We start from the raw sequence: 72,089 nt of genomic DNA, 5'->3' as shown, positions 1-72,089 counted from the left end.
AAATTAAAGCTGCATGTTATGTAGAGATCGAACCCAAACTCTCGAGACAACAAATTAATATTCATAGAGCAGCTACGGGAAATATTAGCACCCTATGTCACAAAATATCTAATACAAGAAAGGCTTGCCACTGAAAGTCAAGCTGCTGCTTAATGCTATGCTGTAGTAACTTATGAAAAGTTATGCTATTGCTTGATATCATGTTCCGTGTGGCCAGGGACATATTGGCCATACGAAAAACTCGGATGAACATCTACAATATAAGTGTGGTTTTCTAAAAATATAAAACACGCTTCTAAAACACAACTTTTTTGCTTTCGCCGATGGTTGAAGGTTTGAAACATGTTTAGAAAAGCCCTCTTAAAATGGCGGTTGGAATTTTAGTTTTTATCTGAGAAAATTTCTGGAAGAACAGATTCGACACTGTGAAAGTCGAATATTCAGAAAGAATGATTTAAAGTCATTCAAAGCTTTTGCAGTTCATTTTGGATTCTGTGTCCTCCCTACGTCTATCGTGAACTAATGAATGGCAAAGACGTGGTATGAAAGGCTGTTTTCACAGCATTGGGAGTGAATGTGAATGAAGAACGCCCTGGGACTGAATAAAATGAAATAAATATGCAGGAAGTATTGGATAAACACTAGAATGAGCTTCATACCTGTACTGTATTAAGAAATAGGAAGATATATATATTATATAGAACAATAGATAATTGTAAGTCCTATAGAAAATTGCAAGTCATCCTTAAGCAGGAATTTTATGAAGCCCAATGAGAAGTGTCTTCTGGCGAAGAAGAGGAGAATATGAAATGACCTACTGCAGCTTTCTGAAGAAGTGGGAAGCGATCCAGACAACAACTAAGTTGTGACATCGTAATTAAGTTCAATGACACATCTGTTCAATGACACTGCCGTTCACGATATTAGATGTGCATCAAGGTCAGGGAAACTGGATCTTCTGTCTTTCTATCTTCCAGTAGAAAAAAAGCTAAGGGGATTCAAATTTTAACTCACCAAATTGAAGTGGTGATGAATTACCGTTCACGAAATTTTAATTCCGGCGTCAGTATAGAATAGTTGCGGAGTCAGTATAGAGTCCCTTTGTAGATTTTCTAAGGTGTTATTCACATTCGTTTTAATGGTAATGAATATAATGTAAAATGGCATGCGAAATCATTAAAATCTTAAACATTCTCTTCAAATTCTGTTTATAATAATTAAGGTCATAATAATGTTTATTACTTTAAGAGAAATGTGTTAACGGGCCCCATAAAATTGCTCCTGTGTACGCATAAGGCCCGCGGATCGTTTTTGAGACCAGTGGCCTAGATCAGTGGTTTTAAATTGGCGATCTATACCTCCAGCGAAGACATTCAATTATGTATTTAATGCAAATATGGCGTAGCAAAGATTTCAAGATTTTAGTTATTCGAAGTCCGATTTCATATCATTTTCATTAAAAACGAGCATGAACAACTCACCAGAAATTATATAAATGAAGTTAATTAATTTACAGTGTAAATTGATCTTATTACGAGATTCGAAGATAGAGATTTTATTAATTTTTATCCGTACTTGTCAAAAAAATAAATGAACTCAGTTCTGAATTTTTGCGATAATTCTTAGCTAATTCTTAGCTTCTTAATTAATTATAAGAGAATAATTATTTAATTATTCTCTTATAATTAATTAATTAATATTGAATTTTTGCGCTAAGAATTTTTGCGTTAAGAATAGTTGAGAATACATTTATACATGGACAGCTTTTTATCACAACTGAAAATTAGTAAAAAAAGAACCCGATTGACCGATGAGCATTTACAATCTGTGATGAAAATGATTTCAAGCAATTTTCCTACAAGGCTACAAATTGTATCAATGTCGAAACGCCATCAAGTATCAAGTAGTAGTAAGAAGCAAAGAAATGTATAATTATTTACACACAAATATATGTATTTTGATTTATGTGTAGAAGAAAAAAAAATATAAATAAGAAAAAGAGACCAAGTTGTTATTACTTTTTCTCAGTTTAGTCTCATTTAGTAAATTTTCACTGAAAACTAGAAAGTTTTCGTAATTAATTTATATTAAGTCAAAATAAAGTTATTTAATAATTAATTAAATATGTTAGAATTATTTGAAAGAAACGTCAGTCTAAGAATTTAATATTTAGCTGTCAGTATATTTAAATTACAAAATATAACCAACAAAAATGTCTTATAAGTAGCAAACTTTAGATGTCACATTAAAAAAAATATATAAATTTGAAGCTTTTTCCTTTGATATATTATTATTATTGCTGATGAATGTTTTGATAAATATTTAATAAATGAAATTTAAAATTTATTAAAATATTTTTTTATTTTGTTAATAAAATTCTTTATTTTGTTAAAAAAAATTTTCTGGTCGGCCAGCTGTTTTCAGATTCTGCATTCAGCTCGCATGCAATTTGTGTTTGAAACCACTTGCCTAGATAGTGTGTACATTACCTACTAGGCCAGAGATGGCGAACTTTTTCGATTAGTATGGCAGTTAAATTATGGTTTATTACTTTCAAGGGTGCTACTTGTTCCCCTGCTTTGATTTCAAACTATCGAACTTATTTTGTAATTATATATGCTGTTTAGTTATTAACTTGTCTAGTTAATAATTCGTTTCTGAATCCACGTTTGATGGCCGCTAGTCTTGAAGATTTTTTTTTAATATGTTGTTTTCAGTGAATGCAGGTTATACCATTAAATCTACTTTGTGTAACGAGGCTTACTGTTGTGCTTCTGCTTTGCAGAGTGTCATTACATAGTCTGTCTTACAAATCATTGATACTTATGAGGTTCTGAGAAAAAGGTGTGCCTAGCTACTTGGTTAATTTCTGGTCGAGCAAGATGCCAAGTGCTAGGATGCCCTGTTGTGCCCACTTACAGCTGAGTTTTTTGTTGCACAGGACATAATAAGTTTTCTCAGCTTTACTCTGGCTATGTTTTTCTTAATCAAATTTTCCGCCCATTGGGATCGAAATAAGGGACTTAATTTCTTTTGAATATGAGCAGTGTCGGTGTAAGGGAAGAGGGCTGAAATGCGGTTTAGCCTACTGCTTGCTGATTTTTATTTTGAATGGGCAAATAACGTGCCAACATGGCTAACCCGATATTTTGAAGCTGTGCTGTTATTCAGTTGCCACTAAATGTTATCGTCCTGTGTTATATTTAAAGAAATTAAATATTGAAAAATCTGCATAAATGTTTTTCGCATTGTGATAAAACAACGGTACCTAGAGCCATAAAGTTTTAAATAACGTACGTTTCCAACCGAATATGGGCATCTAGAAGCCCAAATTTGGAATTTGGAATTTGTTTTATTGTCAATTTCATATTTTGTAAAACTTTAATTTTTGATTAACAAACTCAAAGATTTCAAAGCGAGCAACGGCAACACAATACGGGGGGGGGGGACATTTTTATGGGCAGAGCGCAAAACTGTGTATCGGAAATTTAAAGCTATGCTCATTTTAAAATTATTTTGCGATATTGCTGTTGAACTGAATTTTACGCTTTAAGTGTAAAGAACATGATATTTGATAAAGAAAGGTAACACACAAAACGTTAAAAAAACGCCCCTTTGGGTGTAATGTAAAACCTAAAAGCTTTCTTTTTTTTTTCTTTTTTTCTTTCTTTTTTTTTTTTTTTTTTTTTGAAATTTTTACTTGTTAATTTGAGCAGTTAATTCTGTTGCAATTTGAATGTTCTTATGTGGTGGTTCTTTTTTTAATCGAGTGTTTTTTTCCCCCTGTGGGTTTTTGCCATTTTTATGCATATATTACGGAAACGGCGAATAAAACGTTAATAAATTTATTTAAAGATGAGAGGGAGTCCAAAAGGGTTTCCATCTGAGATAAATTCAATATACATATATAAAATCCCTCAAAAACACTTTACATTTTTCCTGAAAAGGGTAAATGAAAAAATTTTTCTTGTATGCTTCGTTTTAAAATTGCTTACTTTTTATATTTTGTATTTCTTTTTGGCTCAATTCTAGAAGATTGGAAAAGCTGAGGTTGTGCAATTCTCTGATGTTTTTTAAGTGAAAATAGATCGATATGCACATGGGCAAAGGCCAATGCAGTGCGCAATGCCGAGATTGTGCGTAATGCCGAGTTTGTGCAATTCTCTGATGTTTTTTTAAGTGAAAATAGATCAATGTGTACATGGGCAAAGCCAATGCAGTGCGCAATGCCGAGTTTGTGCAATTTTCTGATGTTTTTTTTTAAGTGAAAATAGATCGATGTGCACATGGACACCAATTTTTGCAATTCTTTGAAGTTTTTCGAGCGAATACAGATCATTGTGCACATGGACAAAGCGAGGCTGTATGTTATACCAAGCTGTAATGTAACGTATTTTATATGCAATGTTTAATGTGTCGTTTGTGTATTTTAAATTTGCATTGTTTAATTGCAAGTTATACTTTAGACATGTTTTTTTTATTGTATTTTTAATTGTTTGGTTTTGATATGTTGATAATGCTTTCCGAAAAATATCGATAATCCGACGATCTACTCAATAGTAGCAAAACTGTTAACTTTGACCTTATAAATAACTTATACTTTTTTTATTTTAATACGTAGTAGTATTTGCTATCGCAATTGCACTTGATAATATGAGTCCATTGATAAAATGTGTGTGTGAGGCATTGCTTAGTGTTCCAAATTTGTAGTGTTTATTTTCTTTCATTGTGAGAAATAAGATTTTTTTTTTTATTTGTAGAATGTACAGAATTCTAGTATGACTATAGAATATGACGTGATTTAAGAATTTAAGAAACAGTTATAGGAAAGCTGTGTATGATGTTGATCTGCAATAAAAATATTTATTATATTTTTATTAATGTAAAGTTTAAAATTTTTAGAAAATAATGAAGATTGTCTACTTAGTAGTACCTAAGGGATTGTGTCGTTACGTAGTAACAAGGTAATTTGTAAAAATGTTAAAATTAAAATGTTCGATAATATGAATTTAAATTTGTTGGCCGGTAAATATAACTACTCCCGTAAATAGTTATTGATTCGAGCGTATTGGCAACAGAGAGAAACCAGACCGAAACCGTAAAACTAGCATTTTTTTTTTTTTAGAACTTGAACTCTATTAGCGTTTGAATCGTCTGTAATCGGATATTGTTCTTTAAATCATTATCCTTTTAAACTAAAAATGTAAATAATATTATGTCAATATCACCCCCCCCCAAAAAAAATCAAAATTATGTATATGATTTATTTTACGTTGAATCATTCACAAAAGAAGAAGTTAGTATTTTTCTAGTAGCTATCCGGAATATAATCCAGCATCAAAAAAATCATCAAGGGGGGGGGTAAGTCTTGAAATTTATTAAGCCCTTATATTAATACTAGATTTAACGCAAATTGGAGTATATACTATTTTATTTAAAAGACACGCAATAATTTGCAACATTCTAATATAATTGCCGCAATAAATTTAATAATAAAAATCTGTTTTTATTTGTATAAATTCTAAAGCTTAAAAAATCATTGAAAATACTGAAGCTGTATGAAATACAAATATGAGAGACTGCGACGTTGTTTACCATTTTAATAACTGGTACAATTCACTTACTGCATTATTATAACTTAAAATATAAAGAATTTATTACATTTATTTCTGTATCTATAGAGAATACCACAGCCAACTCTATAATGGCCTTGAAGCGCAAAAATCACGTGACCCAGATGGTCGATGTGTTTTTGTGGTAGTATGTGATTGCGAATCCGTGGCCGTCAATTTTTTGGATATATATTATGCCAATAGTGTTATGTAAGTGGATTATTTTGCTACTCTAAGTCATTTTAAATAACTTAAGCTTTATGCAATAGTAAATAATAGTTTTATCTATATTTCGGTTTACATCATTTTAATTTTTAGATTTGTTTGGGAAAATTTGTAGCTCTTCTCAAGCCTATCCAAGTGTTTCGTTTCAGCATCGAATACATTTACTCTAGTTTTAACATTTTGAGTAGTATTAATTGGAATATTTGTTTGGTATACTACGTTAGGAATTCTTTATTTTGATTACGTCTTTCTAATAACATATTTGAATACAGAATGCCTCGACACTGCAGGGTATTTAGTTACAAATCCAATTACGACAAAAACGAGAATGTCACTACTTACTCTTTACCTAAATCACCTAAAAGAAGAGCTGAATGGATAAGGAAAATTCCGCGAGATTTAGGTAAATTAAAAACCCGTAATTTGTATAAAGCATTTTTATGAATCACTGATAATTATTAGAAAGTGAGAAGAAGCTTCGTTTTAAATGCAATATTATAATTTCATCATCAAACTTGTCAAATAATGTTAAATAATTATACAAAATATAAAAATGACAAAATTAATATAAAATGTTCATATAAAAAAGTTAAAAATTTTACCAATTTCAGTTAATAAGTCACAACTGTTTATTTTTATGTATGCTTCTGCATAAATTATGTAAGGTGTAGGATGCGTGTATATGTACAGCTTCATATTTTATGAATCTATTTTTGATAGTGGAATAGGCCTGTAATTTGGGGGCACCACTTAAAAAAAAAAAAAAAAAAATCGAGCCTAATCACTTACCTCTTAGGTGGTTTGGAAAAAGTGATTCAACATGAAATTGGAGCTGGCACAAATAGAAGGATGTCCCTTTTTATGAATGTAATTAGCATTTAATTTTTCGAAATTTTCTTGAAAGATTTATTTATAGCATAACAATGCATGTAAGTTTACACATGCATAAACACAAATTTTCACAAATTTTCTAGCATTCTAGAAATTCTAGACATTTTTAATTTATTATAATTTAGTTATTAGTGAATGAAGTGATGAGAGATGACTATGGATATTTGCCTTCTAAAAATTTATATAGCTCAGGCAATGGTATCGGCATGGATTTTTACAAAATATTCTGCCCTTAATATTTATTTTAGTATTAAGAAAATCTAATACTTTTCCGTTTCGCCGGCGCAAATCTCGTCAAGCAGACTTTGTTGGCAACAGCATATACTATACACATAAAAAATGTTAACAAATCTTAGTTCTAAGAATTTTTTATTTTGAAATGGTTTGATTTTAATATGGTTTAAAATTTTGTAAAAAGCAAATAAAAAGACAATAAACTTGTAAAAAGACATTACTTTAAGAATTTACTATGCTTTCATGATTCAAGATCCCGAATCGCTGGTTCGTTTCACGTGACCCCAAGTGATCTCATCTCACGTAAACTACGCTACAAAAATCTAATTCTCTCAGTAATTATCTACATTAATTTCAAGTTAAATCTTAAGTTGGAATCATAGTTTAAATGCAAGAATTATTTCAATTCGTACGAATAACTTACTCAGAAATTATGTAAAACCGCAATACTTTACTTCGCTAGTGCATTCTCATTAGAATTGATGAATTTAACCCTTGATTTTGCCTTTCTATATTTTCGCCTTCCGGTGAGCGGTGTGATTGCATTCTAATTGACCGGAAATGGTGTTAGGCCATAAAATTTAACTATCTTGTTTAAAATTCTATGTAATTGAATGCCAGTATTGAAAGAAACAATCAATCTGATAAGAAATGGCTGCGACTTGTTTTGAAAATGAAGCGTAAAAGGTTACCAGCGTAGATATTCCGTTTGGCATCAATTGTACCATTATTGGCGACTTTATAGTTTGCACCGGCTAAACGGAAAAGTACCGAAAATCTAAATAAAATTTACATCCATAAATCTATTGAATTTTTCCCGTTTTGTGGATTTTATATTATTTTGGGAACAAATTTGATTTAGATTACATAAATGGATTTCATTTTTATTAAAATTGCAGAAATAAAGTTAGTATGCGGTGATTCTCAATGATATTTTTAGTTACATAAACAAAGTTTAATTGTTTTAAAAATTATTGAAGATATGCATTTTACCACCTGTGAAAATATTACACTATGAAAAATTTAATGCAAGTCATGCGACCTACTCACGTTTATTAATTTTACTTATATTTATTTTAAGAGAAAACTACCATTTTTGACAAGTTAAACTTCGCGATTATAGTGAAGAGAAAAAGATCGACTATTTTGATCACGTGACCTTCCGAAACTGATTTCGCTTCAAGGCCATGATAGAGTCGGCCATGAGAGAATACCATGGACCTTATAAGAAATACACTGGTGTGCAAAAATTAAGGACGAGACGGTTTTTTTCAATATAACTTTGTACAAAAGCTTTCTAAATCAACACATTTAATACCGTAAGATCCCCAATACGTAAGGACATGAGTAATGTAAGCAACACTTACTAAAAGAGAAATCAGAGGGATAAAAAGAAGCTTTATTGAAAAGTAGCATGGAGCACAATGCGACTGAAGGCCGAAACATCCCTGTGATGGGTGTCCAGCAAGAAACATTCGGTCTTTAATAGGGGATATGATCTTCCCTGACTGCTAGGCAGGTTTCACAGCGTCTGCCCATGCTGAGAATGAGGGTGTCAATGAGTTGTTGAGGCATTGTTACCCATTCGTCTTGCAGCGCCAATCGAAGCTCCGGAATCGTTACTGGTGGTAAGGTACGAGCTGCCAAGCGTCTGCCTAGAAAATCCCATACATGCTCGATGGGATTGAGATCCGGAGATCGTGCCGGAAAAATCCATACCTTCAATATCCTCACTCTCTAAGAGCTGTTCGGCAGCTACTGTGCGATGACATGGTGCATTGTCGTCCATGAAAAGGAACTACGGACCCATAGCGCCTCTAAAAAGACGCACATATGGAAGAAGAATCTCGTTACAATAACGGATCCCGTTGACTGAACCTGCGTCGAAGATGTGAAGGTCTGTACGACTACCAAGCATGATGCCTCCCCAAACGAGAACACCGCCACCTCCATACCTGTCCCTTTCAATGATGTTCGAAGGATGATTGCGGCTTCCCCGGTCTCTCCAGATGAGTATGCGATGAGAATCGCTACTCAGACTGAATCTGATCTCATCTGTAAAGAGTACTCGTCCCCATTCGTTGTCTCTCCAATTCCGGTGTTCCCGGCACCACAGAGAACGCCTTCTCCGATGGGCAGGCGTTAGAGGTACACACCGTACAGGGCGTCGTGCAAACAGACCACCACCGTGCAGTCTTCTGGCCACGGTAAAACGCGATATCGGTCGCCCAGTCGCCTGTGTCTAGCGATTTCTCCCGCTGTCTGCCGCCTGTTTCTCCTGGCCTGTAAGGCAATATACCGGTCATCTGCGGGTGTGGTTCCTCGTGGACGACCACTACTAAACCCCCGGATAGCTGTTCCCGTAGTTTGAAATTGTCTCCTAAGTCGTGAAACGATGCTGTATAAAATTCCGAACTCTGCAGCCACACTTGTCACACTGCGGCCTTCCTCCAACTTCCCAATGATTCGACCTCGGGTAAAAGCATCCAGATGTCGTCTAACAGATTGATTATTCGCCATTTCTCGCTGAGGCAGCAACTCGGTGTGATTTTAACTGCTATACGGCGTGCAATCTCTTTGCCAGAAATACTGATCTTACACCGACAACATGCTTTATACTAGTCAGACACTCCCCCATTACGTCTACCTGCATATCTGCGCATGTGCTACCGTACATCACCTTACTTAATCTCCTGATTGGTCTTTCTGTCCGCTCTGCCTTTTCGTTCAGCTGATATGCTAATTTTTCGACTTCGTCCTTAATTTTTGCACACCAGTGTAGACTAACCCAAACGGGTTTTCTCCCTCGTCTGAGGCGTTCCGGCTGTCACCTTGATCACATCCGGAGGAGTAGGGACGACATGCAGAAATTTAACATTGGTTGCCTATTGCAGCGTGTATAATCGTCAAGAAAAAGCTGTCTGTAGCGCCTCATTTCACAAATTAGAATTTCAACATATTTTTAATTTTGAAATTGAGATTGATTTTTAAAAATTTAGCATATTTATGAAGCATAATTAACGTTCCAAATAATTTTAAAGCTATTGCATGCTTTCAGGACTGGATATATTTTTAGCTTTTCCTATGCTGTAAGGAAATTTATAACTACTTCTTTTAGAAAATAATATTTTTAATCTGAACTAATAGAAAATTTAAAACAAGCAAATTTCTCTTGCAATTTTTATGCTTTTTATTGGTGTAAATAAGTAAAAAATACTAAAATATTTTAAAACGAATTTTTGAAAGGTTTGTTTAAAATTCTCATTTGTGCTGCTTTTTTAAAATTATAGTTGAGTATTATAGCACAATTTCTATAACGGAATTTTATTTGAATTATATTTCATAATACATCTTAGTGATAAACACTTTTGACTCCTTAAAAATTTTTATACATTTAATTCTAATATTAAAGTTGTATTTAACCGTAATAATTAATTTTGCTTGCATTTTATAGTGATTATTTTTTTAATATTATTTTTAGTTCAGCGTAAGATTTTTTTTTTTTATTTACTGTTAATTTAATTTATTAGCCCAAAGGGGCGGTAGCCTAGAAAGGCTGTTAGTTTCGAAGCGGCATTTTGCGCTGTTTTGCTATAAATGTCCGTGTCTCCTTGCAAATTGTTGCTACCAAATATTATCTCCCGGTATTATATGTAAAAAAATTAAATAATGAAGAATCTGCATTAATACATGTATGTTTCTCGCACTGTGACAAAAACGACGGTATCTAGAGCCATCAAATTTTGAATAATGTAATCCTCCACCCGAACATGGGCATCTGCACGGCCGAATTTCGAATTTGTTTTAATCTTTTTCATATTTTGTAAAACTTTAAGGAATTTTTGATTAACAAACTCAACGAGTTCAGAGCGAGTACTGTACGGAAAATAACAGTTTTATCTCCAGTGCGGAAATTCTAAAGATATGCTGTTTTCAAATGTATGTGGTTTACGGGCGAAGAACATGATATTCAATAAATATAGGTAACACACAAAACTTTAAAAAAAGGTTCCTTTTGCGCGTAATATAAAATCTGAGTGCTTCTGGATTTTATTTTATCTTTTTTTTTCCTTCATTACTCTCAGAAAATTTTATGCTCCGAATTTTATTAATTATTAAAATAAATAATACACTTTAATGTTAATAATTTAATGGTCATATAATCAAATAAATGTGATCGTTTTGTAATGTTATTATAATTTGGAAAATCACTGCCTAAAAATGTTCATTTAATTAAAAAAAAAATACTTTTACGCAACGTATTCTGAGATTTTACTGGCGATTTTCAAAAAATCGCCACTACTGAAAATCGCCAAGCAGTGGGCTAAAGCACATTTTCACCCTTCAGCTAATATTCTTAAATCGTATTTATTTGCCTTACCGAAAATAGACATTTTCGTACTTTTTCGTACACTTTTCAAATGTATGTGGTTTACGGGCAAGGAACGTGATAACATAGGTAACACATATAACGTTAAAAAAAAAGGTTCCTTTCGGGCGTAATATAAAATCTGAGTGCTTCTAGATTTTATTTTACTTTTTTTTCCCCCCTCAGAACACTCAGAAAATTTTATGCTCCGAATTTTATAAATTACTAAAATAAATATTCCACTTTAATGTTAATAAGTTAATGATGATATAATCAAATAAATGATTGTTTCGTAATGTTATTATAGTTTTGAAAATGGTCATTAAATTAAAAAAAATTATCAGATCTTGTTTAATTTTACCTTATTTATGTCAAAGCATTTACTATCAATCTTATTTAATTTTACGTTATTTGACATGCAAACTTAAGTTCATAAATTTGTGCTTAGAGTTTTCACCGTTTTACCAAAGTAAAGATGTTTGTACAAGAATTACGAGTTAAAAAAAAAAAAAAAATGCGCGAAATGCAGTAAAAAGTGCTTTAACGAGATATATTAAATCCTATCTGGAAAAAACTGTGGCTTTCATAATCTCATCATTTTACAACGTATCACATTTAATTATTAAAATGAGTTATGTGATATAAACGCCATAGGTTTCAGTGTTAAAGTAAACCAGATCGTCCCTACTCTTCCGGACATGTCGGTGACGCGCGCCCCGCCCACTGGGTTAGTCTATTTCTGGGTTAGTCCATGAATAATACATTGCGACGTCACAATTTTAGACCCACCCATTCATGGACGTCACTTAGGTCAGCCTTAGCAACTTTGTTTATGCAACGTATCCTGATATTTTACTGGCGATTTAAAAAAAATCGCCACTTCTGAAAATCGCGAAGCAGTGGGCTAAAGTACATTTTCACCAATTTATCTTTCAATATTTAATGGGTGCTACTTTGGTAGACGGTTGCACGGATTTTGGCGACTTTTTGGCGATTTGCCTTTTGGCGAGTAATACAACTTATGGTAAACCCATTGCTGGATAAGTTATTTATGGTAACAGATACTTTGTTGTCATTTTATTAAAAAAATAATGCGTTTTATTATGCATAACTTCCGTGTTTTAAATATTATTTATGGCTTCTAAATATTAAAAATCAATTTAATTTTACATTTTTATTTGAAATAAAAATTTTGTTGTTTATAATATTTTATATAATTTTATGTTGTGGATGATGTAATCAATGACGTCACCTTACTTAAAAAGTAATTGGTTTTATTAATATCTATAAATTTAATCTAATGTTTTAAACATTATTTATGGCTGTTAAATACTAAAATACAATTTAATTTTGCATTTGTTTTAAAAATTATTTTATTATGAATGATTATTTAAATAATTTTAATTCTATGCGTGATGTAATCAGCTCCCTGATTGGTTACTGAATATTTGTGCATTACCGCGCCATTTTAAAATTTTATTATTCATCTCTTCGAATTCCTCGGATTTCAAATGGAATGGATATCTCCGTTTCGAAGACGAATGTTGTTATTGGTTATTACCAAGAATTATTGGTATTGGAATAAAAAAATTGCCCTTTGAGACATTATTTTGGCCAACCTGTCTTTCCTAATCAAAGATTTATTTATAAATTGTTAATAGTGTCAGAGGAAATTTTGGAGGAAACCTCGCTAATTGCTTCTTCAATGAAGTGCGAGATATTTGGATAACAGATGAAGATGGGTTAAAAGATCCGATTCAATTATGATTTCGATTTTTTTTGTGGTACTTATCAATAAACAAGAGGTTAAATTACTCAAATGTAAGTACATATTTTTCTTTTATTTTATAATTGTATACTTCAATTTTTGTTAAAAAAATTAATACACTATTTTCAAAAATTGCTGAGATAATTATTGTCACATATGTTTTAATGTTAATTATATTTTATATAATGTATTTTAAAGTATTTGAATTTAATAATATTCTAATTCTTTTAATTGTTGGTAGGATGATTTTTAATTCTATATTCAATTTCAGTAATATTTTAATCTAATTAAACGTTGGCACAATGTTTTTATAGCTGTGTTTTTATTCTCTTTTTTTGCTATATGAAAGTAATAATAGCCTTACTTTAGTACTTTATACTCATAGTAAATGTATTTATTTACACTTGCCTGCCATCTCAAAAAAAGACATTTTCAACAAAAAATTAATCCATTACTTTTAACGATATTTATTTTTTTATTAGTCCAAAGGGATTTGAATCCCGAAGGACTATTAGTTTCGTTTTGGCATTTTGCGTCGGACGGATAAATGTCGGTTCACTTTTCAAACTGTTGCCATAAAATGTTAGAGTCCTGCATTATATTTGAAGAAATTAAATAATGAAAATCTGCGTAAATGTATGTATATTTCTCACATTGTCATAAAATAACGGTACATAGAGTCATCGAATTTTGAATAACGTAATTCTTCAACGAATATGAGCATGTGGAAGACCAAATTTGAAATTTGAAATTTGTTTTATGATCGATTTCCTATTTTTTAAAACTTTGACGAATTTTTGATTAACAAACTCAAGGATTTCAAAGCGAGCAATGGCAACGTTGTGCAGAAAAAACATTTTTATCTCCAGCGCGTGAGTCTCTGTATCGGAAATTCTTAAGATATGCTCGTTTTAAAACTATTTTGCGATATTGCTGTTGCACTGGATCTTATGGTTTAAGTGCGAGGAACATGATATTTAACAAAGAAAGCTAACACACAAAATGTTAAAAAACGTCCCTTTGGACGTAATTTAAAATCTGAAACATTTCAGATTTTTATTTATTTATTTTATTTATTTATTTTTTTTTTTTTTTAAGTTTCGAATACTTTACTATGCGTAAAAACAGCGTTTTTCAAGATGGCTGACGATTGTAAAAATCGCGCCAACAATTGCGCCAACGTAAATCGCTAAAAATCCGTGCAACCGTCTACCAAAGTAGCACCATTTAATTAATCAACCAGTGAACGAATGAAATGACATTGCGGACAATGAAAGCTTTAAACGATTTTTGGCAACGCTTATGGAATATTAAACAAAAATCGTTTGGGCCAAACTGTTTTGGCCCTCAAAATTTGGCGAATATTTTAGGCGGCAATGAAAGCATTAAGATGTGATTTTTAAACGTAAACAGAATAGTAACTTTTAAGTTTTGCAGTAGTGAAACGCCGTTATTTTATGTAAACAGAATAGTAAAATGAGATGATAAAATACTAGATGAGTAAAACAAAGTCCAACAGCTTTGCAAGTAAAAACATAGTCCTATATAGTATGTAATTCATTATAAAATAGTAGAATGAACAATTCTTGTAAATAATTATTGAGTAAATAAATATGTACACTTATCAGATCAGAGCACTGCGAAGTGAGTTTTAAACGTAAATAGAATAACAAATCATGCGTATTCAGCATCATAAACACACTAAAATATTCAGCTTACTATCGTCGTGGAATTCAACACACTAAACAACTTTCGTTCAAAACTTTAAATATTTCACAACTTTCGATTGCCACATGTAAGAAATAAAACTAAAAAAAAAAAAATAAATAAATAAATAAAAAAATAAAAAAAATAAAAAATAATAATAATAATAATAATAATTAACTAAATAAAATTAAATGAAAGCATTCATAAATTATAAACTTCACGTCATCTGAAATCCAACATTCTCTCACCAACAACATCTTAAGCTTCTACAAATAATTATATAAATATAGTATTAAACACACACACACACACACACACACACACACACACACATATATATATATATAATATTAAACAGTAAAACTTTTAAAAACAAACACAGTATTTCAAAAGTAAATTTAAAAAAAAAATCTGGCTACACTAAATTCGTACACTTACAATTACGGAAATAAAGCTCTAGGTTTGCCAAAAAACATACAGCCGGAAACCACAACCAAATTAAAATCGCGCCACATAAAACATTCGCCAAGTTTGGCGCTCACCTCAATTACGGAATATTAACCCGTTTTTTTTATAACTAAGGAAATGAACTTGGAAAGAAAAAAAAAAAAGAAGATGAAATTATGCTTACGTAGCTCAATGTCGTGATCGGTGTTCACTTTCGAGACAAGCACACCTATTTATAGAGCATGTAGATTTGTAGTAAATTTTTCTGAAGTCCTGTTCAGTACCAGTGGATTCTTTTATTATGCAAGACAAGGAAAAAGTAAAAAGATAAATAAACGTTTGCAATTTAACGCTTAGGAAGTAGGTTAATAAGCAATGATGATTTCGTAGCTTAATGGGACAAATCGGGTAATCTGCATATGCCGCAATGCGAACTTAATGAAACGCAATGTAAAAACTAAAGTAATGTGAATATGAAAAAAAAAAAAAAAAAAAAAAATCTAACGATTGTTTTCGAAATCAATAAATAATAGGAAAAACAACTGAAATTTAGGAATTTAATATGATCCTGGAGTAAAAATTCGGCATTTTGGAAATATAATAAAATATTCTCGAATATGCGCTATTCGTCTGGTAGAAATCAATTGCTATTATAATGATGATTCATATATTTTCTAACCGAAAATCAGAACGCAGCTGTTACGATTTTTATAATCTTTTATTTAGGTCACTCATGGTATTTGTCACTATGGTCAAAAGTCTGTCGTCGAATTCTAAACAGAAAATCTATTGAGATCAACTTCTGCGCATGCATTCTTTGTGGATGATGACACAATGTAATGAGCAATTTTTTTAGATTTCGGTTTACTTTTTTCCCCTTAAATTTCATAGTGAACCGATTTTTCATACATATTTTTCTTTAATGAATAAATTACAGAGGGTGTTCACACATTTTTTTTAGATCAATTGCGATAAGGAATTTAACAAAACAATGCGAACTTAATGAAACGCAATGTAAAAACTAAAGTAATGTGAATATGAAAAAAAAATCTAACGATTGTTTTCGAAATCAATAAATAATAGGAAAAACAACTGAAATTTAGGAATTTAATATAATCCTGGAGTAAAAATTCGGCATTTGGGAAATATAATAAAATATTCTCGAATATGCGCTATTCGTCTGGTAGAAATCAATTGCTATTATAATGATGATTCATATATTTTCTAACCGAAAATCAGAACGCAGCTGTTACGATTTTTATAATCTTTTAATTAGGTCACTCGTGGTATTTGTCACTATGGTCAAAAGTCTGTCGTCGAATTCTAAACAGAAAATCTATTGAGATCAACTTCTGCGCATGCATTCTTTGTGGATGACGACACAATGTAATGAGCAATTTTTTTAGATTAGGGTTTACTTTTTTCCCCTTAAATTTCATAGTGAACCGATTTTTCATACATATTTTTCTTTAATGAATAAATTACAGAGGGTGTTCACACATTTTTTTTTAGATCAATTTCGATAAGGAATTTAACAAAACAATGCGAACTTAATGAAACGCAATGTAAAAACTAAAGTAATGTGAATATGAAAAAAAAAAAAAAAAATCTAACGATTGTTTTCGAAATCAATAAATAATAGGAAAAACAACTGAAATTTAGGAATTTAATATGATCCTGGAGTAAAAATTCGGCATTTTGGAAATATAATAAAATATTCTCGAATATGCGCTATTCGTCTGGTAGAAATCAATTGCTATTATAATGATGATTCATATATTTTCTAACCGAAAATCAGAACGCAGCTGTTACGATTTTTATAATCTTTTATTTAGGTCACTCATGGTATTTGTCACTATGGTCAAAAGTCTGTCGTCGAATTCTAAACAGAAAATCTATTGAGATCAACTTCTGCGCATGCATTCTTTGTGGATGATGACACAATGTAATGAGCAATTTTTTTAGATTTCGGTTTACTTTTTTCCCCTTAAATTTCATAGTCAACCGATTTTTCATACATATTTTTCTTTAATGAATAAATTACAGAGGGTGTTCACACATTTTTTTTAGATCAATTGCGATAAGAAATTTAACAAAACAATGCGAACTTAATGAAACGCAATGTAAAAACTAAAGTAATGTGAATATGAAAAAAAAATCTAACGATTGTTTTTGAAATCAATAAATAATAGGAAAAACAACTGAAATTTAGGAATTTAATATAATCCTGGAGTAAAAATTCGGCATTTGAGAAATATAATAAAATATTCTCGAATATGCGCTATTCGTCTGGTAGAAATCAATTGCTATTATAATGATGATTCATATATTTTCTAACCGAAAATCAGAACGCAGCTGTTACGATTTTTATAATCTTTTATTTAGGTCACTCGTGGTATTTGTCACTATGGTCAAAAGTCTGTCGTCGAATTCTAAACAGAAAATCTATTGAGATCAACTTCTGCGCATGCATTCTTTGTGGATGACGACACAATGTAATGAGCAATTTTTTTAGATTAGGGTTTACTTTTTTCCCCTTAAATTTCATAGTCAACCGATTTTTCATACATATTTTTCTTTAATGAATAAATTACAGAGGGTGTTCACACATTTTTTTTAGATCAATTTCGATAAGGAATTTAACAAAACAATGCGAACTTAATGAAACGCAATGTAAAAACTAAAAATCTAACGATTGTTTTCGAAATCAATAAATAATAGGAAAAAAAACTGAAATTTAGGAATTTAATATGATCCTGGAGTAAAAAATTCGGCATTTGGGAAATATAATAAAATATTCTCGAATATGCGCTATTCGTCTGGTAGAAATCAATTGCTATTATAATGATGATTCATATATTTTCTAACCGAAAATCAGAACGCAGCTGTTACGATTTTTATAATCTTTTATTTAGGTCACTCATGGTATTTGTCACTATGGTCAAAAGTCTGTCGTCGATTTCTAAACAGAAAATCTATTGAGATCAACTTCTGCGCATGCATTCTTTGTGGATGACGACACAATGTAATGAGCAATTTTTTTTAGATTTCGGTTTACTTTTTTCCTCTTAAATTTCATAGTGAACCGATTTTTCATACATATTTTTCTTTAATGAACAAATTACAGAGGGTGTTCACACATTTTTTTTAGATCAATTTCGATAAGGAATTTAACAAAAAGCAAACGCTTTGGAATATACATTTCTGGCTACAGCTTATTATTTGAAATAAGAAAGATTGTGTTCTACTTTTAAATGGATTCTTCTTTCAAAATGTCGCATGCAAACAAACTGGGGATTGAAGTACACTGCTAGCCATTAAAATAGCAACACCATTTTGTGTCTTACCGTTATTTATTAAGTGTCATGTTCTTCGCACTTAAACCATAAAATTCAGTTCGAGAGCAATGTCGCAAAATAATTTTAAAATGAGCATACCTTTAGAATTTCCGATGCACAGATTCGCACTGGATATATATATATATATATATATATATATATATATATATATTCCTTGTACAACGTTGCCATTGCTCACTTTGAAATCCTTGAGTTTGTTAATCAAAAAATTGTTAAAGTTTTACAAAATATGAAATCAACAATAAAACAAATTCCAAATTTCACATTTGGGCTTCCAGATGCCTATATTCGTAGGATTACGTTATTCAAAATTTGATGGCTCTAGGTACCGTTGTTTTATTACAATGCGAGAAACATACTCACATTTATTCAGATTTTTCATTATTTAATTTCTTTAAATACAATACAGGATGATAATATTTCGTGGCAACAATTTAAAAAGTGAAACAATGCTTGTAGTGAATCAACGCAAAATGCCAAAACGAAATTAATAGTCTTTCGCGGCAAACTGCCCCTTTGGAATAAAAAGATATTTATTTTACGTAGACAGTATGGTATGAAGATAAAATGATTAAATTTGTTAGCAGTTTGGGGGTTTACAGGGGCGCGAAATTAGCAGAAACAGCTACCACCCTTGGCATCTAAAACAGCCGTTACTTGGTTAGGCATGGAGTCGGACTGGGCTTGGATTACAGAAACGGGCAACTAATTTCCATGCTGTTTGGAGTCTATGCCACATCAACCGTGTTAGCTGGAGAGGGGTAGCGGGTCAGTCTCTCAGCAACCCATCACCAGATGTTTTCAGTGGGTGACAGATCTGAAGACCGTGCAGGCCAGGGTAGCAGTCGCATACCTTGTGTATCGAGGAATGCCAAAACACGACATACAACATGTGCTCTTGCATTATTTTGTTGGAAGATGGCGTTTGGCAAGGCTCGAAGATCGAGCACAACCACTGGGCATAAGATGTCAGAAACGTTGAAATTACAGTCGATCTGAACTAGAGATGTGCGTGGCGTGTACTCAATGGATTCCCAAAACATCACACCAGGTGCAGAGCCCCTATGACGATAATGAATGCAAGCAGGCGACGTGTGGTCTCCTCGGAGCCTCCAGACACGTGTACGGCCATCAGAATACTACACGCAGAACCGGCATTCGTTTGAAAAGCAAACATTGTGCCACTCCTGTATTCAGCTTTGTCGCTTGGCGCACCAGAATCGCCGTCTCTCTCTATGCCTGCATTGTCAAGGGAAACCGAAGTAATAGCCACCTTGCTGATAGACCACGCTGCTGCAAACGTCGACGCACCTTACAAGCTTATACTGTCGTGCTGAAAACATGCCCATTTCTTGACCGTCATAGGAGGTCATAGGACCGTTAGTCATAGGAGGGCTTTGAAATCCTGCATGCCGTTTAGTATGACCTCAGCAACCCATTGATTCCATATTCGCATGACAGTGGTTGGATGTTGACCAGTGCGACGGGCGATATCACGGAATAACAATCCACATCTCGGTAGGCAACGATCCTGCCTCTATTGAAATCCTCCACTTGCTAATAAGAATTTCTTCTTATTATTCGAGACATAGCACGATATTCTGGGGAAAGTCCGACCTTACAAAGCGCTTTCCGAATGAGAAATTCACTACACAACTTTTCTTTTATGCAGTGCTTCAGCGTTTCTTCCTCCTGCGTCGTCTAAATAGGCTGAAATACTAATCATTTGCATGTTCCAATCTGTTTTTCCTTTCCTGTGATTTTGACGTTCGTTAGATTATTCCTTTCTGGTGTTGCAATTTTAATAGCCAGCAGTGCATATGTTTTTTGTGCTTACTGATGAAAAGTATTCCTATCCCATAATTCAAAAACGTTGTAGGCACGGTATTAAAATTTCTAAGTGTAAAATAAGCAACATTATTAAACGGAAAAGGAAAAACCATCAATCAATACTTTTACAACAAGTCTCTAAGGAAATATCCGAAAACGGTACGTTTCTAAAATTAAATCGTTGCTAATAAGAGAAAATCCACCGACGCAGAAATCAGTCTCAAAGTCTTTAAATACATTTGCACAGCAACAATAAATCAAATAATAAACCAAGATATACAACTTAAAAACTAAAAAACATAATTTTAAGCAATCTTTTGCAGAAACATGTGGCTCAACGCCGAACAATTTGTATAGAACCCTATATGAAAAGTGTTTAGCATAACATTGTGATACACTGTAATCCTTGATGAAGCATGGGTTTATCTACATGACTGCGGCCAAAAAGGTCTACTTATTATCGAAAACGAATCAAAAGTGTACAAACCTGCTTCCGTTAATGCGCAGAAAGTTTCAGCGAGGAATTTAAGATTTTAGCAGGATTGTCTCACAATGGAAAAAAGAAGAGTGGGAAAAAGTCTTAAAAATCACCTGAAGTGTAGGATCTTACTCTTTTAGTTATCATGCAAAGATACGATCTTAGTAATAAGCCAGGCGACTTCTCGCACCGGCGTGAAAAAATAGTACAAAGAGTTTAAATTGTCCTTTTATTTCATTAAACTCTTTAACAAGAATGCACGTATTTCGTACTCACAATAACGCCGACTACTTGCAGTGGGAACTTACGAATAATTTAGAAATAACTTTAAATGACAAAGAGTAGTGCTGGGCTACTTAAGACTAACAGTCTGAGTCAGCAACCTACTTCGGCGATGGACCTTTAACAAACGGCCAGAAGGCGTATCGGCAACAAAGATTAACAGCAGGAAGGAGAAAATAGCAATTAGCGAAATCACTGTATAATTTTCTCTTTTCACCCGTTTAAATACTCTTCTTAATTTGCATCTTGACCGAGAAATGAAATTCAGAAAAGATAACAAAAATTGGAATAACTGGTTATTCAAATTAAGAGAAATCCTTTAAAGGAACTATCAAAAGAAAGTTTTACGTACGATGTTTACAGAAGAAATTCAGTTTCTTTACCTTACTTTCAAAGAGTGAAACTTCATCAACACAAAGCAACAAGTCATGTTTGGAAGAGTACCAGTGCATTCTTTGAAAACATAAAGACTGATACAGGTATTGCATATATCCTTTTTCAGTGCATTCCTGCAAATTCCCCCTGATGTTTTACCTGTGGATTATCCTGAAAAGAGTTCTTTTTAAGCGCAAACCCATCACGATAGATGGACTCTGGAAAGGCGTAGAAAAGAAATGGAAATCAATACCCCTTGAAATTTTACGAAAACTCCTTCTAGCATGGAAATTACGATGTAGACTTATATTCTAGAAAAGTGGCTATCAAATCAAACATTTCAGAAAATACATTTTACATTTTAAACATTAATTGAACGGTCCCGAAATTGTTCTAAAAATGCTTAAACACCGTTTGTAAAAAATCTCAGAATTTTACTGCTTGCAGCATCGGATAGAGCGAAAAAAAGTATTTTAATTGAAACTTATATGAAAATTGTAACATAATTTTTGACTGTTCGGCGAATTTTCGAAAACAGCTCGAATTTTCGACCGTTTGGCGTAATAGAATTTTCGGAAGTAAAAGATTAATTATATTGTTGAAAAAAGATTAATCAGTTGAATAATTGGATTAACAGTGTGTCATTAAGATTCAAAATGCGAAATAAAAAAATTATAAAATAACTATTTTTTATATAAAACTCATTAGAAAATGAAGTAAAACAAGCAAAATAATTTATCACATAATTAATGCGCATGAAAACAAGATATTAATTAATTCTCTTAACAGAATTCATGTACAATTTTCATAAATTTTTTAGAGCGTCCTATGCTTTTATTAGTCGTGATATAAAATTGTAGATGAATTTATGAAAAGAATTATTTTATCTCTTGTTCCGATGAAACTGCATAATATATTATTCTTCTCCTTTTAGGTCATTAGTTCTTTTATGAGTTTTAGGCAAACATTTATTTTAAATTAATTTGTAATATTTTTTATTTAAAATTTTGATTGTTTTTCTGCTTGTTTTAGTTTTAAAGCCAATATTAATAACTAAACGTCAACAAAAACTTTAAAAACACAAAACAATCGTAGTAAGATATAATGCACTGGGATATAATTTCATTTCTTTAATTTTTCGTATATCTCGTAAAAGAGCGAAATAATAATTTTAAAGCAAAGCAAGAACTTGGAAACACTGCACATAAACTAAACCACATGCATTTCTAGAATGTCTTTTTAAGGTTTAACAGCCTATTTAAGTTTTCTTTTCGGGCGCTGCAAATTTCTGGCACAGCAGTGCATATGATCAGCTCTGTCCTTGAACGAATTCCATCGCTTCGTTTACGTAGCTAGTTATGATAAAAGCGCAGATACTGAAAGGCCAACTAATGTTTAAAAGCTGACAGGAGAATAAAAAGAAAAATCGCGTGAATATTTATCCAGAAAGGATTAATCTTCCCTACTGTCCTTTGTTTTTCTTTTGGAGTAGAAAGTGTTTGCGTTCGTACGTGTGTACTAAACTATAGCAGAAATTATTTTTGGATACTGGCCAGAAACTAGCTCTTCCCCTGGTAGTTAACTCTCGTGAATCATTCCATGTGACAGTACATCCTCGCCGGCATTCCCCGCACGCGGTTTAAGCGCTGTGGCGTTAGAACTGCGTCATGTTCGCGCGCGAGTTTCGTATCTTGTTCCTTAACTGTGATTAAAGTTCATTTCAATGGCAGTTAATCGGAAACTCGAGATAAAAGTTTGATTCTGTAACTTGTTGAGTGATCTCAGCAAATCAGAGTCATTAGTTTCCGCAATGTAGGCTGGCCTACCGACAGCGATGAATTCAATGCGCTGCGTCAAGAGGTTTGAGAGCGATAACAGGATGCGATTGCAGATGCTCATTCTTGCTTCTTTCGTGCTAGTAGAGGGATACCTGCAGAAGCGAAGTTTGTGCAAGATGCCAAGAAATGATGATTTCGCGTGCCCGCCTGCCACTGCTATAAAGCCATGTAAGTGTACTCGCGTGCCCATTATTCCTACTATACAGTGCGATGGTGCAAGCAATTTAAAGACCATCCATAGTGCACTGAAAGAATGGTTCCAATGTTTTCCCATCCCGTACCTTAAACTACGGAATGCTCATTTTACTAGGCTACCTTCAAGAGCCTTCAGTAGCATTAAAGTGAATCGTCTTGAATTGAAGGACAGCAATTTTAGATACATTTCTTCTGCAGCATTCCAAGGAATGGATTCGTTAACAGTTCTACGTTTGCACAATGTCAATTTGTTGACATTTCCTTCGGAATCATTAAATCACTTGCCATCCCTCATGACCCTCAGCATTAAAACTAACAATTTGCGCAGAATTCTTTATTCCGACTTATCCGGCGTCCAACAGCTGAAACATCTTTGTTTGTCGGATAACAACCTACGTCATATCGGACGAGGATCCTTTCCGGTGAGTCTTGTCACACTATTTTTGTCTAAAAATTCTCTGATCACTCTGAACCAATCTGTTCGGAATTTATTCTCTTTGGAATGGCTATTCTTAGACCATAACTTCTTGCTTAGCATCAAAGGAGAACTAAAAGAACTTTTTAAACTTAAGCATCTGAACTTAGCTAACAATAGGATATCTGTCTTGGGAAGCTCTTTGCATAATCTACACAATTTGGAAGTCCTTGATCTTCAACACAATGATATACACGAACTAGGAACATCTCTGTGGAATTTGAGACAACTCAAGGAACTAAATCTTCGCTGCAATCACGTTTTGCAACTAAATGACGACAGTTTCACACATCTAACGAGCTTGACTAATTTAGATCTATCAAATAACAAGTTACTGTTTCTAAACGAAGGTTTGCGCCCACTGTTTAGTTTGAAAGCTGTAGATTTATCTCGAAACAAAATATTAGATTTTTCGTTTCATGAAATAAGTTCGCTTTCAAATTTAACTGTTATAAATTTGAACGATAATGGTTTAAAGTATTTAAACTCAAGCTCATCACTATTAACATTGCCATCGACAACTCTTTTCCTTGCTAAAAATCGCCTGAGTAGATTTAATGGATTTTTGAAACATTTTCCACGTTTGGAAGAACTTGATATCAGCAGTAACAGATTTCATGTTTTGACCATTTCACAAATAACTATCGCACCCAGGATTTATTATATTAATGTTAAAGGTAAGACATATTTTGATATTTTAAGTACATTTTTTATTTTATTGTTTGGATGTATTTTAGAATATAAAAATTATAGCTTAAATTATTTGCGTAATATTCAGTACTCATTTATAATCTGGAAAGCAAGGTAAATGTAAACGATTTGCAATGTTTTAAAAATCTGTTTCCTTACTGTTAGACTTTTCAAAACTTTTAAATGTGATTAATAGTGATTAACGGTAATGTTCTCTAAATACACCACAGTACTTTGTCCAGGCAGCCAGTTCTGCTAATATTCTGAATTATTTGAAACCGGACGAGGTTTTCTAGAAATAAAACACGATTAATAAATTCATATGTCTTTGTTTGACATAATTTTTAAAAATGCATGTGTTTCCGTATTTTTTATCGCTCAAAATTTGTGACACACATATATATCTGCACATACAAGATTTTCTTCTTCAAGTATGTTTCCATACTTAAAAATCCTAAATTTTCATGGAATCATAGATTCTGTTAACTAGTTACGATGCGAATCCTAAATTTTCTACAGTTCGCATCCTAAAAAAGGTTTTAAATTCTTTCACAATATGCTGTACTGAATATGCATTGCTACAATTTGCTCATTCGAAAATTAATTTCCTCTGTTACTAACTTCAGATTCGAGGAATGAGTACTGCATTCCGATAATGAAATTGCAAAATGTTTATGCGAAAGTTAGATTAAATCGCAGTTCCGATGAAAGCTAGAGCTGTTGAACATTAAAATAACCTTTGGGTCGCAACGTAATTGAGCCGAGTTAACTGGATTACGCATTCGGCCCCGGGAGAGATTTAATTTCATACCTGTCACTGTATTCTCAGTTCAAATTAAGCGAATGCGGCTTTATATACATGTGTAATTCAAAGTAAACAGTTAATATCGATAACAAATTCAAATTAAAAAGAGTCTTCAAAATGATTCTTTCTCAATCTTTCTCAATCAATTCTTTCTCATCTCAAAAAAAAAAAAAAAAAAAAAAAGATTCTTTCTCAATGTTTTCAAGAAATCTTGTTTTTTTATAACTCAACTAACATGTTTTTCGCGTGGTCGAAGTTTGTTATTAATTTTTAACATACTTCTTGATAAGCTTTGCAGCTCAAATTTTGCACCATATTCATTTTGGATGATAATATAGAGTAGTGAAGCGAATTTTTTAAAATTTGATTTAGACTTTTAAATATTAATGTTGAAATTATTTTTGCGCATATTTCCGTTTCGTTAAGAAATTTAAACTTTAAGAATTTTGTTGCGATATTGGATAGAACAAAAAATTCTTTTGTATGAATTTTATATGTCATTTTTTAACATAATTTTTGAGTTATTTATTTATTTACTTATTTTGCGAAATCTCTGGATCATTTCGACATTTGAGGTAACAGAATTGTTGGAAGTAAAAGAATGATTATTTGCTGTTAAAAACAACTTTTCAGTTGAATAATTTAATAGATAAAGTGTCGTTGAGATTAATAAGATGAAAAAAAAATAAAAGTTTTTGTAAAATTGTATGTAAAACTCATATAATAATGAATGAACTAAAAGGAGAAAAATAATTTACATCTATATTAATGGGAACAAGAGATTAAATAATTCTTTTTACAAAATTCATTTACAATTTTGTTCCTCGAATAGTAAAAGAGCTTACGCCTAATAATGAAATCTATAAATAGAATAGCATTGTCAAAAATATATAAGCTGTTCTCATTATAAATTTATGTAGGGTGCGCCACGCTTTTATTATTGATGACTTAAAATTGTAGATGAATTTTGTGAAAATCTATTTAATCTCTTTTTGCGATTAAACTGTATGATAAATTATTTTTCTCCTTCTAATTCATTAATTATTTTATCAGTTTTAAATAAAAGCCTACTAAAAAAATTAATTTTATTTTATGGTATACTTTACTGTATGGTGTAGTAGTCCTCTCACATTGTAATATTTGTGTTATGATCTTATCTTAAATACTGTCTTTTTCAAAGAGATTTAAATGTACAAATTACAGGAAATGCCATCTTCGAATTTATGAGATGCTTCTTGCGTAAATTTCTAATGAGTTAAATTTTCATTAATAATAAATATACATTTCCATATATATTATAAATAGTTAAATATACATTTCCATTTCATTGAAAAAATGCTATTTTTCAGCGCACGAATTAGAAATTTATTTATTGCGTTAGTCTATAATGTTCAGAGTTATAAGTATTAATATTAGTCCATTAATTAAAGAGAAGCAGAAATTTCATTCTGGTGTTAGCATTTAAGGAAACGGAACATTTCGAACAATCCACAAAATAATACTGGATTGTTCAATTGTTTAAACTGGATTCCACTCATCCCTCCGTGAATGGGGATGAGATGTTAGTTTGATGTTGCCAATATACAAAATAGGTCATTATTTCATAGACTATTCATGGAATATTATCTCCATAAACATTTAAATTTTTTAAGCATTTAATGAAATCTGATATTTTTACTCTTAAGGACAGTGGGGAAAATTGTATCGCAATACGTTTTTTTAATGGAATGCATATTCTAATGGACCATGAATTCTCTGAAATATAATATGACCTTATGGTAATGAAAAGGTTAATAATTGAAAATTCTAACATCCATGTAATCCTCACTGTCGTTCCTAATTTTCTTCGACTAGTTTATTGATACAAACAATCTAAAAGCTGAACTAATGGCGTTTATCCGTCTGGAATAACTGTCATGTTGTATTACGCTCTTTCAACAATTTCTTCATATTATCCGTTAGATGGGATCTGAACATTTCCCAAACTAAAAACCTTTCTGAATTCTTTTGTCAGATATTTCTTATCCATAGTTTCCCACCGTTTTCGTGAAATGAATGAAATCTTTTTTCGTGAACATGAATGAAAACACCAGATTACATTATATTTCGAGAAATTACAATTCGGTATAGTCTTTCTTTTAAAAATAACCATGGGTTTTAATATTGTACCGTCCACTAAACAGGAAAGCACTATGGTGAGGTGAGACTTTTCGTGACCTGTTGTTTTTATGTGAACCGGTTTTGTTCCTTTCACATGAATTATTTTATTTCCTATAATATCAAACATTACTGAAGTTTCATTCATATTTCCGATAAGTGACAGTAAATATTTTATTTTTGCCTTTGTAGGTCAATAACATACTTTTGAAAACTTATTAATTTGTCCAAATCTGTCGTAAGCCTTTGCGAAACTTTGGTTTCTTGTCACAAAACTAAATTATTCCGTGCCATAAGTCGAATACACCAGTTCAAAATTGCTTTAAATTTGCTTATTTGTGATTTCATTTGTATTCGTTTTTGCTCCCTTTAAGGCCGCAGAGTCATTAGGTTTTTCGATGCTGGATATTTAAAAAATTTGTAGTGGCCTCGCCGGGGCTCAAACTCGGGGCTTTCCGAATACGCGTTGAGTCTGCTTCCAGTTGCACCACGAAAACTTTCGGAAAGGAGGGAGAAAATACCTTATAAAGCAAATCAACTTACGCTGTTTCTTGTTACAATTAATCCATTTTTGCGATTTCTTAGGACCAAGTTCACAATATTTTCTTCTAGAATAAGCCACTTCGTTACTCCTTTACGCAAAGCACACTTATTCTTCGGAATATTAATTATTGTGATTTCATTTTTCTCCCACTCACGTATGGAGCTTTCGCCAACATCAAACATTCTTGTTATAGCAGGATTTCCATTTTCGTTCACAAATTGAATGACTTTACATTTGAAAACAGCTTTGTTTGCTTCGTTTGGCAGGAGCCATATTTACTACTAAAAGGAACACGAGATCAACTTTGTATTTCAACCAAAGCAAATGCGATTTACTCAAACTTTCGATGTTCACTTGAAAATCACGGCATCACGGAAAACGTCTGACTAGCGAATTCATCCTGGTCGGAAATGCATTCTTACCCCAAATTATGTCCCCCTTTCTCGAAACCCTAAAATAACATTCTTGTGCACATCTGCATTGAATACAATCCACCCTCTGTGCAGGATTATTTACTCCCTCAAGCATTTCCCATACACATTGTTCCCCTTGTTAATTCAGTACGTAATTGTTCGAAAGCCTGGGAAGAATCTTCGAATGAATGACTTCAACAGATAAGAGTATTGCATATGTATGTTTAAGGTTTCGTAAAGAAAAAGGTGCGCATTAAACGACGATTATACCAGAAAATTAAGAAAGCAGTTTGAAATTACAGGTGTGCGTTATACGCTGGAATATGCGGTATATGGCTGCCACTGCTGACTAGAACTAGGCTTGACCTATTTCGCACATACTCCGCCACGAAATTCTTTCGTGATAGTAGTTCTACGTGGTAGTTCTTCGTGAATATGTTACCCTCCTGCGCACAGTGCGTATTAGCTTGCTTGTCCCTAGGGCCTCTGCTCGTCTTCTTGAGACGAGGGTTAATTAAAGACTCAGCATATCAGCAAACAGCTCGACACCGTGCCGTTGTTGCGTGTTGCAGAAATATAATAAAAATCGAAACACGGGTTTTTTTTCCACCTGCGTCTCACGCAATAAAGCCTTTCGATGCCCACCAAGGCCCACTTCCTATAGCGCTGATGCCGTAGAGGACGTAGTGAGTTTTGAGCCGCTACCGAAAGCACGAACTAAGATTCCGCGTATCTATAATAATAAAAGCAAGTGTAATGTGTCTGTCTGTCTGTCTGACCGAGCTCTCCAGCCAAATCTATCGCACGCAGGGACCTGGAATTTTTTATACGGAAGCACAAAGGGGCTGGCCACCAGACCTCGAAGCCCGATTTTCGATTTTTTAATTAGAAAAATTTAAAAAAAATTATTTATAATTAATTAATCACGGTTTTTTTGACTCACTGATATTATTATTTGTTTTCAAATAACGTTCGATTGTAACAATTGATTTCTTTATTCTAGCGTTAGTTTGCTGTTTTGACGATACATTAAATCGATTAATTACAATTCATTTCTTTTTTGTAGCTTGTGGGGGGGGAGAGAGAGAGACAGTCTACATGTCCTACACTACTATTCCTGCGCTATTCACTTATCTGCATTTTCTAAATGCACGGGCAACGCCGGGCGGGTACACCTAGTATGAAATAAACCAGAGAGGGGATTGACATAAGATAGTGGCACCCAAGGCATTTCCATGTTCTGCGCTGTTACTGGCGGATTCGAGTTGCGTGCACCTCGAATGTGAAAAAAACTAACTGGATGATCCTGTCAGTAGTCATATGCTTGTCTTAAAATCTAAGCCGTGCATGTCTAAATGCATGCCATATTAAGGTGAAACCGCGAAAGGCTCATTAAATCAGTTATGGTTCCGTGGATCGTACCTTACTGTTTGGAAAACTGTGCCAATTCTAGAACAAATACATACAACAAAGCACCGACTCTCGGAATTAACACCTTTATTAGACGAAAATAAATCAGACCTCGTGTTCGTATTTATATATGTATTTGTATACAAGATAAAAACGTTTAAATCAAAATACTAACTTTAATTTGCACTATACCTTAAATCTCTATTTTAATTTGAATATTTCCGCTTTCGGTCCTAAAACAGCATCTGCTTATAATAAATCTCTCTAAACTACGTTATTTCTAAATTAATTCACGTCATATGATTCTTGCATAGTATTGCAATCGAGATTTATCACTCCATGCAACTCGTTTCCAGTACTCTAGAGTCCAGTCTTTGTGTTCTCTTGCTCAGGCCCGATGGCTTACTTGCTTCCAAAGCCCACACGCGGTGAAATGAGCGTTGCACGGTCCGTTTACTGACTGTACGACTGGCGTCATGATTAGCTCGGTAGTAATTTGACCTAATGTTTGGCTTCGCTGCTACGTACATGACGGCTGAGCAATTTCACACCACGCTCGTTCAAAGTTAATTGTCCTGTGCAGTTTGCCAAATCGTTAGTTTTCCCCCACCATCCATGTGTTCTCGGTATACTGTTGACACTGTCGAACTTGAAAATCCTCTGACTGTTTTGGAAATTGATTATCCCATGCATCGAGCACCTACTATTTGTCCACAAACGAAGGCATCTAACTCAGAAGATTTACCTATACTGGCAATTGAAACGACTGATTAACAACAACCACAGTATTAGCTATACATTCAGTTGCCACAGCGCACTCACGTGAGCGTAAATGCGGCGTAGTGCTACACAGTTTGCATAGCCATGTCTATCCCTAATTAAGTGGCACTTCAGTGTATAAGCTTCAGCTCCGCCTGTCTAAATACGCTAGCAAAGATAGGTAACAGAAAGCTAAATCTTATTAAAATAATTCTAAGAAATGGACGGGGGATAGCACGGAGATTAGCGTTGCTTCCAGAAGCTCACTCCCTCAAGAACTTCGTTAAGAAAACTAGGATAAAATGACTCGCCGAAGAACGTATAATGTATATACATACAAAGGCAACAAGAATCAGCATCAAACTGCGTAAATTTGTATGACTACTTTTGAAGACTTGAATATAACTTTCTTATTCAGTTGCAGAAGCGAAAATGACGAGGGAGAAGCCCGTGAGCACAGGCTGAACTAATCTTATAAATTTATGGAAATAACACTTCTAAACTATTTTTGCAAATTTATGCAACATACGCTGATTTTTATTGCTTTAGTAACTCCCATAATTCTGTTTTTTAAATAGATTTTAATGAGTCTGCATCTTGGTGGCAGCCAATAAATGTAAAAGTCAAGCAAAGATAAAAATACTAAGGTAATAGATTAATTAACATAAAAATTTTCAAACTCATCCTCAGCTTATATTTTTCAAAACATGCGAATTAAATTAACATGCGACTTAAAATAAAATATTTGGGTTAATGCTTGTATGTGTCACATAGGATGCTACACGGTGGACTACTCATAGCAAGACATTTTATCGTGGACAAAACTTATCAGATTAAGAGAAACTCGCTTATTCGCTGCAAGTCTGAATGAGACGTTTTCATAACGGTACCCTACTATAAAGGTGTCATCACTTTGGAATTTATTTCCTGCTGTTCGCCAAGATACAAATATTCACAGGGGTTTTCTGGCAAAAAGATCGTACTCTTATATAAACCAGTTTTTAACTTGAAGAAAGCAACTTTCATAAAGGTGCCGGCACCTTTATATGAGGTGTAAGTAGGATTTTCTTTGCTTTGTTTATCATCATAATAGTAAACTGAGATAATGTTTGCGGCCTTTCTGTGCAGATTGCTTTCTTTTCATTAAAAATTTCGACTTCTTTTCTAAAAAGTGTCAGCATTTTTATGGTGGAACACTTTTGAAAATTTCTATCTTGGGAAAAAAAGTGATTTACTTGCTCAAAATTACCTTCTCCTTTGTGACAAGACACATTGCTTAGTACAGAAACGAAATCCGAGATATCATAGATAGATTGTCTTTGCGACAAGCCAAATCATGCTCTCTGGAATGCAACCTTCATAAAGGCGTCACAATACCGTTATGCCAGTGGGATTCACGTATCTTATTTATTGATCACTTAAACAACTAGAAGATAAAATCGAAATCCCATGGCCAATATTCATAGTAAAACATGAATTAAAAATATCATAAAAAGTAGCGCCCCACCAGCGGCCGAGCGGTAAAGACGCTGAACACTGGTAGTTCGTCCGAGGTTCGAATCCCGCGAACGGGCTGGCTGCATGGGCGTTTTCGTAGTTTTCCCCTTGTAACGTGTATGCGAGCCAGTTTCCCTTAGAAAGTCCTCCACGAAAGCATCCCTCCCTTTAGGCAGAAAGCCCTCGTGTGCTTTGCCATACTTGAATAATCCCAATCCCAAATCCATAAAAAATAGCAACACCAACGGGATGAAGAACCACAAGGCTTCAGAACATTTAAATTTTTTCCGAAGCTCAGTAACAACATCATTATATCAACGCATTTTATTTCTCAATATATATCCAGTTTTTCCCTACTATTTCAATGATAGAAGGTTATCAACCACTGATTTGTATATAAGTGGGGAAAGGCGAGATCCTGACCATGATTTCTTTACATGTCTCCTAACCACGAGAATTCACATCCAAATAGCTATGATATCAAATTAAAAAGATTCCTGGTGAAACATCGAAAGATATATAACAGTCAAATGAGGCATCATCTATTATCTACATCAACAACGACTGAACTATTGTCACTCAAAAATTATACTCTCATAATGACTCTATACTCTCTAAACTAATTATACTCTCATAATATAATTAGCAATTCATAGTGCTTCGATGACAAAATTCTTGAAACCTTTTTTAAAATTCCTTGTAACCTTTTTTAACTTCTCATAACCTTTGTAACCTTCTTGTAACGTTTGTAAATTCCTTTGTAAACTTCTTGTAATCTTTTTTAAATTATAAAAAATTGCCAGTTAGGGGTCCTTGAAGGGGCCACACGGTTAGTGTGCCAAGTTGTCTGTTCTAGTGTGTCCCGCACATTTAAACCTGACCTGACGTGACCTGTGTTTTGTTTGGTGAAAATTAGCAAACTGAAATATTAGTTTTGGCCTTTTGTGAAGGTACATAAAGAACGAAAAGAAATCCAAAGAAAGTGAACTAAAGAAATTGGCATCATTGACAAAAGTAATTACTTCGCCAGTAAAACAGTATAATAAATACATCGCTGTCATTAATCGCGCTTTGATAAGAGCAAGGATGGATAAAAAGAATTTATTGTTTCCGTGGTTAAAAATAGAATTATTCCATTAAAATAATTAAGTACATCTGGCAATCATTCAATTATAATTACTGCTGATTTTTGTTGTTCTTTATGTAACTGCTGAACGAGGAAAGTCTTTTGTTGTTAAAATGAATATGAAAGAAATATGGTGAAAATTCATTTATTTGAAGGTTACAAGAACAAGGAACAGTTCTTAAAAAAAAAAAAAAAAAATTATCCTTGGCCAGAAACAATGTGAAAATAAAATCTTGGAAATAGCTAACAATACATATTTCAACAAAAATTAATTAATCCGTCCTACAGTTTAGCTGCAGTCTCGTTCTCAATGAGAGTACCGATATAGATTTTCTAGCTTGTTTTATTTGTTATATGCAAAAAATATTGTAAAGGAAGAAAATATCAGTTTAATGCCATTCTCAACAACAATAACAAAAGGAAACAATTTTTAGAATAAAATGCTATCTCTGAAAGAGAAATACACTACGTTCAAAATTAAGAGAATATTCTCATTTAGTCATTTATCTACATAACTAATAGATCGCTTTTAATGAAATTTGGTATGGGCCTAGGTTTATTTAACACAAAACAAACACACCCTACAACAGCCATGGTACACACACATGATCGTGCGTAAAGCTCAATGGGGCATTAAAGTCTAAAACAAAGGCTGCAAGATTAAACAAAAAAAGAAGTCTAATGTGGGGAATGATACCCTCTAATAGTTATACATATCTCACAACGTGCATCATGCTGGAAATGAGTATCTGCAGCAGTCGGCCTCACTACTGCAAAGGCGTTACTCTCAGGTCCTAGAGTTCAGTTTGATAGACAACAACGGTCGTCCACACAAGCGGAAGATTTTCCAGAAAGTGAGGATATAAACCGAATAAAATGGGCAGCCGAAATTTCACCACTAAAGCCGTAAGAACATGTATGGAACGCTCGCTCTTGATAGGGCAAATGCAACTTGTCTCTCTTCTTCCAGAAGCTCAATGCCCTGAAGAATGTGTTGTTTCTGGACTGGAACCGATTACCACAAGGATTTATTAACTTTTTCTTTCCCAGTTTAAAGTCATGTTTTAAGAGCTAACTATCTGAGGGAACTAAGAGTTATCTGAGGGAACTAAGAGTTAGGGTAACTATTACAGGGGAACCATACTTTTCATTAGCCTATCTTCCTTCTTTTCTTTTCCTCTTTGATTAGTCTCTGTACGATCCTTTGTTCGTTCTTATAACCTTCCTGCCCGGGGTGTGCGATCATGCGTATGAGCTATGACTGTTGTACTGTGCAGACGCTCGCCACTTTATGAACTTTCACGTAACGAACATTCGCAGATTCGAACAAACCTGTTGTCAAAGACTGAAATTTGCTTGGAGTCGAAAAGAATTCGGAGCCTTACGTTTTTGGAAAACCAAGACCCAAATTCAATGGTTTTTTGGGGGGCGGGGGAGTAAAATTTGCTGTGTACGATGCCACACAGTGCTGTCGTCTTGTTTACGATGAAAGCAAAACAAAACTAGTTCAAAAAAAGTTTGATAATTTAGACAGGCACTTCCCAAATCGATTTTACTAGGCCATTCTAATACGCCAGCTCCTTCTCCTTCCACCTCTCAGCCTTCCCATGACAAATGCCCCGTTTACTCGTCGATGAATCTTCAGTGGGCGAGTTAGACGTTGATTCACCCCTAGCCAAGTAAAGATCTACTAACATCATCTTCTCACCATTCGCGCATGCCTTAAAGCCGAAAATATAAGTTATGTCCAGTATAGTAAAGAAGTTTATACTTTATTCATTTGTAATATTTTATTTATAATGTACTGTAAGGAATTTTATCCCCTAGTGACAGGCACAAGTCGTTATAGACGTTGGCCGATACTAAGGCCGGAAGCAGTGGTCACTTTATTATGGAAGCACCTAATAGGTGGGACGCCATTGCCTCTTATGAAGGGACAGACAATTTACATCCATGTCTTCTCCAGGATTCGAACCCGGGCGCTTCAGGGTCACTAACCACTTTCCTCATTTAGTAGTCCATTTATAGCTCTTATCTCACGAACACCATTAGGAAAATGCACCATTTTGAGGACAAATTCATCGTACGGACGGTCTCTCGGAAAGTAACTCCTTCGTAAGGTGGGAAGCGTCTGTATATCCTTTTGTATTCTATCAATCTATATCTGTACCGAATTTCATTAAATTCTATTCTACAATTATGGAGATAATCCACTAAGTTTGAATATTCTGTTAGTTTTTAGCGCCAGTGTAGATTTGTCTAAAATTATGCTTGTAACTATTGACGTTACTTTCAGTATGCGGAGCAAGGAAAGCTTATTTTACAGAGTATATCAGACATACAGTTCTGGTTTTCAATTCTTATATGTTCGATTTACTGAAAAGTACTTTGAACCTTGCAAATCAGTTCTATCAGAAGGAAAATTTTAAGTTTCAGTAAGTTACATACATAAAATCATCGGATGGCTATATTGTGGTGAAATAATTCTGCGATGCATCAATCGTACGAAAGTAGGCATTTTTACTTAACGAAAAAAATACAATCTACACTGATTCTACATTGATGTTCTAGTGAATTGATTTACACTAAGTGTTCTACATTGATTATTGCCGATAAATTTATAGAATACAAATTACAGTTTACGAAGTTCTATCATTTGTATGCACTGTCTTATGATGAATAATTCCAAAATGCTATTAATGTGTAGTGAAATGGTTCTTAACCTTTTTATTTTCCTTCATCTAGTGCAATGGTTCTCAACCTTTTTAGTTCCATGCACTGCTATCACCATTGCTAGAAGATCATCCCCTCCTGCTTTTCAGAATTCGAAATATGTATACATTAATTCATTTCAATTTAGATTATTTTTAACGTGTTTTATAAAGTAACTAACCAAATTAATTAAATTAACTAATTACTAAATTAATTAAAATTAATTAATAACCATCTTAAATTAATAAATTAAATAACTAATTAAATTAATTAAATTAAACTAAATTAACACATAATTAAAAGTCTGACTTCATCCCCCCCCTCCTGAAGCTATGCAATCCCCCCTCCGCCTCGATTGAGAACTCATAGTCTAGCGCTTTATTTGTAGAGATGTAAACATGCTTGACATAACAGGCTTTGAATTCTTTTGTGATTTCTTGATCCATTGGCTGAATTAGGGAAGTGGTGTTCTATGCAAGGAATAAAAGTTTACATGCATGCATTGTTGGCTTCAATACTGTATCCTGAAACATTAACGAGAATTAGGACACATTTAAAGCACAGGTTTTGCTGTTCTAAGTTTTGTTTGACTTCTTTAATCAATGAATTTTCAATCCGGTCGATAAAGAGGGTTTTCACAACGGGGCCATTGCTTGCAACGTATTGCATATCGTTGAAATTCTCGCGTTCGGCAAATTAAATGGAGACATTAAGATAACGCCTATACGCAAAATCACGTTCCGCAATTTCGTGTTCGACAAGGGTTTACTGTATCTGACTTGTCAAATATTTGGTATTTGATCTAATTACTACGAATGACAAATGTTTGCCAGATATCATTTACCATTCGTGCAAAAAATGTCAGTCCAATAGCACTGTTATAACAACACTTTGAACCGGAGTCATGTGACTGGCCCTTTTAGCAGCATTCATTTCAGCCTTTTTATTTTATTATAAACATTTGCATTTGAGGCAGTCATAATAATAGCAAGATTAGCTGTTTTTGCCGAAACTGCGGTGTTCGATGAGTGTGTAAACGGCGACACTACGGCAAAATTTTTTTGTTGAAGGTATTAAATGTACTAATGAATTTTGTTACACCATCTGTAATTTACAAGCAGGTAGGTATTTCTGTGTACCTAAACTTTTGTTGGAATAATTCCTGGTCTCGTGATTTTTGCTTGTAGCAAAAGAGCAAGGAAAAAGGGATTAAAAAAGAAGGAAAGAGAGAGAAAAAATTAAAAGAAAAAAGAAAGAGTAGGTTTTTGCTAGCCTGATGAGAGTCTAAGCACTCTTCTGCCTTTCGCTTTATGTTTCTTTTCCTAAAACCAAACGGAAATGCATTAGCTTACTATACGGTAAATTTTCGTAATATTTTCATGAAGTACGTAATTATCTTAGTTCATGTATGCGGTAAATTTTCTCAACAGTTTTGAAGGGATGAAATGCATTTGGTTCTTGTTTGTGTAGAATCTTTTCAACAGTTTTATGGAGGGGAGGGAGTTCATTTCATAATTACTTTAGTTCACATATATGGTAAATTTTCTCTACAGTTTCGTAGTTGTTAAGTACAATACGTAATTAATGTATGGTGAATTTTCTAAACACTTTCATGGGGGTGAAATTCAATTCTTGATTATTTTAGTTAACGTGTATAGTGAATTTTCTGAATATTTTCATGGAGTGGAAGTACATAATTACCTTAGTTCATTTAAGCGGTAAATTTTTCTCAACAGTTTCATAAGGGTGGAGTATAAGACACAATTACTTTAGTTTCGGTTTATGGGGAATTTTTTTCAACAGATTCATGGGATGAGAGTTGAGCTTGGAATAATGGCAAGGTCAACTGAGATTTTTGAGCATTTAATTAAACTAAGATATTTAAAAGCAATATTTTCAGTTCTTAATATTATTTTTTTACTTTTTAATCGTATTGATTCAAATAAAAATGCATTTAATTTATGATATATCTAACTAAAAACATTCAGCATTTTTATAGAAGAAGTTCTATATTTTGTCACTTTTCAAATTTACAGAAGATATGGAATGTTCCTATGTTAATCTAAATGCATATTCATGTAGTAACTTATAAAATGTTTCACTATTCCACTTAGCCATCTCTAAGAATAATCTCTACTGATGAACAGGGCCGGATTTACGTTATATTACAGAAGCTATAGCTTAGGGCCCCTACTTTTTTGGGGGCAACCAAATAATTAAAATGTAGTATAAATAGTATTAAAATATATTATAACAGACTTATAATTGGCCCCATATCTCAAATAGCATACGGCCTTATCAAGTCTAAATCTGGCTCTGCTGGCAAACCATATTAAACTTAAAAACAGCCTTTCTGGGTTAAAAACAGTTTCATTTTTCTAGTTTCCAAATTAAACATTTTTCGCTAATTTTGTAATTTTAAAATCTTGTTTAAATTTGAGGGCGGCTATTTTCTTCATTTTCCTGTTTTAATATCCTACCGCGTCTTGTATTCGAAATAACAGGGCAAACGCAAAGAAAGGAAGCCTCATTCGGGCAGGGAATAGGGGTAAAAGTAAGGAAAACACGAAGACCGTCATAATAAATCACCTGATATTGTTTCCACTTTCTAGCCTTCTGTTCCGATTTAAAACTGTTTTGTTCCATGCCACAGAACGACCTCCGCTTTCTCCAGTAGCCCACCATGGCATCTGAGGTAATAAGATCTCAATATTTTGTACAAATGAATGAAATAAATACATTATAATACGATAACAGTACACTAAGGAGGAGGGGCTCAAAGACCTGGGCTTTAAGATACCCTTACACGGTTATAATGCACCAATCCCTAGGTGTGATCCAAGGAGGCATAGTCTCTCGTTCAACCCAGGGGGGGGGAATTGCACACAGTCTGGGATAAATGAACACAAGTCAGTGGCGACCGGCAAGCAGTCACCAACAAAGAGAAGGAGGATATATCATAGACTGTACTACAGTGTTGGCAAAGGGAAGCCAAATCCCCAAGAACAACCTTCGATATCTCACCATATAACGTGAGGCAGACAAGATAATACCAGTACGGTCCTTGTCGAGTGTGTCTCCAGGAGCCGAGTCAGTCTAGGTACAGGTCTTAGCCAGAACGCCGGGAGTTGCCCTGAAGTCGACCTTCCGGGGAATACGATAGGATAACATTAATAGATTGTTCTAATTGGATTTGTATAAGGTTGTTGTCCCATCACTTATCACGCTTCATTCCCCCCCCCAAAGCCGTTTATAGTTGTATGCCACAACTAAGGGCGGAAGTCTTATTATGAAGGCACCTAATGGATGAGCCGCCTTGCCTCCTATAAAGAGACAGATCGGTGTCCCGACCTCCATCGTCAATAGCCTATCAATTTGCCCAGCTCATATAATGACGGAAAAACTCTGCTGTTTACAGAACAGAGATTAATTAAACACAAACGTTTAATTAAAACCTAAGTATGAAAATATGATATTTAACAAGACAAAGTCCGCCTAAAAGGTTTGGTTCAGGCCGTGGACTCACGACAGTAAACACGGCTAGCTAAAGCTGATTCAAATCAGTTTAAAAGTTGGGAGAAAATCGTATGGAAAAAGTCAGCAACCACTGACAAAAAGCTCTGTGCAACTGTGTAACTGCGGAAGGGGAGAAAACAAAACAAAACAAACGCTTGCTGGTATTTTCAGCAAAGATTAAACGTGATTTATTGTAGATTAGAGTTTAAAAAAAATGATCTACCAAATATTCCCTTTGACGCAAGAAATTTGCTGAAAGGTTTGTGTTTTGTCACTAAATAACTGTAATTTGATATTAAGTGATTGACGTTTCTATACAAATACAGTCAACTCGTGATTAACCGGACCTTGTCTTAAAAAAGGTTAATATGTTTGTTGCGATACGCTAGAAAAATCACTATCCCAAACCATCAGAAAGAGTGAAATTTTTTATGAGGAACGCAAAAAGGAGAATTATATTCGTGAGATAACAGCAGAGATAGCAGATAATATCACAGTATTTAGGAATTGTTTGTATCCACCAGAGTCTGCATTTTAACTGTGCATATGTTAAAAAGTGATTAATTAAGTGATTAATTTACATAATCTGTAAATAAATGTGGTTGAATCATTCATTAAAATAAATTGCTGAATCAGAAAAATTAATTAACTTGAATTAATTAGAATACAGGCACACACAGGAACTTCGGTCTGGAAGTTCGAATAAGCTGGCTGCATGTACGTTTTCGTGGTTTTCTCCATATGTAACATAAATACGAGCCAGTTCCCTTACAAAGTCCTCCACGAAGGCATCCTTTCCCTTAGGCAGATAGCCCTCGAGTGCTTTGCCATAATTAAATAAAACCAAACCAATCTTCTTGTTCTTAATGTCTCATTGTAAGACAATACTACTACAATCATAAAAACCTCGTACTAAAACTTCCTTTGAATTGGCGGAATCGGGCTTGTAAATTTTTTTCTCTTTGTTTTCGGTAATAAGCAGACCCCCCCCCTTTTTTTTTGGCATTCATTTAGGTTAACCCAAGCTTCGTCGATGGTAACAGTGTATTTCCATTTATCTTCTGCTGAATACTAGTTTTCATTCACAGTCCTACAAATTATTCTGCGTTGAGCCACATTCTTTTGCAAAAGCTGCCAAACATTATGTCTTTTTAGCTTCTTTAAGTTGTAATGTTGTATTTTACCATTTCGATTAATAATGTTGCTTATTCTGCAATTAGAAGTTTGAATTATGGAATAGGAATATTTCTCTTCGGAAAATATATCCTTTAGCTTCTTTACATGCAAGATTTTGAAAGAAGAATGAATGTAAAAGTAGCAGACGATATTTTACTCGTAATTTACATTGGTTAATTTACATTGGTCAAACTAAAAGAGCCTTAAAATTTCACGTTAAGGAATATGAGGCGTATGTTTGGAAAAAGGAAACACAGACGTTCTCTGTTGCCCAGCACCGTTAGTTCGAACATCACACATTCCATTTTTCTGCGGCCAAAATTATTAAATAAAACATCTTTCATTGGTGAATTAGATTTCTCTAGAGGCGTTTCACATTTAAAAAAAATCTTTCTGTCCTAGGTAACGACCCTAATTCAAATCCATCTTTACCTTCAGCCTTCAAGGAAATTATGTTTTAGTTTTCTTACTCCATCAATAGATAGCGCCAGTAGCTTAACTCTTGTCCATTCTTATCTTATCACTAATCTTATCGAAAACACTTTTTAATTATCTATCGAAATTGTTCTAAAATGTGTAAACACCCTGCGTAATATAAATTTTAATGTTAGTGAATTATATATACACTACTGAGAAATATCGTCTCTTTTAAGAATAAATTCATGTTATTAATTCTTCTTTTTTAATTCAACTGAATTGTTTCTAATACGCAATTCTTTTTATATTTTTTGTTATAATGCAACACTGAAATTAAAGAATCAAACTTCTTTTTTTTTTTAAATCTCTAAAATTTCGTAGCTAATTTGGTGCCCTTTCTGTTGGTTCTCCTGAGCAGGTTTTTAAAATAATATCAACATTACACTATCTCATAAGGTATTTTCGTTTCTACTTAAATCTCGCCCGCTGTTATTGTGAATATCTATTACCTAGGCCTCAAATCATACAGTGCTTCTGAAATCATTCATTGCTGTCTGTGTCATCTGGTACAGTATACAAGAAATCGCCCTCATCACCGTTGTTATTGTCTTCACCATCGTTCAGTATGTTTTCTGACGTGTAATGATCTCCCGAACATGAACAGCATTAGTATTCCCGTTTCCTTGTACTACTGCTCCTATCAGAGCATACACATCCAAAATTCACAAGCTAATCAATTAGTAAAACGAAAACAATTGCTACGTGGAGGAACGCATTTTAAAATGTAGAGAAGCTCCATTGAACGCCTTGAGGAAGGGGAAAATTACATGAATATTAAAAAATTTTTCAAGAACTTGTGCTCAAATTTTGGGGCTGGGGAAGTACACCAGAAGGAAATGTACACGGGGTAAATACGGTATATCTGATGTGATGTTTTAGAAGTTGATGGCGTGAACGTAAAGCAGTGTTGATGCATAGAGATAATACCAGTCCGTTAAGGCTGATTGTATATATTTTATTTCTTCAGAAGCACATTCTTAACTTGAATTACAAAGGGCAATGATTGCCCTTTATGATGTAGTTTTAGTTTAGCTTCCTGTTAGCTAATAACAAGTTTGGGATCCGAAATTCAAAATCATTATGTAAATATCTGCGTCATGAAACATATCGTCGTTTTCTTTAAAGCGCCATTAATTATGACAGGGCCTTCCTGTGGCCGAGTTACGAAACCGCTGAACACTTAATTACACCTTGGTTCAGAGCTTAGCGAAGTTCAGCACATTTAGGTGCCGCTGTATTGAACGTATTGAATATAATACTTTTGACCTCACAAAGAAGAGCCTCTAAAAGGTGAAGGTTAATAATTCAAGTAATAAAAAAGATATATTAAAAAAAAAAACGGTGAGCTCGGCTGAGATTCGAACCCACGCCCTTTTGCCTGTAAGCGAGAATCATGCTTCCAGACCACTGAGCCACACGACATGCAGTTATAATTTTTGAATTTATTAAAAAACGCTGATATTCTTATCGATGTATTTTGATATCGAGAATAGTGACATGCACACGCAGAAAAAACTTCACCTATTATTCATCTATTGCTGACTTTGGTCCGATTACAAATTCTTCTCCGTTCTGATTTTAATTCGTCGAATAATTTGCAGATGTACCATCAGGTGCTTTCTTGATAACGACCACTTTATTAGGATGTTCTGTGTTCTACATCATTCGTTTTACTTATTTGCAGCAATTAAGTTTTATAGATGATTAATGATTTAAACTAATAATTTTGAAATAACGTTTTCATAGATTCCTTGTAGTTAAACGTTTTTAATGGAAATACATCGAGATGATTTTGAATGTTATCATATCAATTATACTTAGAATTAAGTTAATAAAAGTGTAAATGTAAATAAAAATTGAGTAATTTTAAAGTAATATTTTCTGTGAATAAATATCTTCTTCCTTCATTGGCTAATTGATTTGAAATAAATCAACTTATACATTATATTCTTAGTTTTTGGAGAAATCTGAGCCAGCTGCAGTAGAAATTATTATACCTCACTGCAATACCAATTCACCAGGATTTGCTAAAGACGTTAGGAAATGAAACCCCATTCTAGGAAAATATTAAATGGTGGACCGCCGACTCTTAACATGGACACAAAAGAACTACGAGGACACCTAGTGATGGGAGCAACACAAGAAAAGATGAACGCTGGATGTAATTGTGCTGTATCTAAGTGTGAATGATCTTAGAATGACTGTGAAAACAGAGACTTAAACTTTGAAGATCTCAACCAAAGGTGTGTGACACACCATCAATCAAGAAGCGTCAATGAACAAAGTATCGGCTCGACTGGTACACGGAAATTTTAGATAATTTTTAAAACGCAGTGGAAGAAGAATTAATTTTTGCTGATTTTGTGACGAAAGATGTCACCTGGGAATATGATACCAATCTGATACACAAACTGAAAGACGGTACAGGCTGCTAAAGGCCAGAAAAACTGAGAACGGCACCAAGATAATGCATTTTCTCACCGTTCCGCAAATGCACAAGCTTCTTTAGTTGACTGTGTCTTCATGTCCCCACCCACCTTATTCCCCCGATCTGGCACTGTTAGATTTTCATCTGTCACCTGCTATGAAGAGTTAACTTCGATAACAGCATTTCAAGACGGACGATGATGCAATTGTTCGTTATTGGTGTTCGTTTATTGGTGTGAGTTTCAGGACAAATCATGATATAAGATGATCAAATTGCAACACAGAATTAATGAGTGAATGGATATAGGGGGTGATTATGTGCAGAAATTGTAATGAGAAACTATAGCTCATACACAGGCTCAAAACTTCACATACAGAGAAACGATCAAAATTTTGCAGTTTCTGCTTTTTATAATATGGGGAACCGAACCTCAGAACATTTTGTGATTTTTCCACTTGGCCATTACACGGCCGGTTAATTAAAAAAATTATTGACTTTAGATATATCTTTATGGATCTTTTTACTTACATCTAATACGACGCAGAAATTCGATTTTATGATTCAGCGGAGTACATGCGCTTAATTGCTAGATACTTAAATAATACATCGGCAATATTTCTCATAATAAGTGTTGGTGAATCAGCTATAAATAGCCAACACAATCGATTCATCCGGAACCTGTAAGATCATAAAAAAAAAAAAAAAAAAAAAGCGTTCATCAATGACAAATCGAACCAATAAGGAGCTTCGAAATGCGGGAAGTTTATGATTTGGTATTGTATCACTCAGAGGCATCTAAATTTAACGTGAGAACAATAGTAAGCAAGCGATTTGCTGATCGTGCAGTTTCTCTGCTCGCGATAATTTAGATAGAGCTTCATATTCTTTTTTTCTCATAACGATATAAATAATAGATATGTAATTTTGAGCTGAAGCTTAAAAGACTAACGGGTTGTTATAAATTTTCTCAGCGTTAAAATTTCTTGATTGTTATGATTGCTATTAATTTTATTAAATGGCTTTGTGTTACAAATTTATGTGCCTTTTAAATACTTCTGTGATAAAAAAATCTGATGTGGACAACACATGACTTCCTTGTACGAAATATTAAATTATACGCATTTTTTTCTTGAATTTCATTTAAATTGATTGCATTGAATTAAATTTACTTCGTCGACAGCGCATAAACCACAATAGAATAAATGCACTCTTTAAAATTCACTATATTTGTTTACTATAACGATACTCTGAATGTACAAAATTTATATCATTTGAAGAATTATCTTATCGTTGCCACATGTTCTATTCAAATACTATAATAAAGCTAGAACGATGCATGAAAGAAATTAAGCAAACAAAACAAAAAAGAAACAGCTTTTCACAGACGATTGAGCATTTCTCATTCAATTAATTCAGTTCTCACTTCGCGACAAGGCAAAAATACATAAAAACTCAAAATATTCGTATTAAAAATTACGAATGATAATAAATGAAGGCGTTATTTTTGTTGTTGCGAAGCTTAGTCTCTCTAGATTGGCAACAAATCTACAATTCTGCTGTTTCAAATGTAAACAAATATGTCCGCCATGTTATTTAAAAATTAACCGCACTTAAACAGCTTTTAAATTGTTGATAATTGTACAAATAATGCTTCCAGAATTACGAAAGGCATAAAAACCTTAACCGGAAGATAAGAACAACATAATTCAATCATTTTTAAATCAAAAAATGTACAATTTACAAACATATAAGAGTAAAGAAACTGAGATCACTGTGCCGAGTAACAAAGTGGATATATATATAAATATAGTATTTATATACATTTGGTGCGGCCGATTGCAATTAAAATACGAGATGCACATTTTCATATTATAGCAATCCTATATACAAAATTTCAACGTTCTGAGGCTACTCGTTTTCGAGTTATGCGAGATACGTACGTACGCACGTACGTACATACATTCTTACAGACGCCACGAAAAATTCTCTTCAGAATTAATTTTTTAGTTTTTTTTTTTTTTTTTTTAGGAAAATAGCCTTTTATTCTGTCCTTACGTACAGATATCACGCAAAAATATCGTTAAATTGCATTCGATAGCGGTCAAAGTGGATATTTTCGTTGAAAAATGCTGCCTGAAGCTTTTCGCGATTACAATACTTCCTTTTTACTTCGTACAAGAGTTAAAAATTTTAAACGTAAATCACTCGGTAATGCTTAATGCGTTGTGAATAGCTAGCTTTGATGCCATGATATGTTTGTTATGTTAGACTGCTACGGCTAAATACGAGAGTTTCCCTTACCGAATGCCCCGTGATGGCATTTCCCTCTTCAGGAAGATAGACCTCGCATGCTTGCTACTAAAAGCAGATTCTAGGGTAATTCTTCTAGTGCAATCTAACAGTGAGATATCCGTGAATTTGAGCACTTGTTATTAAATGTTGCTCCAGATGTAACAAGCATCATATTTATTTTTCAAAATATTGTTTAAAATGTCACGTTAGGACATGCGCTGTTTTAAAAGCCAATAATTTCGTTTAAAATTAAAATATATGGCAAAAATGTATATGTTGGTTCACTTAAAATGGATGATTCACTTTTTAAGTAATATTCACGAGATGTTATCACCCTGTATTATTTTAAGGAAATTAAAATAATGAAGAATATACATGTATGTATGTATTTTCCTCGCGCTGTTGAAAAAACGACGGTACTTGAGCCATTAAAGTTTAAGTAACGTAGGCCTTCTCCCGAACCTGTACGTGAAAGGCCAAGTTTGAATTTCGAATTCGTTTCATTATTTTTTATTTCATATTTCATAAAACTTGAATTTTTAATAAAACGATTTTAAAGCGAATTAATTTTGTGGCAAAACTGCTTGACACAAAACATTTTTATCTACAGGGTGGGAGTTTGTTGCCATTCGGAAAGATATAAGTTATTTATCTTTCAATTTTAATTAACGAACTCTGCTCTGTGAAAGCAATGTGTTGCTGCGCCCGGAAATAAAAAATACTTTTTTCTCCACGCGCTTAGTGTGTTGCCATTTAGTAAAGCTTATGCTTTCAAATTTAATCTCGAAGGCTCCTAATTTAATTTGGCTAAATTAAGCGATTTAAACGCAATAAACACAGCTTTTAAGAATATTTTTCCTACTTTTTAATATGAATGGTTTAAATAAAGCTATAAAATCATGACATGTCTAATTAGCAATAATATTTAATATCGAGTTTAAACGTAAGTTTCCCGCCACCGCAAATATAGCTTGCGCAAAACAGTTCGCATTGGCGTTTTTAATCACATTTTATCAAACGATTTTTGGCATTTGAAAGGAAGAGACTTGCTTTAGAACACTGTGTTGTGAAATCTGTAAACAAATATCGTCATCATTAAGAACGGTGTCTGAAGTGGAACTATCACGCTACCAGATTAGAACCATCACTTACTTCCAGTTCTGTTGCAAAAAAGCAGCTATAGAATGTCACCAAATCCATGTGTACAGCTTTAGGTAGTTTCTTTCTTTTCGCCATCGACGGAACAGCTGGCCCAGTGGATCCCGTCGATGGAATTAAAAATAAATATATGAATAACTATAAATAAGGAGCTTAGTACTGTGTCCTCCGGGGATTGGCCACGAAACAAAGAACATTGAAATAAGGACCAGAACATGGAAAGAAGTTGCATAGTGGGGACTGTTTTAACTAAGCGGAACACTTTTCACTATTATGGTACATGTTAGGCATACTATTAATTAAGGATGTGCTATTAAGTAAATTATTATATGTACGGATCGGGCTGCTGACGGCATGGTGTCCAAGGAAAAAAGTCACTAGGCTGTCAGCAATGCTTTTAGCAATGGTAGTGCAGTCTCTAATGCGGCTGAGCGTATATTTATTCTTAATTATGTTCTTGAACCATGCCAGCATATTGATTGCGGTTGGTCTTTTAAATGTAAATTCCCTGTGTGCGAGTAGTCAAACAGATTGTAATCTGGGTCACCAGTACTGCCACAAATACATTGCATGTATCACTTACTAATGTTGTATCATATGACACTGTATGACTCTACGAAAAGTTCAAAAACAAGGACTATGACATTCAAGAAGTAGAGCGCTATGGCCAGCCTACTGATGTTGATGAGGCCCGCCTGCGAGAATTCATGGAAGAAGATGAGTATGCGACCTCTTGAGAGCTCTCTAATTAGTTAGATGTTAATGCCATGTGCAAAAGTCGCGGTATGCATAGCATAAAACTTGACGTACAAATTCAATAGCTAGGTCGCATTAGCTGACTCAAACAGATAAGGACAGACGTGTTCGGGCCTGCACTAATCTGCTCGAATATCAACGCAAGGAGAAACGTCTGAACCAGATTGTTACTTGTGATGAAAAGTGGATCTACTTTAGCACCACAGGCCGAAAAGGGTGTTGATAAGCGCCCTGTGAGCCCGTCGGCAGCGTCGCAAAGAGCAGTTTGCTTATCAAAATGTAATGCTTTGGTATCTGGTGGGATTGCCGTTGTATTATCCACAAAGAGTATCTCGAATAAGTAAAACCCTCGACAATAAGGTGTATAGCGAGATGCTAGGCGGTGTTTACGCTGCCCTCAAGGGAAAACATCGAACTGAGCTCCGGCACGAAAAGGTGTTCCATCAAGAAAATGCAGGACCACTGGTGTCTGCATTCGCCGACTGGACTCTTTACGGAGTTGAATGAGATCTTTTGTCACACACGTCCTATAACCCAGACATCGCTCTTATGGGCTTCTACCTTTTTTCACACCTTCGGCTACATCTTACTGGTGCTATCTTCCATTCTGCAGCAGACCTCCGAAATGAGACTGATCTATTTTTAGACTCGCGACCACCAAGGTTCTGGGACGAAGTCTCTGAAAAAATGCCAAAACGTTGGCAGAAAATCATAGATTTGGATGGTGATTACTACCCGCACTAAAAAGTATTGCTTTTATGTTTTTTAACTTTATTAAAAATGTTTTTTGACGAAAAACTTTCGTTACAGCTAGATATTTTTATGAAATGAAGTTAGATGTTCTCATTGAAATCATTGTATACATTTTCTTTTTTATAATAACTATTTTAAGCGATTGGATGAGCAAGGTTTTAAAAGTTTTTGAAGAAATAATATAGCAAATATAAGAATATGTATGGCAACCTCTAATTCTCTATCGGGAATCTTAAAGATATTGTAAATATTTTGTGATTTTTACTGTTGAATTGAAGTTAATGTGATGTAAATGCAAAGAACGGGATATTTAATAAATAAAGTTAACACGTATAAAAAATTAACAATAAAAGAGGACCAAAAATATATTTATTAGCCATTTCACTAAATGAACTGAACACTGATATGATGAACTGAGATAAGACTGAAAAAAATAGAAAAATGTGTTCCAATATTGTATGGGGAATTCTAAGCATATTCTGCTATACTGCTTTTAAAAATTTTGTGATTTTGTTGTTGAATTGTATGCGACGTAAGTTCGAAGAAAATGATGCTTATAATACAGCTAGAAAGAAAATAAATAAATAAATAAAAATTAGCAGGAGATAGTGCAAGAACAGACTGGTAGACTGCGAGCTCAGCGAGAAAGTAAAAGTCCTTAACAAACCCTTTTACCCCTGAAATCTGAAGCACTTCAACTTTGTTTTGTGTCACACCTTTCTAAATAAATAATATTTCTTGCATTTTTTGCAGTCAAATGGCTTTCGTTAAAATATTTTCGCTACATTTTGGTGTTATACGATATTTTTCAAAGTAAACCATTTAAAATGTCGCATTTTATTTAGTTGCGTTGTCAGTTTTCCAACTATGAAAATATACTGTAAAAGCTGCATCATAAAAATTCTTTTCGTGAACTTCACGAGTTCTCTTAAACTTATATCTAGAAGGTACGACTCTTTGAACTACTGAATATATACACTCTTTTGCAAAACTTCGAAGCACCAAGAAAGAGTTTTCGATCGTGACGAAATTTGGTATGCAAAAACATCTTGATCGAACTTGAAAATGATCAAAGTTTCAAGGCAAATGAACAGGAATTTCGATCATAGCGTGCATTTCTAGTGCGCAAGTCGCGAAGTATAAAACCAATAACAGAGGCAGAAAATTTATCTTCTTTTGTTGCTGCCATTGTAATTCCGTAAAGAATCAACTAAAGGTGACATTACGACGATATCGAAGACCTTACAGACAGGTGACAGAGGACGGGAACGCCTGTTGTTTAACAGAGGTAAACAGGCATATGTCCCGCATCGTCCACTATCCAGAGGCAACAACTCCCTGGAGCCGCACGAGGCCGCACCGAGAGTTTATATAAGATTTAAGAAAGGTTTACCAGGCCATACAGGGGCAATTGTTTGACATAAGTTAGTGGATTACATATGTGGTTGAGGTGACATACAAAGTACATTACATTAGTGAATAACACATAAAAACACAAAATAGAAAACAAATACACACACGAACGCAACCAAGTAAACACATAGAACACACTGAACACAGCGCATATGCACAGACCTTACAGACAACTGAACGACTTCGAACGTGGTCGCATTGTAGAAGTGCGTGAAGCTGTTGGTCATACTGAGCAATAGGCCGCTACCTGTAGCGTACAGACACTGCTGTGCAAAGATGTTGGCAGCAATGGTTCCTACAAGGAAATTGTTGATGAAATGGAGGCTCTGGAATGTCAAGGAGCACAAATGCGAGGCAAGATAGGATGATCGTTCACCAGGCCCGAACCTCTCCAATGGTATCATTGTAGACTATTCAACGCACTACAACCACGTCTATACCTCCTGTAGTACCGTCTCGCATCTCACGGCGCTTGTTTGAGGCGGGGTTGCGTCCACAGAGGCCTTTAGGACGTTTGCCTTTGACCCCAAAACATCGGGGGAGTCGTCTGGAGTGGTGTCGCAGCCGATCATCATGGCTGCCATCACACTGGCATCCTATACTGTTCAGCGATGAATCCCGCTTCACTCTTGAAGCAGATGGCCACCGTGCTTGTGTCTGGAGAGAACGGAGCCAGCGGTTCCAATCAGCCTTTGTTTTACAAAGGCATACAGCCATAACCCCAGGTTTGATGATGTGAGGCGCTATTTCTTATGACAGCAGGTCATCTTTAGTCATTCTGCGTACATCTTTAACAGTTCAAAGACATATTGATACCATCCTGCGGCCAGTTGCTACCAGGCCACATATCGCTCGCATATCTCCGGACTGTCTCTGTGCGCTTGATACTCTTCCTTGGCTAGCAAGATCACTAGACCTTTCACCAATTGAGCATGTCTGGGGCATGGTAGGCCGCCAGATTCGTGCACCACAAAATATCGCAGATCTGGAGCAATAACAGAATGAATGCCTGGCAGAATGTGTCACAGGATGACATTAGGAACCTCTACTACTCCTTGCCTCGACGAATTCAAGCATGCATTGCCTCCAGGGGCGGTTCATTGGTTTGAACACTCAATGGGTGATTGTGAGCCGTGAACAGGTACTTTGACCTTGATTTTGTAATTATTTTATTATCTGTGTATGAGCTATACACATATTCATTTTCATCAAAAACAATTACTTTCTTCATGGTGCTTCTAGTTTTTTGCAAAAGAGTGTAATTTGAATAAAATACATATAATGATTTTAATGACACCAGATAACGTAATTTCACGGCTCTAGATAGAAATTAATAATAACTGAAAATAATCTGTGTTTGTATCTTTTATATTGCTTAATTTATTGATGAATAACAGAATAAATTTGAAAGCTAAGTTAAATAAGCTTTGCTGGATAACAACACACAGTCACGGAGAAGATAAAAACAATTTAATTAGAGAAGTGGTAATATATTTCTTTCAAATAGTTGAATCTGTTGATTGAATTTTAGAAACAAATATATTGTATTTTCGCGAGTGGCAAGATCAGCTTTTAAATTGCTGAGTTCTAAAATTCACCCGAAATATGCAATAGTAATAATAATAATAATAATAATAATAATTCGAAATTAAAAATTCGAACTTCAAGCTGCACACGTGCGCGAAGAAGACTGTCCGGAGTGTTCAAAATTTAGTGGTTGTATTTGCCACATTCCTCCACAATGCGATTAAGGTCGAAAGATAAATACTCTACGGTGCATTTTGCCGAGTGGCAACACTTATATTTTGTATCACCGAGTTTTCTGATTAAATTTGAAGTAGAAATATTAACTCTTAGAGAGAGAGAGAGAGAGGGGGGAAAAAATACGACGCACCAAGAAGGAGTTTTCCGAATGGGACGAAAATCGGTAGAAGTGATGTACATGTGCAGAAAAACAAATGATAACAGTCTGAGAAAAATTGTTTGATTTATTGAAGTGATAAAGCTTCCTTATGCAAGCAGTTATTCGGCTTGGCATACATTGATAGAGGTTGCGGATGTCCTCGTGAGAGATATCGTGCCAAATTCTGTCCAACTGGCGCGTTAGATCGTCAACATCCCGAGCTGGTTGAAGGGCCCTGCCCACAATGCTCCAAACGTGCTCAATAAGAGAGAGACCCGGCGACCTTGCTGGCCAAGGTAATGTTCGACAAGCAGTAGAAACATGTGCAGTGTGGGTGCGGGCATTATCTTGCTGAAATGTAAGACCAGGGTGTCGTGACATGAAGGGCAACACAACCGGCCTTAGAACTTCGTCGACGTACCGCTGTGCTGTAAGGTTGCGACGGAGGACAACCAAAGGGGTCCTACTATGAAATGAAACGGCACCCTAGACCATCACTCCTAGTGTCGGCCTGTCTGCCGGAAGACAGTCAGGTTGGTATCACACCACTGTCCAGGGCGTCTCCAGACTCGCCTTCGCTGGTCATCGGGGCTCAGTTCAAAGCGGGACTCATCACTGAAGACTATTCTACCCCAGTCAGTGACATTCCAGTGCGAATGAGCCCGACGTATAAAAGTGTATATTATGCTTAAAGCTAATCAAAATTCAGGACTTGTCCCGCACGACTTCAGACATTTACTTATTACTTTATTTATTTTGCTCAAAGAAAGTTCTAATACCTGGTTGTATCGAACGTTTTCTGCCAAAAAACGTTCTTAATAAAGTCAGAGGGAGGAAAAAAACATGAAAGCACTACTTTAAATGCGAGTAGTAAGAGAAGTAATCACCACCCAAATCTATGATTTTCTGCCAATGTTTTGGTAGTTTTTCAAAGCCTTCGACACAGAGACTTGGCGCCCGCGAATCCAAAAATAGACCAACCTCATTTCGGACGTCTTGTGAAAAATAGAAGATAGTACCAGCAAGATGTAGCTGCAGGTGTGAAAAAAAAGGTAGAGTCCAAAGGAGCAATGTCAGGGCTATATAGTGGATGTGGCAAAAGATCCTATTCGACTCCTTAAAGAAGATCATCAGGATCAGTTAGCCCGTGAATGCAAACACATGTGGTCTTGCATTAAATAATGAAACATTAACTTTTTGCACCGGAAACTCATTTTGACGTTTTTCCTTGATAACAGCGTCAACAAGAGCTAGTATCTCGCTGTACATCATACTGTCTAGGGTTTTCAGTGTTCGAAAGCAAGTCTTTCTTTCAAATACTAAAAATCGTTTTAAACATGACAACGCGAACTGTTTGCGCAGACGATATTTGCGGTGGCGGAAAATTTTCCTTAAAACCCAGTAATTCTATTTATAGTTTGTGACAGATGCCAGGTCACTCCGAAATTTTTGGGATACATATAGGTTTTTAAAGTTATACTTAAAAAAATTTAGGATTGTTCAAATTAGTCTCCTCCAGCATCAGTGCACTTATGTAGGCAAATTTTTCAAAGATTAAATGCCTCAAGCCATTCATTTCTTGGAATCGATGAAAAAAATCTGATGTGTACACTACATGACTTCCTTGTATGGAATATTAAATTATATGCATTTTTTCTTGCATTTCATTTAAACTTATTGGATTGAATTAAATCTACTTCGCCGACAGCGCATAAACCAAGAATAAATGCATTCTTTAACATTCACTCTATTTGTTTACCATAGCGACACTCTGATGCTAGGCTCACTTAACAGTATTATATTTCGTTCATATTATAACTCAGAATACACAAAATTTATATCATTTAAATTATCTAATCGTTGCCACATGTTCTATTCAAATACTGTAATAAAGCTAGGACGATGTATAAAAGAAATTAAGAAAACAGAACAAAAAAGAAAATGTTTTTCACAGACGATTGAGTATTTCGCATTCAATTAATTCAATTCTTTAAAAATCAGTTAATTCAGTTAAATCTTAAACACTTATTTTCTCGAAAAAATTCCAGAAAGGATTAAGCATGATTTAATTCGCAATAATAAATGAATGCGTTATCTTTGTTGTGCCGAAGCTAAGTTTCTCTAGATATGCAACAGATCCACTATTCTGCTGTTTCAAATGTAAACAAGCAATGGACGCCATCAAAAACATTATTAGGCTTAGCGGCACTTAAACAACTTTAAAATTGTTGCTAATTCTAAAAATATCGTATACAGATTTACTAAAGGCATAAAAGTCATAACCGGAAGATAAGAACAACATAATTCAATCATTTTTAAAGCAAAAATGCACAATTTACAAACATTAAAGAAACTGAGATCACTGAGCTGGTTAACAGAGTGGATATATATATAAATATATTTATATACGTTAGGTGCAGCCGATTGCAACCAAAATACGAGGTGCACATCTACATGTTATAGCAGTCTTACATACAAAATTTTAACTTTCTGAGGCTACTCGTTTTTGAGTTATGCGAGATACGTACGTACGTACATACGTTCGTACAGACGCCACGAAAATTTCTCTTCAGAATTAATTTTAAAGCAGTTTTTGGAGGAAAAGAGTCTTTTATTCTGTCCTTACGTACAGATATCATGCAAAAACATCGTTAAATTGCATTCGATAGCGGTCAAATTGGATATTTTTGTTGAAATATTATGCCTGAAACTTTTCGCGATTACAATAATTCGCGTACAAAGAAGTAAAAATGCATTTCTAACCACATCAATCTTAGTTTCAGAAAGAAAACGACTTCCACGTAAGCTCTTTTTTAGATAAAAAAATAACCGAAAGTCAAATATCTAGATCGAATGAATAGGGTCCATGTTCTATCACTTTGAAGTGCTTTTATTTAAGAAACTCAACTGTCAATCTTGCTGAACGAGAAGATGCCTTGAAGCAGTAGTCAAGTTTAATATTCACTTCTTGAAGAATTTCTGGAAGATACTTAGTGGTGCACCAGTTAGCTTAGACTGTCTTCTGTCCTTCCAGCTTGATGGCTTTGACAAGTTCTGTACTTCTGAAGAAAACGGCATACATTACTTTTTTCATGGCACGTTATATTTTCACTATTGTGGTCGTGAGATCATCTTCAAAGACCTATATTTTACTTTCTTGCCGTATTGGAATGTCAAAAAATAGCATGTACGTTTCATTATCAGTTACGATTTTAGAAATTGCAATGGCCACCATCGTTAAGCAACTTAAGTGTTTCTTTGCTGATTCTGACACGCCCTCTTTTTTGGTGCTCATTTAAATTACGAGAACCCAATGGCAAGCTAGTTTTTTCATACACAATTATTCATGAATAATTTTAAGTATGGCGGCGGACCCATCCTTCTGTATCATTTGATAGGTGCAACGATTATTATAGATTAACATTTCGGCACGGCAGACACAATATCCGGGATTACTGCTGACAATGGTCTTTTTGTGTGTTCTTCATCCTGAAGAGAATTGCGACCTTTGTGAAATTCCGTAAACCATCTGCAATAAGCCTTCATTTCCAAATGCTTGCTGTAGACGTTCAACATCTACAGTTTTATTTAATCTCACTTTACAATCAAAGAAAATCATAAAGCGATAATTTTTTCATTTCAACTTCATTCTTACATCTAAGATTTATTCTACGCTAAACTACTTGAAATTGGCCAATGAAAATTTGTCTGCTAGGTTAAAATAGGCCATTTTTCAAATCTAACTATTATTTTTTTTTCTGCCACTTATCATTTGTGAGTATCTAAAAAAATTCAGAGTGACCTCCGTACAACATGTGATGAATTCTCATATTATTTTTCTTCTCCAGGTAACCCTTTAATATGCGACGCTGAACAGATGGACATGTACCTTGAATTGCAGAATCTGGATATCGAAGTGGACGGACGACCAATATGTAATACAGAACCGTACCGCATGTGAGCTGGATAGTTCTGAATGGTGACTGCTGCAGCTGCAATCTAGTGAGCTGCGACATGTTTCAAACAATGGAATATGAAACGGGTATTAATCTATAATTTAATGTGTGCGATCAGTATTGAAGAACTTCAGATCCATATTGCACCAGAGCTTTGATCGTTCATTCATTGGATTTATTGAAATAACGATTGAATATTTAATTTGTTGTCATATTTTGTAGGTACTGAAATGCATTTATTGTAGAGTACAAACTATTCATATCAAGAACATGTGTTTGTATTTAAGTTATTCTTAATGAATTATGCATCATATTGTAATGATCATCTAGAAATATCAGAACTGAAACTATAGTATAGCGCAATGCAATGAAAACTCAAAGAAAGCTAAAATCAATACAAGCTTTGTTACAAGCTTCTAAAACATATAGTACTAACACTTTATTAACGTTATTTATAAAAAATGAAAAGTTAAATTTAATCGTAAGTAGTAATATTGAAATATGAAACATAAATACGTACAGTAAATTAGCTGTTATGAAAAACTTTTAAATATTAAATTCTAAACTAACTGCAGTTAATAGTTGACTATATAATTTGTTTAAATATAAACTTCTAAATTAACTGTAGTGTGTCTAAATATTAAATTCTAAATTAATTGTAATTCCATTAAATAAGCTCCTGAGAAATATATTATTTCAGGATAATTAGTATACTAAATTCTCTTAAAATATATAAATATATAATGATCTTCTTTAATATAAATAAGCCGTTTGTTTTCAAAAAGATTATTCAAAATGTTTTTCTTAAAAAATATAGTGCATTCAAAAATTTCTGAAATCGAACTCGCACAAGTATTCGGACATTTCTAACAAACAGTTTCTATTTAATAAAATCATAAGGAGACATTTGCTCCATTTGCACTGACCTGGATTTAAGTTATTTCTCATGTGCGAATGTTCCGTTTTGTCCCATTCCTTCGTAATAATTGCTTTTAATAAAAATTTCTAATAGTTTTCTTGCTGATGCTTTCATATTTCCACTAAGAGTACTTTTATATTTATAATTATTCACATTATTTTCTATATAAATTAGATTTCCAATCCCAGAAGCAGCGAAGCATTCCCAAATTATTATGCCTTAACCTTGTTGTGTAATAGTAGGCAGTATGTTATTCGGATTCAGTTCTTCATTTTGCTTTCGCCACTGAGCAATTCGTCCATCCCACCCAAATATATTAAATTTTGTCTTGTCTGCAAATATAACAAATCTTTGCAGTCGTATAGATTTTTGCGAATGGAAGGGAATTTTCCTAGTTTCCTTTTTAACGAAGAATTTCCTTCTTGCGTATCATTTATTGTAGCTATTTGCTTTAATAATTGTTGTGATAGTTTCGATGTAAGGTTTTATTGAAAACCGTTCTTCTAAATTAGCTGCAAGTGCCCCATAAGTAACAGATCATAATTTGACGCGCCTTAACATCTAACAGACTCGGCATGAAAAAAAAAAAAAACAGATGACCTATTTTATAATACAAGCATTATTTAACATCACTTTTCCATTGTGTAATCAACTTGTTTCTCATCAGCATCAGAACAGGCCCTTAGTTGCAAAGACATATTTTCACGTGGGTTTGCACACACTCATGAGGAATAGCAAGAAATTCCTCAATGACATCCTTCAAGTCTTGTAGTAGGGTGGTTGGTGTTGGGGGAATACATTTTATCCTTTAAATATTCCCACAGGAAATAGTTTGGTGGGGTGAAGTCAGAAGAACAAGCAGGCTATTCAACTGACTCCGACGTCCAATCCAACATCCGGGGAATGTCCGATCCAACCAACTCCATATGTTAGTGCATAATGAGGGCGAGTTTCATCTTGAACTATCCATCCCTCCATCTACAACAACTGATCGAATTGGTCTCTCTGTTAAACAGAGTATAGGGTAAAAAATTGTCCCAATGAGCTCCAGATTATTCTCCCTATTTATGCTATCTTCAGTGAAGAAAATGCCATTGCCACCTAGGTACATAACATCTCCTCAGAACTTTCATCACCGTCATCGTACTCGACTACCACATTTGGATTCGATTTACACCAGTAAACACATTGCGTCTGTTAACACTTAACAGGTGAAACTGGGCTTCATCATTCCACACATATGCCCTCTTCCAAGTGTGGGTTTTAATCCAACATGGTGAGCCACTGTTTAGCAAACTGCAGGCTGTAATCGAGTTTATCTTCATTCAGTCTATTCATGAGTCTCGAATGATAGGGTTTTAACATTCGCTGTAATTCGCTGGCAACTGCCAATGTTGTGGACTGATAGCGTATTCGAATTGTGGGATGAACTAGCACCTGCTGCAGCCGCTCCTTACTCTCAGCCGTGTTTAAAGATCTTGGTCGAAAGGTCATTGCAATGTGACACCTCTGCTACATGCTGAAAGTTAAACCTGTCAGAAAATGCATTACTGCTAGAAGTTACGGCGATTCAAACCATGGTCTGCTACTTATGAGTCACTCTGTACTATTTTTTTTTACATGTTTCATTGGATATATCTCCAATTTCTTCGCCTTAGCTTGGAATATAGTTCAGACTTCAGGGCATTTTGGACATTTCTATGAAGTTGCCATCATTTTAATGCAAAAATAAATAAATAAATAAAATAAAATAAAAAAATAAAAATAGTTGAATGCTTTTCATCGTAGATTTTGTTGTACTATTTTGAATACTTTGACCATTTTAAAATGAGAAATAGTTGAATTTGGGCTGAACGTGTCGTTATTTCGCATCGTCTTGCCATGTACGCTTTAGATATGAAACTGTTAACATATTTTGCTGAAAACGTAATGATTTCCAAACGCAGACGATAATTCTTGTGCAGTAGTTACATTTGAAACAAAAAAATAGAACTAAAAAATTCGCCTGCCAAAAAATTCTCAACAAAATTTTCCAGTGTTTGCCTTATTATGATAGACACTGACTAACACGAGGAACAGTTTGATGATATTTATTTTATAGTAAGCCAGGGTTAAAATAAAGAAAATATGTATTAGGTTGAAGTCTATGATAGTAGTAATATTTAGAATAAGGTGTGTGCAAATAAATTTCAAACAAACAAGCGTACGAAAATAAATGTGAGCCATTGTATGTGTTTCCGTTCAGAAACTGTTTACTCCCTTAAAATCCTCATTTTAACCGCCGTTTAGTCAATCGGAATCAAACTCAGATTTTGTTTTAGCTACTGTTCAAAACGAAACTTTCAGATTAATTAATTTTTTGTACATTTTTTCTGCTGCTTGAATTTAATCTTTAAATTGTAAATCTTACAGATTTTGCATATTTATTATTTTAAATAACACCCGAAGGACGTGTATGTTTTTGTCAATGACTTAAAAAGCAACTTTCGGACTTTTATATGTATATGTTGTATATTTGCGTTTATTACATTGTAAATATTTGTAAAGAACCTTGTGGTCTATGCATCCTTCATAAATTCATTTATTTATTTCAGCTGCCATTAAACTCATTTGATTCTTGTATTAAAATTTGTATTATAAATAATAAAAGAATTTTTACAGGCTGAAGTCATATAGTCTAAGTCATTATTAGTAAAATAAAATGTGTTGACGTTGTGTGCTATAGACCTTAAAAAAAGCTTTTTTAAAACTAAGACTTACATATATATTGTAGAGGCATTAGGTATTTTGGAAAAGCCGGAGAGATGAAAAATGAACAACGCCTTCACCGGGAATCGAACCGCGGACCTCTGGATTACCGGCCCAGCGTGCAGAAGCACTACACCACGAAGGACGCTAGGAAAGTGGGAGAAATACATTATATACTCTCCTTTTTAAAGGGCGACTAGGGTTTTAGGGAACCTAGTCGCCAAATCCTGGGTGCGGAGAATCATCATCCACAACCCTTTTAGTTAGGGCGCCACTTGTGGAGTCATTACGTTAATTGGAAGCAGAAAAGATAAATATGCAACCGCCTTCGCCTGGAATCAAACCACGGACCTAATTATATATAACCTATATAAACTAAATTATATATAACTTTTTTTGCATTAGTTCTGTAATAAACATAAACAGAACTAATGCAGAAATTTTGATTATCATCATGATGCCATCGGTTTTTCTATTAGCATATGCACTGCTATAAAATTTTGATGAGCTCCAGTCGATTAACAAAACGATTAAGATACGATTACCGTAAACATAAGATAACGAATTCGCAATTTTCGTTTTGATGAAATTTTGACTACACGTGTTTGAGGGCACAGAATTCACATGTTAATGGATTAGAAATTTCTGATCTTTAAGCCAAAGTTCATTACATACAAGATAGTTTTAAGAAACTAGGTTTTACTGCTTAGTTTTTCTATCTGTTTTGGAGTAAGAAAATATTAATCATAGTACAAATCAAGGGTTTCAAGGGTTGCCAGAATCTGTAGCTCAGTTTTGCATCTTTCTTTACAGGTCCTATTTTTACACATAGAAAATCGAATTTCCTTTTTTGTTGATAATTTTAATAATAGCGAAAACATATGTGCCACACAACAAATTCAACTAAAATCTTTGTAGAGTCAAGCAAGAGACGTGGAAAAGGCGCAATGCCCTCGCCTTAATTCGAGCGCTAGACCTCTCGAATACGCGTCGTGTATGCTTCCAGTTACACCACGAAGGCATGCGGAAAGGAAAGAGAAAATACCTTATGTACTCCCTTTTTTAAGGTAATTTTTCTATGGTAAAAATCCTGGTAGTGACGAACGTATCATCCACCACTCTTAATTCGAACGCCACTTGTAGAGTCATTAGGAATTTTTGATGCTGGAGAGGTGAAAAGTGTACTGTGCTCTTACCGGGATTGGAACTCCGGACCTCCCGAATAAGCGTCGAGTGTACTTCCAGTTACACCACGAAGGCATGCGGAAAGGAAGGATAAAATACCTTATATATTCCCTTTTTCAAAGGATGACTGAGGATTAAGGGACTCAATCGCCATATCCTGGTGGTGACGAATTAACGTCCACCCCCTTTTACTTCGGGCGCCACTTGTAGAATCATTAGATTTTTTTTAAAGAAGAAGGGGACGCGAAAAATGTGCAATGCCCTCGCTATAACTTGAACCCTGGACCTCTGGAATACGCGTCGAGTATGTTTCCAATTACATCACGAAAGCATATGGAAAGGAGGAGAAAATAACTTATAATTTTATAAACTTTTTATTTCACAGCTATTTATTTCAAATTTATAGAAAAACAGGTCGATCTATAATATAGTAACATTTCGTAGTAAAAACCCAGAAACATATACAAAACAAAGTACTTGTCTCTACAGAGTTTAACAAATATTTAAGAGACAGAATGTACCTTGTCCAAAAATACCATAAAAACAATTCCTTAGAAAATCAAGGATAATTTTTAGAAAAAACTCCATTTACATTCTAGAAATTCTCCATCTTTTCCTTAAAAATAGTTTTCAATCACGAGAATTAGCTCTAATTCTTAATATTAATTTTTTTGTTATCAACAATTTTTTGGAAACTTTTTATGAATAAATTATATTGATGTTGGAATACATCTGTTTCTTTAGACTTAGTTTATAGAATAGTAAATTTAATTTTAATTTTATTTTATTTCTGACAGAATCTTTTAATAAATAAATTGTATTGATGCTGTATTGCAAATATGTGTTAGGCATAATACTTTCCCACACAAATAGGCTTTTATAAACAGCAAATCGTAACTGAAAAAAATTTGAAAGATTTCAGATTTAACGGTCGTCTAAAGGATTTATTGAGGTTTTTGCCTTTTTAGTCACAGTCTACCAGTCTGCTCTGGCATTCACTCCTATTGATCATTTTTAGCCCAAAGGTGCAATTTGCCCAGAAGAGTTATTAATTTCGTTTATGAATTTTGCGTTAGTTCACGATAAACGGCGCTTCATTTTTCAAATTGTTGCCACCAAATATTAGAGTTGTGCGTTATATTTAAAGAAATTAAATAACGAATTATCTGCATGAATGTATGTTTCTCGCACTGGGAAGAACAACGGCACCTAGAGACATCAAATTTGAATAATGTGGTCCTCCACTCGAATATGGGCATCCGGAAGCTCAAATTTGGTATTTATTTTATTATCTATTTCATAAAACTTAACGATTTCAAAGTGAGCAATGGCAACAATCTAAGAAAAAACAAATCATTTTTATCTCCCGCTCGCGAGACTGTGTATCGGAAATTCTAAAGATAAGTCCATTTAAAAATTATTTTTCCATATTTCTGTTGAATTGAATTTTATGGTTTAAGTGTGAAGAACATGACATTTAATAAATAAAGGTAACACACGAAACCTTAAACAAACGCCCCTTTGGGAGTACTATAAAATCTGAAAGCTTTCAGTTTTTTTTTTTTTTTTTTTTTTTTTTTTTGTTGTTGTTGTTGTTGTTGTTGCTGTTGTTGTGTGTGTGTCTTTTTAGCTTTTATTAATTAAGTATCGTTTCCTTTGCACTTACTCTATATACAGTTCAACAACAAAATTTTTATAATCTGCATTAGCAGCATGTTCTTAGAATCCAGATGCAATGTGAAAATTTGCGTGCACATATATACTTTTTCCAGTCTTTTCGCTGTTCATCACATCAATATTTAGTTTTCTTAGCAAGATGGCTGACGAAAGTTTTTTTTTTTTTTTTTTTTTTTTTTTTTGTCTTTTTATTATTTTATTATTAACTTTTTATGTGTTAACGTCATTCAATAAATATTACGTTATTCCCAATTACGTCACATAAAATACAATTTAATTGCAAAATCACAAAATATTTAAAACCAGCATAACTTTAGAATTACCGTAGCGTGTTAGAGGTTGCAATATATATTTTTGTATTCGCTATATTATTTCTTTAAAAACTAGCCACTCTACGCCCAACCGCCTAAATTGTTATCATAAAAAAGAAAAACTATGTAATGGCTTCAAAGAAGATCTGTGTTTATTGCTTTTAAATCGCTTAGTTTATTACTCAGTAACCAGCCAAATTAAGTTTTAAAGTATTAGGTTTACTGAATTTCAACGCGCTGACGCGTGAAAGATATAATGGTTTCAATAAAGATATGTGTTTATTGCTTTTAAATCGCATAATCTACTACTCAGTAACCTGCCAAGTTAAATTTTAAAGTATTAGGTTACTGAATTTCATCGCGCTGACGCGTGAAAGATATAATGGTTTCGATAAAGATATGTGTTTATTGCTTTTAAATCGCATAATCTATTACTCAGTAACCTGCCAAATTAAGTTTTAAAGTTACTGAATTTAAGGTTTACTGAATTTCATCGCGCTGACGCGTGAAAGATATAATGGTTTCGATAAAGATATGTGTTTATTGCTTTTAAATCGCATAATCTATTACTCAGTAACCTGCCAAATTAAGTTTTAAAGTATTAGGTTTACTGAATTTCATCGCGCTGACGCGTGAAAGATATAATGGTTTCGATAAAGATATGTGTTTATTGCTTTTAAATCGCATAATCTATTACTCAGTAACCTGCCAAATTAAGTTTTAAAGTATTAGGTTTACTGAATTTCATCGCGCTGACGCGTGAAAGATATAAGGGTTTCGATAAAGATATGTGTGCTTTTAAATCGCATAATCTATTACTCAGTAACCTGCCAAATTAAGTTTTAACGTATTAGGTTTACTGAATTTCATCGCGCTGACGCGTGAAAGATATAAGGGTTTCGATAAAGATATGTGTGCTTTTAAATCGCATAATCTATTACTCAGTAACCTGCCAAATTAAGTTTTAACGTATTAGGTTTACTGAATTTCAACGCGCTGACGCGTGAAAGATAGAAGTATTTTATTTCCGAACACGACAACACATTGTTTCATTACTATTGCTTTTGGTAACAACAAATGTAGATGCCATTGATCATTGACAAGACCATCATGGCATTTTCACCTAAAATCAATAGAATTAATTATTTAAATGTGTAATTAGACTGAATAATATGTTATTTTAGTATATTGGTATTTTTTACTGTCAAATGGTCAATACTTTGAAATATTGATTTTTTTTGTGCATTATTACTGCTCTTTCATGAAACCACCAAATTTAAATTACTGCACTGTCCTTCGTCTGAGACGTCTGACTATTCCATTAATCATTATTTACACAATAATTACATTAACATCAAGTGTGTCAAGATATAAGTTTATTTCAATAGTTCCAATCAATATATAATTTTATTACAATTATTAATTAATGACTTTCTGCGCGTACAATAACCGTACATTGTAAGTGTTTTACAATGCCACTAAGATTAATTAAGTTAATTTATGTACTTAATTGCTTTTTTTGCAAAATAAATTTGCATTCTTCTTAATTTAGAGTTTTAAGTTCTGAAATCATTTCATTAATATTAATAATAGCTGACATTATATGTATGTTTCATCTTGCTGTCATTACCCGTCATTGATTTAATGAGCTATGTTCTCCTTTTTTTAACCACAGCCTGCATTTATTAGTTTCAGTTTCCTCTATTTGAAAGCCTTTTTTATCCACATACCCTCTAAGGAATTTAATAAAACCGATTACTTGATAATCTTGGATTTTCATTAAGGGCCGTCTGATACTCACACATACACTCCATTACTTCTTTCTCAAACTGTTCTATCCGAAATCCCTTATTAGATTCTGTATCAGATTTAAATTACTCATCTTTTCAATAGTCAGATCATATAAATATTCCAATTAGAATGATTTCTCCAATTAATTACGAAATTTGAACTAAGAAAAGTTTTAATATATAAATAAACAAGCAAACCAATACCAGACCATTGACCCTTTGGTCCTTTAGGCGAAAGAGGAAAGCGACAATCGTTGCAGCAGATTTAGCGTTAGACGGTGCACTACGAGGAAACTTGCCTGCTACTTTACACCCGCTTACAAACATCCCTGCCCTTTTCGGGATTCGAACACGGCTCGTCAGGTCAGCAATCAGCGTCGCTAATCACTGTACGGGATGGGCGGCATTTTAATGTAAACGAAAACTTAATTTCTTTCCTATTTGTCTTATCTTAAATCTGGTAAAAGTTTTTGAATTCTAAATTAAATTAATCGTCTTTTAAATAGTTGGGTCATTTGATTCTCCCAATTGGATTCATTTTTCCAATTAATTACAAAATTTGAACTGAAAAATTTTAATGTAAATTAGACCTTAAATTATTGCCAAATTGGCGGAATTCAAATCTAATTTATTCTTGTGATTCTAAATTTAATTACTAGTATTTTAAATAGTCGGGCCATACACTTAATCCAATTAATAGCAACAAATTTCCAAATATTTGTCACATTTGGACTTTGAAAATTTTAATGTAAACAAAACTTTAAATCATTTTCCAAATATCTTACCTTAAAACTAATTAGTTTTTCAGCTTCTTCATTAATCAGCGGATCTTACAATTAGATAAACCAGTCACTTATCTCAGTTAATTCCTGTTTCTATAATTAATTTGATTTTCGGACTTTTCCACACCTCTTTAGAGCGAGCCTAGCACCCCCCCCCCAAAAAAAACCTCCTTTAATCTGTAATTCTATTTCACTGCCAAGTTAGTCTTCAAGCAGAGAAACCCCCTTCCTTATTTATCAGATTTCTTCAAAAATTTTCGGATTTACATGAATTGCTTGGTGTCAAGCAACTTAATGATTATTATTTTATGTTTGTTGTACCTAAGTGTAATCTACTTGACGCTTATTCTTACACTTTTATTCGCATCATTATCCAAATATGCTAGCTATTCTCATGAAATGTGACAAAATTCGGTAGTTTAACCAAAGAATACAGCTTAAAATCCACCACACTCCACCGGAACTTCCAATACCATTCAATCAGTGCATCTAGTAAACCAAAATAAGTTACAACCGACAGTGAGCACAGTGGTTTTTCGAATGTTCTGACCAAAAATAACTGAGTTTACAATCAGTACTAATCAAAACGACTCAACGCAGTGTAACAAAAGCTGGTCATTAAAACAAAGAAACTGTATCCCTCGAAAAAGGCAACAAAGACGAGACGACGTAATCTTATTTAATAAGACCAAAGATGTTTAGCATCATTGACAATAACTGCCTGTTCTCAGCATTCAAATCCTCCAATAACTGCATAATCTTCAGAATGGCATCAGGAAACCAAGAAAATGCTCGCGAATCAATAGCCAACGACAGTCTCTCTCCGCCACATACAACAGTTTATCCCATGAAACATAAATTCATCAAGCTGCATGAAGGTCTTCTAACACAGAACGAAATTACAATCATCGAAGATCCTATTCCAAACTTTCAAGACCTTCAGCCAGATGACATTCAAAAACTATATACGAAATTTATCAGACTAACTAACGCTAGATTTAACACAAAGGAGGTCGCTGTATCATTCCCGAATCACTAAGAGGTAGATTCAAAGAAGGAAAATATCTGATAGTAATGTTTGAACCTCAGCAATCATCGTAGAAATCATCCGATTCTCAGCAGCACGCTAAGGCGAATTGCTGTCGCAAAAATAATCAGTGTCCACCAGCAAACCCGATCTTCTATGCAGAAGCTGTAAAACATGAGACGCACTGACTTTAATAAATTTTACAAATTTATCTGGGAAAACGAGAATGTAAATTTGCCATAAAATTTGTAAAACGTCCTTCCCATCCAAAAATTTCAGCAAAAATGAAAAAGATTTCACCCATACAAAAAGAAGGAGTAGAAGTGACCTACGAGTCAGAAAAAGACATTAACGAACTTTCAAGAACCTGCAAGCATATGAACTAGTAATCAACAATATTGATTATAAAAACCCCTCGCTGAGGTCCCCGGAAATCATCACAGACAAAATCCAAGAACAAATTTTCAAAAGCAACTTTACCCCTGCAGCGTTGCGTGCCTCCAACTTGCACGCAACCAAGAGGTGACTGTTGAAACTGGATAAATGACAGAGTCTTGTTAAGGGTTTAAGTCCCTTTTTATTCAACGTAATAAATTACAAGTGCGTGCTCTTGACGCTCACAGCCCACCAGCGGCCGAGCGGTAAAGTCGCTGAACACTGGTAGTTCGGTCCGAGGTTCGAATCCCGCAAACGGGCTGGCTGCATGGGCGTTTTCGTGGTTTTCCCCATGTGTAACGTGTATACGAGCCAGTTTCCCTTAGAAAGTCCTCCACGAAAGGCATTCCTCCCCTTAGGCAGATAGCCCTCGTGTGCTTTGCCATAATTAAATACACCAACACACCAACCTTGACGCTTACAAACTACGCCAACTCGGCGGTCAAATAAAAATAAGAACCTGAAAAGAAACTAATGACAAGACTCTAACTACGAGGCTCTCTAAAAGTAACTAACCTCACCGCGTTTTACAATACCGCTGCTAATTCAGCAAACTTGAAGATCACGTTGAACGACTAACAATTCTTCCAGGCAAGCACACAGGCCGAAACGCGGGGTTCTTCAATTTCTGGCTAACTACCTCCGCGCTCGTGAAGTAAGAACAGCACACCTCGAACTCGTTTCCTTTCTATTTAACTCAGAATACTTCCGCTGATAATTTGAATCCTTGCGCGTTCTACTAAAATTTACATACTCTGGCATTGGCAGTTCCAGGGGAAAGTAAGGCTTGACAGGAAAGATAGTTTAAACTTAAAATAAATGTTAGTTAAAATAAATAACCCTACATTTGCCGCTGCCAAAATTTGGTAAACTTGGAAGCAGGTCCTAGAAACGACCTGTTGAAAAGTTTCCACAATTCTGAACTAAATTTTAAGAGCCTCGTTTACATAAAAAAAATCTGTTATCTCACAAAAGGTAGAATAAATTTCTGTAGATACTTATTTAATTCTCTCTTCTTACAGCAACTTTTCCTGGACTTCAGCAATCAATCTTGTTCTTTTCCTTCCAGCATCTGGAAGGAATAAGTATCAGTATCTTTCTAAATGCATTATAATTTACACTTTCTTGACACAATAAATTTTTGTTTTTAAACGATTCGTTTTCCTTAGTTATTGCTTAATTCACATTCATTCAATTTTTCAAGCATTAATTTAACTTTGCCCTGGCTCTCCACCATGTGTGGTGTCAAACGGGAATATTCGTGTTTTAGTCTTACAACACTTCCCCTAACCACCATGATTTGTTAGAATTCAACGACCAAATAGACACACCTTACTCGACATTCTACAACTCGATGAGCTACTTTAACATTCTTAAAAATTCAAGTGTAGGTGGAGAACCCTACAAAACACATTCATTCTAACTTCCCCCTCATTCATCTTTAAACATGCAGGCTTTCGCTCTAAAGCATGACTTTATCTACAGTTTAATACTTAAATTTTGAATTCATTGCTTTTGAGCATTTTACTTTTAGCATCTAAAATTTTATGCTTCTAAACTAAATTCTACTTTTACGTAACATTCAAGTATTTACGTACATTTACAAAATTTTAATACCTATGATTTTTACAATTTACCATAAAATGAATAAGAGAAAATAAATTTTTACTTTACTCATTCTTCGCCAAGCTGGCGGCACTGAAACTAAAATTCTTATTAATACAAGAATAAAGTTATTTTTGTCTACAGCCACATTTTTGGCTTTAACATAACATAATTAGTCTTTCGACCAACAGAAAGTGCTTGTTCTTAGCTTTTATACTTAATATAATACTTGTGCCTTAGCTAAATAAAGTAAAACAAAACTAAGTCTCAACCGAGACATATTGACTTTCGTCAAAACATAGAACTTCGTACTTATGCATAATATTTCGGAACAAAGGAGAAAAAAAAATTTTATAGAAGATTTTATCTTTGAGTTTTCGATGATTGAAACTCCGTCATTCTTTTCTGGCAATATTGTTCCCAAGTTATAGGTTTCATGGACGTCAATCTCCTCCTTACTGACCTCCGAGTGTCGTCCACATTAGTTTTTCTTTTGCGTCCTCTGCATGCTGGCCTCTTGTCGGAGTAATCGTCGGGTAGTTGTCGTTTCCGTTTTTCCATGGGACGGCAAGTCTTGACGTCCTCCGGTCTGGAGTCCTTCTTGAATTTCTTCTGTTGTTCCTGGTATTTTTGTTCCTCCTGCTGCCGTTTCAGTTTCCGGAACGGCGGCCTTACTGGCACCCGACTCTCTGGCCCTGGGCGCGTTCTCCTTGATGTATAATTTCTCCTGCGATACGTTGTATGTGGTGTTTTGCTCTTTACCACGGTTTCTTTACGCGGTGCATCTGTCTTCTTGTTTTTCTTAAATGCTGGAGTTTGAAAGTTTTTATTTTTTCTTTTTGGTACCGTCTTCCGGGTTGTAGAAGGGCTAGGTCTCTCTTCAGTTCTCTGCTTCTTGGGTGGTGGAACAGTTGTTGTTTCTGGACCTTCTACTTCGTTTAGACTTGAGTCCTGCAAGAAACTTTTAAGGATTTCAAAATCATTTGGATTATAGTATTTTTTCACCTGGTCGGGACTTGCTTTACAGATCTCCCCTCTCTCGTTTTTAAGGTATAATACGACTCCTTTGATTTCCTGAATTACATAGGGGCCTTCAAATTTTGGAGCTAGCTTTGCCGTAAAATTGTCTGGGGCACTTAATAAAGAAAATTTCCGCTTCAATACTTTATCCCCAACTTTAAAATCTGCTTCACGGCGTTTTCTATCATAATATGCTTTTTGCTTATTTCTTGCCGTATCTGAGCTTTTAAGCGCCTGGTCAATAAGTTTTTGCACCTCTTTCTGTTTAAACTCTTGCTCTCTTTGTTGCACAAAGAATAATTTATCTAAAGGCGTAATTAACTTTCGGCCTAAAAATAATTCTGCTGGGGTTTTTCCCGTAGTATCGTGATTTGCCGTTCTTAAAGCATAAGCTAATTCATTTATGTAGCCATCCCAGCGCTTGTGATGTGTGCTCACGTAACTGCGAATTATTTTTACTATGTTTTTATTCACTCTTTCTGCTATGTTTGCCTGTGGTCTATACGGAACCATTTTGATATGGCGTATGCCAAGTCCATTGCATATGTTTTCAAATATTTGACTAATGAATTGTTTTCCGTTATCGCTAATGACTTTTATCGGTGCACCGTATTTTAAAATGTATCTGTGTAAGAATGCATCTGCGACTGTTTTGGCTGACGCGCGTTTAAGTGGAACAATTTCTGTCCATTTTGAAAAATGATCTACTATTACCAAAAGAAAACGATTTTTATTTAACTCGCTCTGGGGGAAAGGACCAAGAAGATCTATGCCTAAAATTTCATTCGGAAATGTAGCGCGAATGCTATTTAAGTACCCGGCCGGGCTGTAATTAATATCATTTATTAACTGACATTGATTGCAGGACCTGACATACGCCGTTACTATTTTGTATAATTGCGGGAAATATACCGCCTCGCGTACCCTTTTTAAAGTCTTTCTGACCCCTAAATGACCCGCTGTTTTCGCCTCGTGTAATTCCTTCAAAATGCTTAACCGAAGCGAGGCTGGGATGACTGGTTTGTACTCAAGATTTTCGTTTGTTGTTTTCGTATAAAATAATAAATTATCTATTATTTCATAGTTTTCTACTCTATGTCTTATCGCATCGATATCTGTGTGCTCAAAGCTTTCGGGGTCTTTCAAATATGCATAGATATTTCCAAATTCAGGATCAGCTTTCAGTTCAGTGATAATCGTATCTCTAGAATCTAAAATCTTTGAAGTCAACACAGCGCATTTAAGTTCATTTCCTTCATCATCCAGTTTTATACGAGAAAGTGCGTCATATATATTGTTTTCCTTACCCGGTTTATATTTTATTCTGATATTATATTCTTGGAGTTTTAAAGCCCATCTTATTAACCTGGGCGTTAGGTTTTTTCCCGAGTAAAGTCTACCAACAGCCGCATGATCCGAAAAGACTGTTACTGGCGCTTTGCCGAAATAAACTCGAAATTTGTGTACAGCCATTAATACGGCTAATGTTTCTCTTTCTGTAGCTGTATAATTCCTTTGTATCTGATTCAACGTTTTACTAAAAAATGCCAGAGGATGGCTATTTTGCATAAGAACCGCACCTACCGCATAGTCTGACGCATCTGCTGCAATTTCCAGGTTTTCGTCCCCCTCCTGGAATTTTAAAACAGGGGCATTGATGAGCGCTTCTTTCAACCTTTCAAATGCGGTATTTGCTTCTGCTGTTCACGTGAATTTACTTTTCTTTCTTTTAATTACTAAGAGTGGTTCAACAATATTAGCGAAATCTTTTATGAAAGACCGATAGTAAGAACATAACCCAAGGAAAGAAGAAAGTTTCTTGGCGGTGTTGGGCGGTGGGAAATTCTTGATGGCTTTTATTTTTTAATCTTGCGTTTCTATACCCTTTTGCGAAATTTTATAACCGAGATATTTAAGTTCTTTAGTTGCGAACTTGCATTTTGAGGCATTAATTGTAAGACCAGCCTCTTTTAATAATTTAAAAACTTGTTCTAGATCATTAATGTGTTGTTCCAACGTACTACTCGTTATAATTATATCATCTAGATAAATTAAAGTTGATTTTCCTAGGACAGGCTTTAGAACAATGTCCATAGCTCTCTGGAATGTTGATGGGGCCCCACACAACCCAAAGGGCTTGCGTAAAAATGCATAAGTGCCCGATTTTGTTATAAACGCGGTTTTATGTATGTCTTCGGGTCTCATAGCTATTTGATAGTAGCCAGACGTTAAGTCCAAAGTAGACATGTATCTTGTCGATTTGATCTGTCTAATAATTTCCTCTATAACCGGCAAAGGGTAAACTGGGAATTTAGTAATACTATTTAGTTTTCTGTAATCGATAGCAAACCTCCAAGCCCTTTTATCCGAAGGAGGAAACTCGTTCTTTTTCCTACATAGTACGACTGGACTCGCGTACTCACTATTTATGGGCGTTATTATTTTATTCTTTAACATCTCCTGAATATGTTCTTCGATGATTACGTCTTTTTGTTTGTCATAACGGTAAGGTTTAGTCCTACAAGGTTTTTCGGCAGTTAATTGTATCTTATGCGTAACTATTT

The 72,089-nt window shown here is 34.2% G+C and overlaps 1 protein-coding gene across 1 annotated transcript; it reads left to right on the top strand.

The window, feature by feature from the left end:
• The first annotated feature begins 23,003 nt into the window (after window positions 1-23,003).
• LOC118185527 (uncharacterized) lies at window positions 23,004-59,612 on the top strand. The gene is made up of 2 exons (XM_035355398.2): window positions 23,004-24,762; window positions 55,919-59,612. The coding sequence occupies exons 1-2, from the start codon at window positions 23,412-23,414 to the stop codon at window positions 56,029-56,031; spliced, it is 1,464 nt and encodes a 487-aa protein (XP_035211289.2). The 5' UTR covers window positions 23,004-23,411; the 3' UTR covers window positions 56,032-59,612.
• The last annotated feature ends 12,477 nt before the right edge of the window (window positions 59,613-72,089 follow it).

Source organism: Stegodyphus dumicola, chromosome 9 (assembly GCF_044657685.1).
Source record: "Stegodyphus dumicola isolate Sdum_Otavi_A_Nest chromosome 9, ASM4465768v1".
Lineage (NCBI taxonomy): Eukaryota > Metazoa > Arthropoda > Arachnida > Araneae > Eresidae > Stegodyphus > Stegodyphus dumicola.
Note: the sequence above shows the minus strand (reverse complement) of the source record. Positions and strands in the feature narration are given on the sequence as shown.

Coding starts and splice junctions, on each gene's coding strand:
- LOC118185527 (XM_035355398.2), top strand. CDS start 23,412: ATGAATTCAATGCGCTGCGTCAAGAGGTTTGAGAGCGATAACAGGATG. Junction 24,763..55,918: donor TTATTATATTAATGTTAAAG/GTAAGACATATT, acceptor TTTCTTCTCCAG/GTAACCCTTTAATATGCGAC.